Genomic DNA, 54,052 nt, shown 5'->3' with positions numbered 1-54,052 from the left:
TTGGACTATATCATACAATTTAGACCAAACACATACATACAATTATAAGCTATCATATGATTAGATCCACATAGTACAACTATTATGTTAAACTAAGATCAAATTATCTTATCTATAAAAACAAGGTCATATCAGATACTTATAACAAAGTTTTAAGTGTAGAGAGATGTTCAAAGAACAATAATGCAGATAAGGTTCGACCCAGATAATTACGAATTTACGAGTGCACCATCATTTCAGATGCTAACAAAGGCACAAATGACAGTGATATGGATAAGATTCAACTCGATCTCATATTTTGAATACCGCCCAATAACATTAACCAATTCAACCAAATTTTAATAAAGTAATTTTTTTATTTTTTTTAAAGTGTAAAAAAAAGTAAAAGTAGTGGGGTTTGGGTAATAAAAATTCGATTAGTAACACTCTGTCACGTCTTCCGATTTCAGCTGCGGAGAAAGAGGGATAAAGCTTCACAGGTACTCTCTTCTCTTCTCTCTCCTCTTCCTATTCATCCTTTTCTCCCCTCTTTCCCTCTCAATTTTTGGGATCCCAATTATCTAGGGCTCTTTTCATTTTCTGGGTATGTTCTATTTTCTTCCGATCTATTTAATCATTCTTTCATTTTCACTCTTTTTTTTTGAATTTTAACTTCTTCTGTTTGATGCTTATTTTAATTAGCTTATATTCTGTTATGATTAAACTTCTGTTAATTTATATAATAGGGGTTTAATTTATGTTTTCTTATGTTATGATTGTTTAATTTGTTCTGGGGTTTGTTTAATTTTTGGTGTGATGTTGGTATTATATGATTGTCGGTGTGTTTGAATTAGTTGGTCAATGAGTTTTTTTCTGTTTGAATTTGAACGAAATAATTTCTGGGTTCTACAGTATTGTTAATGGGTAATGCTGGGTTGGGGTATTTTGTTGAAGAGTAATTAATTTAATATACGTTCAGTATTTGTTTTGTTCGGGTTTAATTGTCACATCGCTAGTTCAAATTACACTATCCGCTCGAATTATTAATTTCGGATGGAGTAAGGGAGTATAATCAATATATAGGAGATAATATATACAAGTAGGAGATATTGTAGAAAATATTGATTGTTACAATACCTTTTTCTTTATGTATTATTGTTTGGGTTCAAATCTATAAAATAATAGCACCCATTAAAGTATGAAGTAGGTTTAGTTAAGCTTTTGTCATAGTAGATACAAAAGTTATACTGGTAGGATTTTTTTCCTGCTTATGTTACAACATTATATAGATAACAGCATTATATTGATTTTTAGTATGATCTATTAACCTAAAATCGGGTTGATTTGTATGTTCTTTCGGGTCATGAATGTTTGATTTGAAGATTGTGATAAATCAACTTTGATTTCGTCAGTCATGTATATTGACATAGAGAGCAAACATTTTAGTATAATTAGTTGAGCATTTGCTATCAGTCTTTGCAATGCTTGTTCTTTTAGTAGGTGCTCACTTGCTATTTGAACATTTGAACCACGTTCTTGGAAAAGTGTGATAACTTTCTCATCACATATATACAGCTGTATCTGTACATGAATTTCCCTTCATCAGTCTTCTCCTATATTCTTTGTTAGCTTTTAGATTCGCTGTAAGTTGTTAAGCTTTTGAGATTTAGGTTTTCCCTTTACTAGATTTCTGATTGATGGGGCATGTTTTTCACTTGATAGATCTCTTTATCACCATCTCATTCGCTGAGGAGTTCCATATCAAACAATCATAACACTAAGCTGGATAATGTGTTAACAGGATTGCAGGATGGACGGTTTGAACAGCTTTTGGCAACTAGGTGATGAGCTTCGTGGACAATCTAGAGTGTCAGAAGATCACAAATGGCTAATGGCAGCTTCAAAGTTAGCTGAGAAGACAAGATCCAAGGGGGAGCGCGTGAATAATATTGATTTTTCCAAGGGAGCGACTGATGCGAGGCCAAGGGGATTTGGGTTCCAAGAAGATAACAAATTTGAAAGCCTCAACTTTAACATGCTGAGCCTGGACTCTAAGGGGCCTGAAAATTTGAGCAAAAGCTCCTTTAGGAACAATGCTTTCAATATGAATGCTGTTTATCAGAAGAGCAACACTAACATTGTTGAAAACATGCCCATTAACAAGTCTATCATCAACAATAACAGCAACAAGGAGCCCAATAACAACAACAATAACAACAACAATGAAAGCGCAAACGATAAAAGGTTCAAGACCTTGCCTGCTGCAGAGACACTTCCTAGGAACGAGGTGCTTGGTGGATACATCTTTGTGTGTAACAATGATACCATGCAAGAGAATCTCAAGCGACAGCTATTTGGTACGATTTCTTTTTAGCTCATGCTTATGAATTTAGAATTTCAATTTAATTTTGGAATTTCAGTCAACTAGAAGTAGATATGGCTGGAAATAGTATGCTCTACCTGAGTACCTGCAGTCAAATTTCATCATGACCAGTTGATTTCAATTTACAGTGATGAATGATTGATGATTGTAGTTCCTTCATTCAGGTTTACCCCCAAGATACAGGGACTCTGTTCGCGCAATAACTCCCGGTTTACCTCTATTTCTGTACAACTATACAACTCACCAGCTTCATGGCATATTTGAGGTTTATATTAAACCTTACTCGATTTCCTTATTGTCCTAGACCTATATGAGCCACTAGATTTTGGAATTCGAGTTCTTTCCCCCTGATAACAGTTGATTAAAATTATTAACAGACTACTTTTGAGTTTGATATGGTAATTTGTGCAACAACCATAGTTCCTTAATTGTGCAATGAATTGACAGGCATCTACTTTCGGGGGCTCTAATATAGATCCTACTGCTTGGGAGGATAAGAAATGCAAAGGTGAATCAAGGTTTCCTGCACAGGTAAAATGAAGATCATAATGCTTAGATTTCTCTTTCAAATTCTTTTTAAATGCATAATGTTTCCTAACATTTGCATTATGGTTACTTGTTCCCTCCAAATTTCAGGTGAGGATTCGTATTAGAAAGCTTTGCACAGCCCTGGAGGAAGATTCCTTTAGGCCTGTCCTGCACCACTATGATGGTCCCAAATTCCGCCTCGAACTTACAGTCTCAGAGGTAACATTACTTATCTCACTGGGACATTATCCTAAAATCACTGGCTCTTAATTTCTAATCCTTTGTGTGGTTAATTATTCTTGCCATTCTGCAAGTCAAAAATAAATTTTCTTTATCACCTTTTTTCGTACAAAATCTACGGATAGGTGATAAATCTAAGTATTTTAAAGGCTTGACACCTTAGCACATCAACCTTGTCAGATAGTTCTTGTTCTCTTAATCCCCTTAAGTAAAAGGCATGTGTCAGTGTTAATTCAATAAGGTAGTTTGACAGTATCAAGTGAAATGGGTGCTGTATTGTTAAGTTGTTTTGAAGTTATGTCTGTGGCCCAGGTGGTGGTTGTCTGAACACTGAAATAAACAACAAGTACGTTTATCGTTGGTGGTTGGTTGGTTTAAAGACCCGTTATTTTAACCCTTATATCTATTTGTCATTGTTTTGCAGACCCTGGAGCTGCTCGACCTTTGTGAGCAAGCCGGAATGTAATCTGCTTTCTGCATAAACTGTTGTCTGTAGATTGTGCCAGCATATTGTAGATTTCACGTTGTATCTGTAATATGGTGAGCCAAATTTTCCGCGAAGCGCAAGCTTGGAAGATGTGTTCTGGCTTGGGTTTATTTATCAAAAAGTAGGGAAGGTGTTTGAGTAAAATAAATGTATTTTAAGAGTTCGTGATCATATATTGTATGTTATTGCAGAGGAGTGACTCTAGCTTGTATGATCTGATGGCAGAATTTCAATGAAAATGAAAAATGAGACTGAGAAAATCCATGTATCTGTATTTTGTGACTTATAAATACTTGATCTACTATTTAGTGTGTTAAATGGAATATTGTAATGGGCGACTGATGTCCTTTTCCATTTCTTCCTTCGGAACAACATATCCAATCAAATTGGGAAGTACTATGTTTGGTTGATATGAAGGTTATGTTTGTAATATCATGTTATATTCTCAATAACAAGAACAACATAAACTAGCAATTGTCTAGCTTTCACTTGCGTTAAAAAAATCTTTGTAAATCAGCAAATTTTTTTTAGTAGCTAATTAGCTAATGTCTAGTTCTCATTTAGGTAAATGTAGGATCTGTTTGTAGCAAACAAAATATAAGACTTCTAAAATTAGATCTCTCTAAAATAAGTAATTTTTTGAGATTTATTGGTTGACAAAACTTTTGGAAATTGCAATTTTTGGATTGGTAACTTTCTAATCCAATTGAAGGATCACGACATGTTTGATGATTAGGTAAATGTCATGACAAATTAGAAGTGCAGGTTCATAAGAAATGAATACATGACAAATTGTTTGGTTGACATAAAATGATTGTAATGGGGTTAAAAATGGCTCAGTTATTATACTCATGTGAGTGGTTTCTCCATAATTTCATGAAATACTTGAAACTAGATGCCAAGTGCCATCCAAATATTATCAAGCTATATCCTAGAATGTTGACAAGGAAATATCTTCCCTTGAAATGATTAATACCCATGTGAATTAGTGGTTTCTCCCTGATTTCACTTCCCAAATACTGCAACATATTGTTTGATTGAACATTAGAAATTTTGATTTTTACGGATAGTTTCCCTATATAGAGCAATTCCCATGTACTTTTATGTAACACAAGCATCAAGTATGGTTCTCAAATTTTACAGAGACAATGGAGGTCACCATTGCAGTTGGTAAGACTTACAAACGCCCTTTTTCATTACACCAAGCATGTAGATTGTCCCTTGCAAAATTTGGTAGGCAGAGAGCAAAAGGAGCGCAAATTCTTTAATTCACAAGATATAAGTTCTACAATTACAAGCATATAGATTGTCCCTTGCAAAATCTAACCCCTGATACAAATGCCGCGAGTGTACTTGGCCACATGAGGTAGGTTCAGCAGACAGGTAGCAATGCATTTACTAACCTAGGTAGGTTGAAGCATTATATCACACAGGAGTGACTCTCTCGCCAAACTCTGTAGCTTTTGCTTCACTAAGACTTGGCCCCAGCAACATATTCCGAACCGTTTCTTTTCCCTGATGGTAACAACCCCTCATATCAAAGTGAAGCTGCATTTAGAAAAGCCCAAATTCGCTGCAACAGCTCAGCTTTCACGGGATCAGGAATAGATGCTGCATGACAAGATCACATCACATTAAGTAAAAATGTTAGCAACCCTACGAGTACTGACTACAAACAAAAATGCAGGTGTTGAACTACAGCAAATAAAATCGCTACAGGTGGAGAATCCATCTGTTTTAAAATTTCCAATCACTTCTTAGATGTAAAAACACAAAACATCAGATTGTCAGAAATATTTAATCACAATGCAGCATGATTACAGGTTCTGCAACACAAAGACCAAAGAACAGTTCAAGTATTTAGGCTCTAATTGCTACTCATTCACCAATATGATGCACATGACTAATTATTCATGAATACCAAAAACAAAGTTCAGGTGGTGAACATCCTAGCATTACATAATATACACAGCTAAATATCATTTTGGCTGATTCTAGTTTAAGTTAGTGACAAAACAGAACTATTACTTAAGTTATACTTCTGTTCCATAAACTTCATAGCACATGCTCATTTTGATTTCTCCCTTTCAAAAAACATATAAATAAATCATTGTTCCCCCTGACAGCCTTGGAGTTGGAGGCACTCCTTCATTGTCTGATGACTCTGATCTTCTCCCAAATTTGTACGATAAAGATTTCTCAAGTAGCAGGGCTTACAAAAAAAGAATCACCTTGTTTTCTTATTCCTTTAATAGTTACTCTGTAGATTACTTATCAAAAACCAAATTTCCCAACAACTCTCCAACCCCCCCCCCCCCCCAACCAAACCTCTCCAAATAAAAAGAGTCGAGAGATTAGTGTGAAGATGATGCAATTCTTTAAATTGTCAAAAGCTTCTTACTTGTTCTGATTTGAAGACATCTTACTTGTAATTAGATTATGCGTCAATTGATAACAACCTCTATCTTAGCAAAGTGCTGCTGTACATATCCGTCCCTTTTCCCTCTGTCCCTCAGCTACCCCATTCGATTTGCAAGTCTCTTTGCAGGCATTGGGTGAGATAATAAGTGCAAGTAAGAACTGTTCATCTATGTAGAGAATAAGTGCAAGAAAGAACTATCGCAAAAATGCGAAAGCTAGTAATCCTCTATGGCTCTACATATAATTAGTAGCTAAAAACCCATGAACACATTAGAGCTAAAACACCACATGCCTCACAACCCACAAGACAGCCATCCTAATCATTCACCAATTCAAACCTTTCTACAACATGCTGTCAGCTAAAATTCTTCCACTCACTAGTACAGAGTTTATTTAGTAGCGTTACATAACAAGATTTAGCTTTGACATAAGAAAACACAACAAGAGAAGCAAGTAAGCAACACCTGAAACAAGATATATGAGTGAGATAATCATCAATACCTCTTCCTTTTGGAGTGATTAAATGTACTAGATCATCCACTGTTACATTATTCCTCCCTTTCTTCTTAATAAATGCCCTGAAAATGGAGCAAATCTTATAAATTCAAGCATGACAAATTGCAAGATTACAAGGCATTTGAATCAAAAGCTTCAAACTGTACTATAAAGATCAACCTTGATCAAGATAAGAATAAATTAAATTTCTATTTCTCAACTTCAATTTTGGAAATTACACATAACTTGTTACAAAAAAAACTACAATATTGACATGAAATAAAGTATTCCCTTTGTCCAAAATTTAGTTTTCATGTTGCGCGTTCAAATTACACTATCAACGTGACTATTAATCCGACAACGGGAGTAGAGGATATGAACATCTATACTATAGAGGGTTCAAACCTGCAGATCGATTTCATCTCATCCTTCCATCCACACTCAATTAACCTTTCCCTCAACAAATCCATCAATCTCTCCTTTTCTCCACTCTCAATCAACTGTAAAGTCAATTAACCAAAAACCCATTTCAATAAACAGCAAAATTAAAAAATTACAATCAACAAAATCAAAATTCAGAATTTTAGGGTGCTCAAAGTCTCAAACAATGATTGATTAAAAAACCCCACAAATTTAACGATCTGCCAACAAATAATCAGCAAAATAAGACAAATTTTTCCAGAAACAGATTAGTGGGGCTAAAGAAATAGACCTTAATATTGATTTTTTCTGAAAGGGTAAGTTCTTTTTCTTGTTCATCCCCTGCATCTGGTGTTGGTGGACGACTCACTGAATGCCTCCTAATTAATTTGAAAAAAAAAAATTAAAACCCAGAAACAATAAATAAAAAGGAATTATTACAGTGAAATACAAGGAGAAAAAGGTGAAAGATGAGAGAGAAAATTGAACAAAGATTACATTAGTTAGTTGAAGAAATGGGATTTGTTTGTTTTGTTAGCTCCAGTAAATTTTCTTGATTTTTTTTTTCAGTAAATTTGAAACTAAATTTTTTTTTTGAAAGACTTTGAAACTAAATTTGAAGATTATACATATATATAGATAGATGAAGAAGAAGACAAGGTGATGAAGGAAATTGGAATAAGTGTTTGGTATGCCGCCTTTGTTAGGGCTGATATTTCAATTTCTGAGCTTTGAATAAAAAATTGATATGAGATTTATTTTATTTTATTTTTTTAGTTTTTTTTTGAAATTATGTGTGGAATATTATGTACGGTACTTAAGACTAAAGAATCCTTTTTTCTCTTTTTTTTTTCTTTTTTTTTTTTTTTTGGTGAAAGGGAGTTAAAATTCGGATTATATGACGAGTGTGCGTGATAAACACATGTCCTATTGTATACACACATTATCTTGATTTTACCCTCATATAATTTTATTTAATGTATTTTTCGACTTGTTATATTTGGAATTATATTATTAGATCCTCAAATAATATAATCTAGATATGTGAGATATGTCATTGAATTATAATAGAATACAACGAATAATATGGAGCATATCTTGAACTCGTACCTTCTAATAATCATGCAATTTTGATCCTTTCACAACTCTAACTTCAATCAAAAAATTGGATCATAATGTAACACAATATACAAAATTCAATCAAATGAGAAAGATGGAGGGAGAGGAGTGATTCTCCTTTATAGGAGTTTGATTGAAAACAATTTTCATCCTTTAAAGGTACTTAGTCATGAATTAACACCGTTACAAACTGATAAAGGGCAATGATATAAACAAAATTTGATCCAAAAAGACACTAACTAAGCTCGTTAGCAAGACAATAGGATGGAGGAAAAGTTATCCTATAGACCTACATGTATTCTTTCTTGTTCCTCTTTTAATTGTGCTCTAGATGATCCATAATTCCATGCTCACAATTTCACAAAAGAGGAGATACTGACTACTGTCAAAAAATTATCATACCAACATATCACCATATGTTGGTATGCTATGCTATACAGATATGATCAGCCATTTTTTAACTATACAAAAACAGCAGAAAAAGGTAAACTTTCGGGACAAAAAACTGCTTAATCAACTGATTCTCCTAGTGTTAATCACCACATAGCAGCAGGAATTTCCTCAACCTTGGATTCCTTTTTCCATGAACTTGCCATTGCTATCTCCATCTCCATGTCCATTTCAAAATTTATCTTCTCCATGGAATCTTTAAGCTGTGCGAGTTTATTCTCAAGCGCCTTCATCCTCTCCCCAGCTAAAGCGCGCTTAATTATACGTTCTTTCAACATGCTTGATACATCAACTGCTTCAGATTCCACAGAATGGCCAAGAAGTTTGTTAATCGAAGCAAGCAAGAACTCAACTTTCATGCCTAGCAATTCGAACCCCCTCAATGTTTTCTCCCAACTCTGAACTGTCTGAAGATCTTCATGAGCTGTAGGAGCTTCCTCATAGGATCTGATGGCATCTGCAATGTTAACAGTCTCTGAAATAATCCCAACCACCAAATGGCAGTTCAGTCCCTTCTGAAAGTGCTCATGCAGAAAAGATCTTTGGTTGCAGCAGAGCTCATAGTACTTCTTCCGTGTACTGTCATTGAATTTGGAGTCTAATATGAGGCCATCGACAATGATGTTAAAGTTCTTGAGGTCGCTCACTCCTTCAAACTTGATGGAAGAATCTGATAAGTGGATCCCATCAAGCACTTCAGAGCCCAAATCAACGTCACTGCTGCTTAGGGACAGGTGGTCCACTGCAGTGTAGTTGTCTTCAGTTTGTACCATTTCAGTATGGTCTTCTGCATTTAAATGGTTGTGATGAATTAGTCTCTGTATATTTTATAATTTTGATACAGAAATGATCATAAGCTATTTACCTGATTTCTGCTCTCCTACCCTCGAATCCAAGGTTAGGAGCCCTAAAGCACCATCGACTTCACCAAAACTCTGTTCTCTTATTATATAAATCTGTAGAAGCATTGCAATGCATGTGATGATATGTAACGTAGCAAAATTTTGCATATGGAAATGGGAAGGAACCTGGCTTTGCAATGTATGCATAGTAGACAAGGAACATAGAAAAGGCTTAGTGATTGTTTGGTTATCATAATTTTTTTTTGGTTGGCAAAAGACACAAGGGAATGCTTACCCAGTTTCCCCGATATAAGTGTGATATTGAAATTTGCAAATTCCTAAGATGTGTAACTACTTATGTGTAACCAGAGAATTAACAGTCTGTTGGGCATAGCTAGACCAGTCAAGGGAAGGCATAAAGCCTAAAGAAAACCCAGAATCCGTACTTAGTAGTACAACAAAACTACGAAGGGCATGGACTTCAGGATTCTAATTACCATCAAACCAGTCTCTTGTTTGTGTTTAGTTCATTTTTATAGTTGCTCATGTGATTTCATGTCATAACCTTGTAAGACACAAGATAGAGTATGTTCTAGCATGAACTATAATTATCAGCGAAGACTCAGTGGATTCCCAGTTAATATCCTAGATATGCACGTCACTCTCACAAACTTTGGGATTTCTGCTGCCTTGGTGTAAATTTAGGAAATTTTGATAAAAAAAATTAGTAAGAGGCTGAGAGTGACATGCACATGTAGGAGGTAAACCTGCATTTTCTCGTCAATGCTCAAGTATTTCTGTACTATTTAGTGAGTAAAAGTGTTACAAACTTGCCTTAAATTTTGTACGTTCAATCAGATGAAAGACCAACACATCGCCCTCAAGCAATTCATGATAGATAGAAAATCCCCTCCATCCACCACTAAGACCTGCTTTCCCAGCTAGATAAACAGTGTCGAATCCCTTTCCAGCTTCATCCACCAACACTACAGTACAGTCACGAATTGGCAGATGCTCATCACAGAATTTCCTCGGCAGACCCTATCCATCAAAAAGCCAAGTAACATCAGATGCATACACATTAATACCTAACTCCAAATCATGCCACAAATCTGTGAGCTTTTAACATGTATTACAAATTTTGCTGGCTTACCAACCAAAACCCCCCAGAAACATGTGATTTCAACATTGTTTTGAGAAAGCTAGGAGATTCAGCTGACAGATTTGCTTGGACCTCTTCTGCTCGCTTCATGGAAGAGGACTTGTCATCCATTGATAGAGGAAAACTTAAGTCCATTTTTCGACTGTCCATATGCAGAATCATTAATTTGCATACATATCTAGACATTATAGGCCATACAAGGCATAACAAAGATAGATACATAAACTTACCTCTTTTTTGCTCTTGAATGGTCAATAGCCTTGACATTCTCATCGATAGATAAATCATTGCTTTTGATCCTCTTCTTCTTACTTCTTCAGTAACGCCATATTGCAGCATCATTAATATGCATATATACTTTAGCATACAAAAAAGCTAGAAAATTAGTTCATAAACTTACAATTTTGGCGTTCTTGGATTACCAATAGCCTTCACAATGCTTTTGATTCTCTTCCGCTTAGTACTTCAGTAACATCCATGTTGCCGCAAATTTATCAGGGAAAAAATATACAAATAAAATCGATGGGCTAATTGAGCATACCATCTCTACAGTCACCAAATTTTTTCAGTTCAAATTTGCCAAGTATGCATATAAAAGTTGGTTTTACATGAAGAGCTTCACCTTCCTTTCTTTTGCGGTGGAGTAGAAGTTATGAGCTCTTCATCTTCAGAGGATTCATCATCACTTACAATCCTCGCTTGCTTGTGCCTTCCGGGAAATATAAGTCAAGCAAAAGATCACACATATCAATAAACATGACCAATATCCAAACAAGCATACAATTTAATTTTGTTACACCCACTAGAAAAGTGATATAATGTAGCTATTACTAAGTAAACATCAGCTAACCTTCCAAATTTTGTTCGATTTTTCGAAGACTTCAATACTACATTGTCTTCAGAGAGTGTATCGTTGTTAATCGTCATTAACGGCATGGGGCTTCAGCAATCATTGTTGAATCCCATTGTAGCCCACTTATGAGTGTCCCACATTGGAGAAAGAGGAGAGGTGGTTCCACTTTATAAGGTAGAGGAGTACCTCCTACTATTGCCAATTGGTTTTAGTATGGAAGCTCCAAAGCCTTGTTTGTGGGCCTAACTCTCCTTCTCCTTGTTTGGGTTGCCTAGGCCCATTTCATATTGTTTCGAAATTTAACATGGTATCAGAGCCCGGGTTGCGGGTCTCTTCTAAACTGGGTATTTAATCGCTACTGGATAAGGATTTACCTCGACAGGATGTCCAGCCCCTAAGAGGATTATTGATCCGGCCTTATCCAGTTAGCTCTAAAGTTCTAAGGACACTCATAAGTGAGGGGGAGTGTTGAATCCCATTGTAGCCCACTTATGAGTGTCCCACATTGGAGAAAGAGGAGAGGTGGTTCCACTTTATAAGGTAGAGGAGTGCCTCCTACTATTGCCAATTGGTTTTAGTATGGAAGCTCCAAAGCCTTGTTTGTGGGCCTAACTCTCCTTCTCCTTGTTTGGGTTGCCTAGGCCCATTTCATATTGTTTCGAAATTTAACAATCATATATGACTTAGTTAGCATTGTAGAATTTAAACATGTCATCTAAGAATGTTAAAAAGTAATTGGCCTTAAACTTCATAAACATGAAACTTTGCAAATGCAATTAGATAACATTTTAACAAGTGCCTATAAAGCTATAAAGCATTATTTATACTTCCTCCTCTCAATTTTACTTGTAATACAAAGTGTTTCACACTTGCCAATACATTTTGATAAAAGTTATAAAAATAACTTTAACCGCACAAACTAAGACGAATCTTACAAGATTTCACATAACTATATTTTTTCATCTGTATAAATCACAATATAACATAATAAGAAAGAGTAGGAATAGTGCCAAAATCCTAATGTTGAAAGTAAAAGGAGGTCGAAAAAGTATAATAGTTATACATTATACCATCTTAAAAACTATGAAATTTAAATTCACCATTACCTATGACTCTTTATTATAGGGTTTTCAATTTAATTTGATGTTAGCCAAAAAAAAAATTCTCCCTTCACTTTCTTTTGTTTGTCTATATCCCTGATTGGGAAGTTTCAAAAAGTTCATCGAAATATTCCGATTAATAGCATATTTTGTACTCCCTCCGTCCCAAAAAGAACGACCCATTTGGATTGATTACGCGGGTATTAAGGAAGTTAAGTAAAAAGAAGTAAAAGTATATTGGAAAGATAAATTTACATGGGGTTTGTAAAAAAATAGAGAGAGAAAGTAATAAAATAACATGGAAAATCAAATTTTTATATGGGGAAGCTAATTTTGCACCAATATTGTAGCAAATTGGTGGGTGCTTTAATGCAAATGGGTCATTCTTTTTGGGACAAAGTTTTGGCCAAATGGGTCGTTCTTTTTGGCACGGAGGGAGTAAGACATAAGTTTTCTAATTTATTTTAAAATTCCACTACTTAATATAAATGCACAAATAATAATGTTTCCGCTACCCAAAGTGTTTTAAATGCAATTAAGTGAAATCATGAGAAAAAAATAAATTAATTAGGGCGTTCGCAAGCTTTTGCCTTTTATAAGGCTCTTCAAAAAAAAAAAAAAAAAAAAAAAAAAAAGCTTTTGCCTTTTATATATTACCTTTCACATGGTAGTGGATTCACTATAGATAATACCTGCAAACCGAAAAAAAATGTACAGAGTAAAATTTAATACAGTAAGAGTTAACATTTATATACATTCAAACCCCTTAATAGTTCAATCTTTGCAATTCTACAATTCTACCTAACATCTTTTTAAAAAATTAAATAATAATAATAAAAATAAAAAACATGCATTGTGTCTTATAAAAAAAAAATACATAACTTTCAAGTTGTCTCACATCATTTCCTTTTACGAGCACGTGATGTATCTTGTACATTAGCACGGTTGCATCCTAACTAGTTTAACACTATATAGTAGAACGAATTCCTATGGTTAATTTCAACATACTCCCTCCGTCCCTAAATTACATTCCTCCTTTCTATTTTTGGTATTCCAAAATTACATTCCTCCTTTCTATTTTTGGTAAGTATTTTTTAGTAAATCAACTCTCTTTTTCTGTTTTACATTTAATGCTTTCTCACTCATCCCTACCTAATCTCACTCATAATCTTTGTGCCAAATTACAATGAATATGATTGGTTAAAAATTTTCAATTAGGAGCATGTGATTGGTCCTTTTTTTTTTGCAAAGGATTGATGACATGTCATGAGTAATAACTAATCTATCTTTGTACTTCTCATTGCATTATCTAATTATTGTTATTTGTCTTATTCTTCCCTCCTTAATTCCCGTGTAAATTTCCAAACAAGAATGTAATTTAGGGACGGAGGGAGTAATAAATTAATAATAGAGGCTCCATTTTCACAATTATTATTACAACTCTTCAAATTCTCTTAGACATAAACGTGCACACCTTTCAACCAAAAAAAAAAAATCTAACATTGCTATCCCTTGATTTCTTTACTATGCATCACTTTGAATTAACAAAGTTATATAAAAAAATTATAAAAGTGAACATTGTGATCAACAACCAATTACGATTTACGAGTTTATAGTAACATTTATTAAATACTTGTATATACTCCAGTTGAACCAACAATCAATTGAGTATTATTTAAAAATTAAATTTACAGACAAAAGGCCGCGCAGCCTGTTCTATACACATGATACACATGTGTTTACAGTACACCCGGGTTTTACTCATTAAATTTTGCTCATGGTCTATATAACAAATTCTAAAGGGCCAAAGGGGTACTCACAATAACATTCTACAGTAGATTTCTAATTCATTGATTGTCATTTAAAAAAAAAAAAAAAATCTAGTTCTAAATTCTAATACAGTAGTTCTTTACTCCGATTTTAATGCGGAAATGTGGCCCACTATCCTCTACTCCCCCTCACCGCTAAGGAAGTAAGGATTAGTAGCGTAGCATAGCATTAGTGGGAAGTTGACGAGTGTATATTTTAATTTTGATTAAATTCATTCTGATAATCAAATTAGTAATTAGATACGGAGTACAAATTAATTAAAATTACGAAAAAGTTCAATTCTAGTGTAAAAATTTAAGAAAACGCTTCATCTTCAAAAAAATTATTCCTAAACATACAAATTTCATGTTCAGAATATATCTTTTCAGTCCATAAACATAAGTTTAATCGGGTAAAATTAATAATATGTGACCAACAACACTGTTTAATTGGTATAAATGATTACGGACTACGAGACTAGTAAAAAAATCAGATGAATGGAACAAACCCTCGAGTTTTTTAATACGGAGACGCATAAACTTACCGGGGGAGTAAGTTGATCATCTTCAAGCATAGCAAGTCTTTTCGCCACTAAGGCAGCCTTCAACTCCGTCTTTGCTTTTTTCTGCTAAAAAATAAAATAAAATTAAGTAAAACAGATATTGCTAGTTGAATTTATCCAAACAAATAAAGGGGAAAAAAATAATACTGTAGTTGAATAATCTTTAACCCAGAAATAGAGGAGAGAGAAAAATTTAAAAATTCATGGTGGGTAATAAATGAACTTACAGAAGAATTATCAGCACCCATTTTTTTGATCTTCGCTACTCTCTTTTTTTTTTCTTCTTTTTTTTTTTTTTTTTTTTTTTAAGTACTGAAGGTATATATAAGAACAGTGGAAATTGAAGAGAGAGAAATAGAGGGATCTATAAAAGGAGGGAAAAATTGTGAAGGGTAATAATCTCTATAAGAGGAAAATAACCGTTCATGAATTTGAATTCAAGCACTGAGTTTATGTCATTTCTGTGATGTGATTGACTCTGAATTTTTTTTTACCATTTTGGAGAAGAAGATGAAGGTTTTGTTTTGTTTTGTTTTTTTTTTTATTTTTTTTTTTATTATTATTTTTAATTTTTTTATACTGTAATTTTTTGTTTGAAATCTATATTATAATTGTAGAGTCATTTTCCCAACTTTCAACCACAACACTCCAAACTATCAATCCTCAAATTCTAGCCATCCTATTTTTTATTTTATTTTTTTTGAAAAAAAAAAACCAATAACCACCATTATTACTCATAACTACCCATATCACTCAATTAAAATCTAGCTCTCTATTAAAAAAAAAAAAATTAAAAAAAAATTAACCACCACCCTTTAATAACTATCACTTTTACTATTTTTTTTTCTCATAATATATATATATTACATATATCCCGTGCATGAGCACAGGTAATTAACCACCACCCTTTAATAACTATCACTTCTACTATTTTTTTTTTCTCATAATATATATATATATTACATATATCCCGTGCATGAGCACGGGTACACTCTAGTGTTTCTTAAATCCCTAGGCAATTTATACAGACTAGAGAGACCTATATCACATAAGATAAGAATAAAATGGGGACTTGTTTGTGGAAAAAGTCAGTGGAGCCAATAATTCATAACACCTATTTGTTTTAGAAATATATAGGATGACAAAATGTACCACCCTAATAAGTGATAGGTGGTAGGTATTTTAGGAGAAAATAATCAACGACATAAAATAACAAAAAGTACCACCACATGTATAATAGTACAGAAAAAGTACTATTAATGCAATTTATACCTTAATGGTACATTATAATACACAAAAATGTACCTCTGTAGAAAAATATCAAATGAAAAAATATAATAAAAACCCCATACTGCCCTCCTATATGCATGCTAAACATATAGGTGATATGCGCCTAGATGCACAATGATTCCAATTATTAGGGTTGGGTGCAATTAAGTGAAAAAAAGTGGGGATGCGTTTGTGAAAAAAGTTAGTAGAGGCGATAATTCCAATTATTAAAGTTGGGTTGAATTACGTTTTTATTTCCTATATTGAATTTAGTTTATGAATAAACACAATGACGTTTTTGTTTTCTATGGTCAAGTGTTATCGTTGCTGTTTTACCTGATTTATCCAATATATTACCTTTTACGAAGTTGGTATTGAATTTATCCAATACATTGCCTTTTTAACCCAATCCTCCTTCACTTAGTTTGAATGACTTGGTAATGGCAATTCCCAAAGGTATAAGGTGTCATTTGTTTGCAACTTTGCATCAAGAACCACCATATGCATGATGAATTAGGTGATTAGTCCAATCTCCAAGTGACCTTTATAACAAACAAAAAAAAAAATATTCTAGAACATATATTTAGGCATCGTATTGTTATCTTTATTTATTTCAGCTCTCATAAGTTCATCGAAATACATAGGGTATGATAAAGGTTATCAATATTCAAAATTTCAAATTACAATAAAAAAATAAGTTTTTTATACGTTGATAAAATAAAATAAGTGCAAATAAGTGAAAATCAGATGAATAAAACACACCCTCATATGTAATTGCCGGAACTTCAGTTTACAAATTATATCCATTTATATATTTAATCACACTTTAAAACCTAAAACAATATTTTCTTAGGTATGTATCCCAAAATATGTACTCCTATTGATGTTCAATAATGATCTGATTGAAAATGTATTTTAAATTATACGAGTATATATAACTAATTTCATCTATACTTATACGTCATCACAAATAATAATACTACGTAATAATAATACTACGTATGTATAAAAGCTCATTTTCAATATATTATACAGTGACCCGGGTATCACCCGAGCCAAAAACCAAATATTTACAAAACAAATACGGAGTAATTACAAAACTAATTAGCCCTCTAATAAGTCTAAACAGAAAACGAAGTGGCGGTAAACCATAACCATAAATCTGTTCAATTCTCTCACACTCATTCATGGGGGAAGAACTGAGTTAACTCGTCTACAAAACTCAGTTCTTTCAATTTCTGCAAAAAAATACTAAAAATGGCGGTTTCTTTTTCTCTCTCCTCATTATCAATCTCTTCTTACTCTTCAATCCGTCGTTTTCCCCCCAAATCAACCCCTAATTTCTCCAATTTTCGATTCCCGCCAATTATTGGAAACCCTAGGGTTCATGTTTTTGTTTCTGCATCTGCTGCTACTTCTTCTTCGAATCTTGTTTTTCGCAATCTTAATGCCGATGATTTCAGACATCCTCTTGATCAACGAGTACCTTTCTATCTCTATTTTTTAGCTTCAATTATATATATATATATATATATATATATATATATATATATATATATATATATATATATATATATATATATTGATTAAATTTTTTAATTTATTTGTTTGGTTGATTGTGAAATTAGAACACTGTGATTTTGAGAGCAATTCCTGGATTGGATGCAATTGGCAAAGCTTTATTAGGTATACTTTTTTGTACTAATTTTGGTCAATCAATTTAATTATTTTGACTACTCATTATGAAATTAGTACTGATTGTGTTTATTTGACTTGAAATTCTGGTAGAAATTTATCTTGCCATAGCATACTCATGTAATGTTTATTGTCATTTTAAACTTCATAATTCGGACTCCGTTGTTGGGATAAGGTGATGATATGTTTGTCTTTATAATGCCAGGATCAATTGCGGAGCAGGTTATGTTTCTTGAGAATATAGGTACTTCATTGCTTGTTTCCAAAAACCAGGTAATATTAATAACTTAGAGAAATTGGAGTCAAATTCTGTCCATATTCTGAATTTTATCATTGTTTGTAAGACTATATTTTACACTTGCCTGCATTCATAATACATTCTTGTTCATTTGACGCGAGTCACATGTTTAGTACCTTTGTATGTGATCATAGGATGTAAAATCTGTTTTAGTTGATATGCATTGTGAAAGTTCAGCACCAATGACAATGTTTGATTATTTCTCAAAGCTAAACAACTATGTTACGCTTAGTTGAGTGCTTGGATACGGCCATGTGTTAAGGTGTCAAGACACGGTCAAATTTTTGAAACCTGGCAAAAGCGAAGTGCTTAAACCAGATTGCCTGTGTTGCCTCTGACAATGTGGATTTAGCTTAATTTAGACTCTGACTTGCGATGCTTGCGTTTCAGCTTCCTGAACTGCACCAGTTGATGCTTGAGGCTGCTGAAGTATTGAATGTTGAGCCTCCTGATTTGTATGTTCGCCAGAGTCCTACACCGAATGCATATACCTTAGCCATCAGCGGTAAAAGGCCGTTTGTAGTTGTCCACACAAGTCTTATTGAACTTTTATCGCGAAAAGAGTTGCAGGTATTGATTTTGTCTTCTTTTTCCTTGCTTTTCCTGCATCATTTCTCTCCATATATCTGTAAATGTATTCAGTTTTTATCGATCATTGAGCCATCTTTTAGATGAATTTTGCAACTATCTTTCCTGACTTATTTTTATTTTATTGTATTTTATTTTTTTTATTGTAAATGTCAATAGGCTGTCATGGCCCATGAGTTGGGTCATCTGAAATGTGACCATGGACTGTGGCTGACATATGCAAATATCCTCTCTCTTGGAGCATACGTCATACCCGGTAAGCTTTATATACATTTCTACTAGAGTTGCTGTGGATGCATAGGTATACTAAAGATAAATTACATACTAGTTTTTTAGATAATTAAGATTGATATCATTGTAGGATGGCTTGTTTGAGACAGTCAGAATCTTACATTTACATGTACAATTTTTCATGAACTTTTTGTTCTCATGTGGTTTGGTTGTCACTATTAGTTGGGGTAGTAACATTTTCCAGTGTCTTAGAATGGTTGGACAATGGACTTGTAAGAATCCTGGCAGCCTGTAAAGGCAAATGACTTGTAAGAATCCTAGAGATAAGGTTCTCATTGTTTTGCGTGAATAATCACTTTTGATTAATTTTAGCTTGCTGCCAGGACTTTAGATTATAAAGTAAATAGCATCTGATATCTATCATTTTTGCATAGAACTGTAGTTGTTTTACTATAAAATGAACTTGGTTGCGCTACAAATGGCAAAAAAGCAGCAGTTAAGGTTAATTTCAAACTTATACCACTAGAGAAAACTTGGTTTGCAGAACTCTAGAAAATGCTAAGGTTTCAGTGTGAAACTTGCTACCATAATGCAAGAATAAACCTCTTTCCATCTGTAGGGGTTGGTGGATTTATTGCTAGTAGCATAGAGGAACAGTTGACCCGCTGGCTCCGAGCAGCAGAGCTGACCTGTGATCGTGCAGCCCTTCTTGTTGCTCAAGATCCCAAGGTATGCTGATGTGAGTTATACGAGTATTTTTTTCATCCTCCATTTCTTTATTTTCTTGGTTTCCCAATATTAGTGATTGTTATATATTACCAAGCTAATCTGCATTCTTTTCTCGCCTTCTGTTGGATCTCTTTAATATACTTGGTGGTATTACAAGAGATTGTCGTATCCGTCCTGATGAAGTTGTCTGGGGGCTGCCCTTCCTTGGTGGATCAACTAAATGTAGATGCATTTTTGGAGCAAGCTCGCTCTTATGATAAAGCTTCTTCAAGTCCAATGGGGTGGTATATAAGGTAAGGTACTGGCTTAGTATAATAAGCCGTGTACAGTCACCTACTTTTTTAGTTAGGATTCCAAAATGACTAACAATCCCTTTATGTCCTTACAGTAATGCTCAAACAAGGCAATTGTCACACCCTCTTCCAGTGCTACGTGCTCGTGAGATTGATGAGTGGTCAAGAAGTCGAGAATATAATTCTCTTATGAAACAGGCAATGCCGATGAACACCTTGCATAAGGCTTAGAGTTTTGGGCGGGACAAATGCACAAATATTCAGTAATCAGTTTCTACTAGTTTCTTTAACATGGTTAGTAACTTGGTATCCTTTGTTTTTTTTTTTTTTTAATCTTTTCGGAAAAGTAATTTTCTAAAGAGTCAAAATGACATTCACTGTCTAAGAGTTCTCAGTGAAGTAGATTGGTACATGTTAGTTGATCATGGAACCCTATTAACTTCTTATGTAAGGGAGAAAAATCGTCTGAAACAATTGGATAAGATGTAGAAAGTATACAAATCATATGCAACTTAAGTTAAATCCCCCGTAAGTGTAATCGGATTTTCTCCTTGTGAAAAAAAAAGTGAATTAGAATGGTAGATTCTGCCATGCAAAGTATTCAGACTTAGGCATATTACATGTGCACTTGTGACCATGCCCATAAAGATGTGCTAATATCATGTCTCAGCAGGTATGAACCAAAGAAATTGGTGAGTTCCCGAAGATTAAAGATTAAAGATTCATATTGCAATGCACAGCTGCTGCATGTCTCAGTCTGATACACTACACTACTACATGGTGCTATGTACATGTTATTGTTGCCACTAAAGGATTCTTATAGGTAAGCACCTTGTATGCTGTAAAGGTGGAATATTGATGTAGTCTCTTGACTCCGCCATATAGGTAAATACATGGTGCTAAGGGCACATTTGTATAATAGGTCCATATTTACTGTATATTCAGACAACACACACAGATCAGTTTTGATTATTGAATTAAAAAATCCATGTAATTATATTACTATGTAAAATAGTTGAATTACACAACCATGTCTGTATATTTTTATTGGGGTTGAATGCCTGGAAAATATGATCTCAATGCTTACTTACCGGGAAAATATATTCATGTATCTGAACTGTACTGTTTTACTGAGATAATGATAGTCTGCATTTATAAACCTGGTATTGATTAGTTTTGCCATGTGTGTTTGATCAATTTAGATTATAAGAATTGAGCAATACAAGAACTCTAGATATCCATCTTTCTCCTTTCCTTATCATAGTCTTTTGTAAGTGCTACAAGTGACATCTTTGGTAGTAATCACAACATTTTACTGTCAGTGAAGACAAGTTTCAAACGCACTGATGAATAAAACCTTATATAAAGACCTTGAATATTTAATATGACAAGCAACTTAAAAATGTACAATTCTGATTACATTAACCACCATAATCAACTGAACTCCAACCAGGTACTTTCTTCAAGTTTCCTTCCTTCATCACCTTTCTTTGACTCGATACATCTCCCCACCTACCAGCCTCTGCATACATATTCGACAAAACAACACGAACTCCATGATTATGAGGATCCAAAGCTAGAATCTCATTTACTACTCTTTCAGCAACAACAATATTCCCACATTTCTGACAAGCACTCAACAAAGCCCCCCAAATCATCACATCTGCTTTCCATTTCATACCTCGTATCAATTGCTCTGCCTCAATTAGCTTCCCTTCTCGACCAATGATATCAACCATACAGCTAAAGTGCTCTAGTTTCGGCTCAATATTGTAATCTTGTTTCATAGAACGGAAAAACTTTCGACCTTCTTCAAGGAAACCCCCATGGCAGCAAGCAGATAAAACTGCTATGAATGTAATGCCATTAGGCATGAATTCCTCGATTTCAAGCTTTCGGAAAAGCTCTAGTGCTGCTTCAGCATGCCCATGAACAGCCAGCCCATGAATCATAGCATTCCATGTTGCAACATTCTTCTCCTGCATACTGTCAAACACTTCTCTAGCCTTACCCAAAGCTCCATTCTTTGCATACATGTGAACCAATGCAGTCCCAAGAATCACCCCAAATTTAACACCTTTCTCAATCATAAACATCTCAATCTTCTCCCCTATCATCAAACACCCTTCTTGAGCACAGGCCGATAACACCGAAGCCAAAGTTGCTCCATTCGGCTCAAGCCCATGATCAACCATTTGATTAAACAGCACCAAAGCCTCATCTGAGTAATCATTCTGCGCATACCCACAAATCATACTAGTCCAAATACTCAAATTTCTGTCAGTAATTTCATCAAACACTTGGCGTGCATCGCTCAAACTCCCTGAAACACTATACCCCCTCACTAACCCATTAACAGCATGCAATTCCAAGTCCAACCCAAGTTTAATTACATGGGAATGAACCTGTTTACACCCATTAATCGATTTCATTTTCGAACACGCCTTCAAAAGAAAAGGAAATGTATGTTTTCCCGGCAAAACATTCATCCTTCTCATTTGAACATACAATAACAGAGCATTTGAGGGATTTTCAGTACTAGCTTGAGCTCTGATCATGGTATTGTACATAAAATTATTGGGTTCTTGGGTGTAATTAAATAGCTTTACCGCGTAATTGAAGTCACCGGAATTCGATACGGCGCAGAAGGAGAGCAACCGGCTGGCAGCGTAGGTGTCGTGAATGCGAGCCGAGGTGATCATTTGAGCGTGGACTTGTTTGAGTTGATGCATTGAGGTGCATCTGTCTGCTAGGAGAGAGAGAGAGATGGAAGTGAATTTTGGGAGAGAGAAGAGAAAGAAGAAGATGGGTTTGTGAGATGTTTGATTATGAAGGGTTTTGGCGGGAACATTGAATTGTGGTGGTTTTACTGGTTTAGGCATTGGGATTAGATGTCATAGAGAAGATGGAATTCATGGGATAAGAGTACATCGAGCGGAAATTTCGTAATGAATTTGATATAAATCTGTGGTTGGAAGAGACGGTATAGAAATAACTACTCCGATTACATGGAATAATAGAGGGTATTTGAGAAGTCATTTTCTTATGAAAAATGTCCATGTCATGTTACATGCGGAGTACTATATATTGTGATTGTTTGTTTTAAACTTTTCTCAAGTCGATAACTAAAATAAGTTAAGGATTGAACATTGCGCCACCTTGTTTAGTATCCTTAGTAAGTTTTGCTGCAATATTTGATTTATATCATTGTACATAGATTAACTTTGTTCTCATTGTTGTTTAATGGTATGCTTTTACAAACGTATTAGTTCAGATTTCCATTTATGTGTGAATGAGTTGTTTTTAATCTCACATCCAAAATCGTCTCAGAAAAAAATACCTCAAGTTCTTTTTTCGTGGTGGTAGACTGGTGGTGGTGGTGGGGGGGGGGGGGGGTAACTGTGAATTTAAAGACGAAATTTGAAACAAAAAACAATAAATGGATATATTTTCACACAATACATATACTTGAACCTCGACGAGTAGAAAAGCATGTAACACAAACAAAAGGCTGGTGTAGAAGAAAGAAATTACATGGGGGGGGGTGATTGGAGGAAGATACTGTGAACATGTTTTACAGTATTGCCAATCATAAATATTTTACATATGCAGTTAACATGTTCATTGTAGTAAAGTAGATATCTGAATCCAAAGATGTGATTCAAGATAAATTTTGGTAAGTAAAGGTGGCTGTTAAACACCATCTGGTGCGCTCAGTTCAGCTTCTTTGGGTACAGACTTTCCTTTTGTACTCCGCTCATTCCTACTGCTCCCTGCAAATTTCATGCTCACATTATGAAGGCCTCTCTTCTGTTCGTCTGCATCCCATTCCCTCAGGTAGTAGTCTTCTTCTGTAAAGTTTGCTTTAGGACCACAAAAAACACCTCCCCATTGTGGGAAGTATATGGAAACTATGCCGAGGGAGCATGCTATGATCATGACACCCATGTATGTTATTCCTCATTCTGTTGTGAATTGAGATCCTCTGAAGAAGATCACTTGAGTAAGGACTGCACCCACATTTCCGCCAGCACCAGTCATGCCTGAAACCACCCCCAAAGATCTGAAGAGCGATGTAGAGAAGTTAGTAACATACAATAGATTTTTATGTAAGCTGTAAGCTTGACAACCATCTGACAAGTTTATGGTTTTCTAAGATTGTATGTATTTTTACAAGGTTTATTAGCATATATAGAATTTTCAATAGTTTTTTAATCACTCATTGAATGTCTAATAGACTACAATGTTATCTTTAACTTGGTTTGTATGGCTGAATTTGGTAAATGCAATTGCAGGTTAAAGTGAGAGAAACATAACGATGTATTTACCTTCTAGAGACGAAAGGAACGACCCCAAAGGTAAGTCCTTCGGCTGCTTGAACAAATAAAGAGAAGATAATCATCACTGCAATAGATGCAGCTAAAGTGTCAATCAGTCCCAAAGCTATGCACATTACACCACTTATCGTTTGGACAATCCACCAGCTCCACAGTCTTCCCCTCATACCGTACTTTTTCGCCATGAAATCTGACAAGCCTCCACCTATAGGCCTGGAGAAAAGATTAACCATCCCAAAAGTGGCTGCAACAATTCCCGAAAGGTTAAGGTTTAGATTAAATCGGTCATAGAAGTAGTAAGCAACTATATTGTTTACAGCTAGCTCTACCCCAAAACAGAAACCATATCCTAGAGCAGTGATCCAGCTCCTGTAATTGGTGATTCCATGATATAAAACCTTTTTCGCGTTATCCTTGTGCATATTACCAGACTTCTGCAGCTGGTGAAAATTTCCATCAGGCAGGTCTTGGCCGAGAAGCATTACTGCGAATGCTGAAGACATCTGAAAGAGGGCAGGTATGAAGAATGCTATCCTCCAGGCTACAAAATTTGTGGCTCCTGTCTTAAGGATAGCGGTATAGACTAGTGGCATAACCAGCTGGGCAACCCCTCCCCCGAGGTTGCCCCATCCGGCTGACTGCCCATTGGCTAGGCCAACTACTGTTGGAGAGAACATGGAGCTCATCCAGTATTGGGTTGAGACAAAAGTGGCTAAAGCAAAGCCTGTGAAAAATCGCATAGCAAAAAAACCCGGTGCAGAGTCTGCCACAGCAGACAGGTAAACTGCTGGTGCAGTGAGGAGGGTTAGGGTTGCAGAAGCAAGCCGCGGCCCAAACAAATCACAGGCAGTACCCATAAGAACACGGGCAAATATTGCTCCTGAAACTGAACCTACTCCTGCATTACCAATGTCATTTTGTGTGAGATTGAGATTATCACGAATGATAGGAAGCAGAGGTGGGGCAGCAAAAGTTGACAGGAAGCAGGAGAAGAATTGTATCCAGCATAAATGAAATGCCCGCATATGAGGCTTTGCCACAGATACGAGTGGAAAGACAATGGCCTTATTCTCTGCATCCACTGGAAGAGCAAACTTTTTTGTTTCGATCTCATCCACACCATTCGAGGCTGGCATCAGATCACTCATTTTCTTTACTCTACTTTTATGCTACTATTGTGTTTAAAATTATATGTCACTTATTCTCTTCTATTGCACTGAAAAGATGTGTGAACTTGCAAATAAAAGGCTTCATCCTACGATACTTATATACTGAAGCATACTGTCCTAGATTGACGCAGTCAGTAAAACTAAACGATTGTGTTGCTGTACTTTTTTTTGTATCAGCTGTTTCTCAGTCTGTCTCAATCATGTAAGCTGTTTGTTAATGTACGATGTCAGCTCAATGCATATTCACTATCTCGCAAAGTCAACAGTTTAAAATTACGAAAGTACAAGGAATCAGTATACTGTTGATTTCCTGACAGTAACATATCATCTAATCCGTATCACAGAATATTCTGCAAGTATACTGTTCCTCTGTCTGAGACTTGGCGGATGGTGTATGCATGCCTTTTGCATAACTCTACGATTCTTTTCTTCTGTCTGACCGAGTACTAATTTGTTAGCAGCTTGTTTATGCAATGTAAAATGTAGTAATGGTGTTATTAGTTTTAGATGATTAGTTTTGAGCGAGAGGTAAAAGATTCAAATCTTGGCCCCTCTAATATTTTCGATCAAGATCTGCCACTGCTTATTACGTTTGTATGAAAAACGATAATTTTATATAATTCTCATTGATAATCCCAATTTTTTTTTTCAATACTAACTTGAGTCGTGAGGGTATTATAGGCTAATACGAAGTATTATAGAGGTAATACTTTGTATATTCTATGAATTTTACTACGGGCTATGTAAAATAATTAATCTTGTAAATGTCATTTTATTCTTCTAAGTTTGTTTATGCTAGTGTTGCAAGTCAAAGGTACCGTTTCATGTGAAACAAACGAAGATTGCAACTTATGATCTTTTCGTGTATAAAAAGGGTTACCCATTGGCTACTATGAAGAATTGAAGATGGTACGGAGTACTTTGGTATGTACAGATGTACTTGTTTATTGTGACATGGCTGCCTATGAATAATATGTAGGAAAATTTGATTTTAATAATCCAACTTTTGCCCGGTCCTATTCTATTAATCCAACCTTTCGATTGGGGGGTATTCTATTTTATTAGGCTAAGGTGACCTGCTACCTATTCTTCAGGTAAATTTTTTTCTAAATTTTTTTAATACATTTTTCAGTTTTTTAACTTAAAAAAAAAAAAAAAAAAAGAAAATTGAATTTAATATCCCCCATTGATTCCGGCAGCCTGAATCCCCGTCCAGCAACCCCTCCCATTTCCGGCCACTCCCTCCCCCTCCTCTGACGTCCCTTTTCCGGCCAACTAATCCCCCTTCCCCTCTCATTCCGGGTGTTGTGCCATCATTTTTCATGAGCGCACCTTATGGGTCTTCAATAGGTCGAAAATTAAAGATTCTCCTTGCCAGATTACTGCAATTAAAGGCCGAAATTGTAGCAATTGGTGGCGAATTGATGTTTGCAGGCGGTGAGTTGGAGTAATTTATAGTGTTGTTGGTAGGCGAAGCTGGCGGTGCGCTAGGAGTTGTAGTGTTAGGCTGGTGCACTAGGTGCGGCTGGGTTGTTACGGTGGTTGGTGCACTAGGTGCGGCTGGGTTGTTGCGGTGTTAGGCTGTTGTTTGGAGTTGTAGCATTGTAGCAGGGTTGTATATGGCTTTGTGATGAGTTGCGAGAGTTGTGGCTGGTGAGTGGTGATGTTGTGGGAGAAGTGATCTGATGTCGCTGGTTGTTGTTGTTGTTGCAAGCGGTTGGTGGCTGGTGGGGTGGGGTTCCTTGTTGCCGGAGGTGGGGGTGCGGTGGGCGGAGGTTTGGCTGGAAATGGGAGCATTCATGGAGGTGTGGAAATAGGAAATGGAGGACGGTGAAGACTGAAGAGGAAAACGGGGAAAAAAAGTTTTTTTTTTTATTTTTATTTTTTTTTAAAATTAAAGTTTTTTAAAAAGAAAAATCAATTTTTTTTTGGACAAATGATAATGCGACACTTGGCGGTTGACTTATTGTTTTAGGTTAAGTGACCTACTTGGCCTAATAGAATTGAATGCCCCCCAAAGCTTGGATTATTGTGGAATAATCAAAAGATTGGATTAATAAAATAGGACCGCGCAAAGGTTGGATTATTAGATTCAAAATTTCCTAATACTCTTAGAATCCTAGTACTCAAGATTTTATTTGATTTGAGAGCATATACTAAGTCTTAATGTTTTTTCGCGGACTAATGTAGTCAGATCATTATGATTTTTGGAGTTAGTGCAATAACTTAACCCGTGCTCTCTTCACCCGAAATAAGGTATTTTGGCTGATTTATGTTGTGTTTGTTTTAGGCCCTTTTTGGTTGAAAGAATTTGGATGGAAAAGATAAGAAAGGAAAGGGTTTTAATCATGGTCCTATGTTTGGTTGAATTAATAACCTGAGAAAGCAAAGGAAAGGAAGGGAATTGGGAGGAAAATTCCTTTACAAATTTTAGCTTTCCTTTCCTCCCAAAATTGGAGGAATTCGATTGGAAAGAGAAAATTATAATTCATCAACCAAATAAATTTTCTTTCATTTCCTTTCATCAACCAAATATTGGAAAATTAAATCATCTTCCCTTCCTTTCTTTTCCCTTCCCTTCCTTTACTAATATTAAATCAAACAAAGCCTTAGTCTAGCTAGTTTGAATCACTCCATGTATGGTTTGATTTATCTCTTGGTATTAATTAACTTCGAATGTAATTGTATGTTGATACATATACTTTGTATAAAAAATTATTTTTGAGGTATTGTTTGATTTGTTTTATTGTGTATTTTCTACATTTTGAATTAGAAAATGATTTCAAATAATTGACAAATATGCAACACAGATAATAAAAATTTCTAAATGTTTCTGATCCGATTTGATGAGATTTGAATTTGTTAAAAATAATTACTCATTCGTAGGTAAAATGCCTCAGCTATTTTGTAAGTTGTAACCTTATGCTACTTGTTCTAATGTGATAATACTCTGACTTATAACTAATGAAGGAATACATGTTTCATGTTTGGGCATCATTATTATAATTGGTGAACATGTAAGTAATGTAATTTATATGCACTTGACTGATTATGCTTTGTATTGGTATAATGGTATATTTTTTAAGAAAATCCACCATTTCCCTTTCTCCTATAGTTCTATTTAATCAAAATCAATTTACTTGCAAATAAGCACAAACATTGGTTCTTGAACACTTGTTGCTAGATTAGGAATGCAAGTATATTAATAAATGTGAGATAATTGCCCATGAGAAGAATTTGGACAAGTAACTATATAGAGAGGTTGTTATATACACCCGGGTCTACGGTACACCCAATTGTGTTTATTTGCTCATTTGATGATAAAATGAGCAATAACCATCGAAATGAGCAAACAATACCCTTAGGTGCACCGTACACCCGGATGTATTTAACAATTGCTATATGGCCTTGATAAGCTCTAAGGCCTAGAGAGTGCCTTGGGCTGAGGTAGGCTTAAGGATCTCAATAGTATTCATGGTTTATCATGATCTTTGATGCACATTTGTCAATTAATTATCATTATTTACACATTAGTATAAACTTTCTCCACGTAATAAATGTTTGATGTTCGTAGGAGTGATAATATTCATTACTGTAATTTTTCAAGTGCTACTTATATACAAATACTTGAATTTTGTTATTTTTTCCCAATCTATAACTTTATACTAAAGGCGAAACCAGGAATGACACATGTCATTTCCTGGTTAAAAATTTTCCCTCCAAAAGTTTTCTTTTTTTATTTTTTTTTATCTTTTTGGCCAAAGCTTCTTAGAGAAGTTTTATAATTTTGTAATGTAATTCTTAGTTATTTTTATTAGTCGTGCATATTATTTTTCTCTCTGTTTTCTTTAGTGTGATAAATTTTTATTTTTTTTTTTTTTTTTTTTTTTTTTTTTTTTTTTGTAATTATAGAACTTTCATCATATTTTGCAATTAGGTATAATTTTTTTATAATTAAATAGTAATCTTAAACTAATGATAAGTATTAAAAATTACCGTGCATGGCACGGGACTTAACCTAGTTCATAATAAAGATGTATTTACTTTCTTATTTGAATTTTTTTAGCATTTACTTTTTGGCATTGCACACAATTAGAACAACTAAAATGTGAATGTTAATATCACGAGTATAAAAAAATGCTAATAAAGTATAAGAGAGTATTAGGGAGGGGAAAAAATATTTATGTACTCGTACTATGTAGTTCTTTCTTAGTTGTAATCATGTAATGTTTTGACTTTTACATTACCCACTACATAATTTCAACACTTATCTCCAATTAGAACAAATGTTAATTTAATATTATAAAAATATAAATTAAATAAATCTATTAAGATTTTACATGACTATAATATGTCCAATATATAATTTAACAAAGGTGATTTAATAAGAAAACATGTTAAACTAAAACAAAATGGAGGAAGAAAATATAGACAAAACAATAAAGGAGGATTGAAAAAACTTTTATAGTGTGAAAATCAATAAAGAAAAAACGTTGAGAACAAACAAGACAATAATTTTTTTTGTTTTTTTGTTTGAAATACAATACTTTATTTTTAATTTACTGTTAATGAGAGCAAGACGGGTGAAGAGAATCGATCTCATAATTTCCTAAAGCAGAACGAAAGCTTTAACTAAATGATGTATCCATCACTCTCAAAGTGTATACAAGTATATATCATTGATCCTTGCCGGGGAGGATCTTTGTTTTGACGGGTAAAGACCCGACTCCCTAAGTATTTTTGAGTTGTTGATTATAAAGTTATAAATAGGATGATGTGTAATAATGCTTATTAAAAATTAATGACATAAGATTCTTCAAAAAGAAAAAAAAAACAAAAAGTTAACGATATAGGAATAGTGATTAAATATTATTTTTTTGAGCAAAAGGTTAGGATAAAATCTTCTTGACCCCAACTTTTTGGCCCAAGCAAAGTTGACAGGCTTTCAGGCAACTCAGGCCCACTAGATATTACCAAATTCCAAAAAAAAAACCAAAAAAGAATAATTTTCTCTCAATTTCATCCCAGAAACACCAGTCGAAAGAGTAATTGAGTCGCGCAAAAATGCCGGGGCTTCACGCGCCGTCCGATTACTCCAATGAACCATCTCGTCATCCTTCTCTTAAAATTAATTCCAAGGCAATTTTCTCTCTTTTATTATTCATCATGATGTTAATTTGTTAGTATTCAGCAAGTTTGATTTTAATGATTTTTTTGTTATTTTACTCTGTTGAATTCTGCTTGAGTTTGAATTAATTCATTGATATTGCATTTTATAATTTGATTTTATTTTTGTTTCAAAATTATATTGTATTATCTAAATGCACGGATGAATAAATGATTAACTGATTGAATTTTTGGAGAATTGTTTAGCTGACGAATTAGTGATAATTTTTATTTGATTAGTTGATTTTACTTTGACGCAATTTGATATATTATTAATGTTTTTTTTTTTTTTTTTTTTTTTTTTGGGTGGATTTTTAGTTGTGTGCTATTTTGGGGGATTGTTATTGGCAATGAAGCAACTAGAATTAATATGGTAATTGATTGTTAATATAAAAATATTTGTGTTATGTTAAAAACAAAATTGTGCTAGCATAAGTAAAATTGGATTAATTTTGGAAGGGAAATTCTACATGGTGGCCTCCTACTTTTAAGTTTTCCACGTGGGAGACACACTTTTTTCCAATTCTCTCAAGTGGCATCCAAGTTTTGAAAAATTACATACAGTGCCCTTTTTTAGGTTTTATGGCTAACCTTTTGATTTTTTGGTTAACCACAATTATTTTTTTTTTTAAAAAAAAAATCAAATTCTTTAAAAAAAAAAAAATAAAAGAAAGAAAATTCGCAGCCCCCATTCCCCCAACCTACGACCACCCTCCCCACCACCACCATCCCGGAAGGCGGCGACCTTCACCATTCCGACAACCCAGCCCTCCCCCACCCTTCGCCGCCACCCAGACAACCTTCACCATTCCGACAACCCAGCTCGTCCACCTACCCACTAAACCCACCACATGAAACCCCCAAATATCCGACCCAAAACCCGAATAAACCACCCCCGCCACTTTAAACCCCAAAATAAGGACCTTTCCCACCCTCAAAACCTTGGGCGTCAGAGTTTCAAGGGTGGGGGAGGGTCTAATTCGGGGTTTAAATTGGTGGGATAGGGTTTTTAAGGGGTTTCGAGTTGGGTATTTGGGGGTTTCGGGTTTGGGATATGGGGTTCAGGTGGTGTCGTGGTGGGTTCAGTGGGTAGGGGGACGGGGCCGCCGGCGCGGGCGCGGTAAAAAGGGATTCTGGGCGCCGGTGGTGTATGGGGGTTGGGGTTGTGGATGGTGGACGTGGTGGTGGGAGGGTGGACGTGGTGGTGGGAGGGTGGTCGTGGGTTTAGGATGTTTTTTTTTTAAAAAAAAATTCTTTTTTTTTTATTTTATTATTTTAAAATATAATTTAATTAATTTTTAAACCAAAAAACCTAAGGTTAACCATTTTAATTATAAAAGTTAGCCATAAACTAAAAAAAAGGACACTATACATAATTTTGCAAAACCATAGTGCCACTTGAGAGAGTTGGAAAAAAGTGTGTCTCCCATGTGGAAAACTTAAAAGTAGGAGGCCACCATGTAGAATTGTCTAAGTTAGAAATATATATTTGATGAATCAGTGATTTAACTGATCATATCATACTTATATATAAACTAAATTCAAATGTGGCCTGATGGTAGAACCATTGATAGTACTTCTGTTTTAGCAAAGAGTAAGTTGTCTAAATGGTAGATACCGCTTGATTATGCATGTTTCGGACCAAATTAGAGTCATGCGTTGTGTTAACAACTTTAGAACTGTACTAAAAGTTGAAAGTATAAAAAGAAAGAACATGATAGTAAAATTACTCAGTCTAGGAAATGTGGAAAACCCTTTCCTGGATTGAGAGTATATCGAAAATTGTTGATTAGCCAATTTCAGGTTAGATTGTTGAAGGAAAGCAGGTTCGGGAAGACTTTAAATAGTCATGTTCATATATTAATATTATCAAGGATTATGTCCTTCGGCGATGATTTTTATGTAGTAGTACTCTCTACTTTCTAGATGGTTTAAAGAAATTAGTGTATCAAAGACTTACAGAATTTTGAAAAGAATTTGGCAGTTTTGTGTGACTTGCACTATTGGAGGTAGGCAGGTAGCTTAACACGTATTCATCTTCAAGGAATTGAGGTTCTTTGTTTTTGCTTTTAGAGATGGCCTAAAATAAAGTCAATTGGGAGAGGATTAACATTCAATTTATTCCAGTGTGAAGGCTTTTTGCATGCTGCCATTAGCTCAAGAACCAGGCAATTTATTTTGGCTGTGGATGTAGTTATGTAGTATCACATAACTAGCCTTGTTTTTATTGGCTAGTAAAATTGTAGTCAACATCTTTATTACTGTGCAGGAGCCTTTTAATGCTGAACCGCATCGATCAGGCCTCATATCCTCCTATGTGACTCCAGTGGATTTGTTCTACAAAAGAAATCATGGACCTATACCTATTATTGATGACATCGAAAGGTTATCCTTACTGCTATAATCTTTGCAATACTTGGTGGTATTTCTATACTGATGCAGTTGTATACTGTCTTGTAGGTATCGACTTTCTGTTACGGGCTTGATCAGCGTCCAAAGGGAGCTCTCCATGAGAGATATCCGGTAGGCAGGGGTTTGCAATATTTTGACTGCATTACTTTGTAGAGAATATGTCATACACATTATACCTTCAATTTTCTTGACTGGTTGCAAATTAGAAATATTATCTTGCTCACATTGTTTCTTCTGTTTTAGGGACCTGCCCAAGTATACCGTAACAGCAACATTACAGGTTGGTTTTAAAATTTCAGTAATGAGAAATTAAGTGGGCTATTGTGTTTGCTTTTGTGACGTGCCTTATTCTCCCAGAATAACTGTAACGTTCTTTTGTTCAACAATTAAAGCTGATGAGTATATTGATCTTTCAATGCTACAGTGTGCAGGAAACCGCAGAACAGCTATGAGCAAAACGAAAAAAGTGAGAGGAGTTGGATGGGGCATTGCTGCCTTAGGAAATGGTTTGTGCTTTTCACATTGAATCAAATGAAGTATTATTAATTTCAGTAATATTGGGGCAATTTCTGTTCCTTCATGATATGCTGTAAACTATCCATGCTTTGCTGTAGGACTTCATTAATTTGTAAAATTAGAGAAAGAAGCAAACACGAGTTTGGCTATATTGGATAAGAAGGCTTTTTATAATGCTTATTTTTATGGAGTATAGTTTGCTGAATATAGTCTGCAGACTACTATCTTTTTTATGCCTGTTGAAGAACTTGGTGTATACTTGTTAGATAATTGCTTGCATAAACTGATGCTTAGAGAGTTTTGCTCAGTCCACCTTCCTAACCTTTTATTATCTTTTAAATTTAATTCAGCTGTATGGGGTGGAGCTAAACTAGCAGATGTGCTTGAACTTCTTGGTGTTCCTAAGCTAGCGAGTTCCACAGCAAGTGGGGGAAAACATGTTGAATTTGTCAGTGTTGACAGGTGCAAGGTAATGCTTCTTTCATTCTCTGTTTCGACTTTTGAGTATACATTTTTTTCATCATTCTTCAATAATTGGTGGGCTTTTTATTTATTTATTCTAATTTAAAAATCTCTTGATGGAGAGTTTCACCAGATCTATTTGTTATTGAGTAGGAAGAGAATGGCGGTCCTTATAAGGCATCAATTCCGTTGAGCCAGGCAACTAACCCTGTGGCCGATGTATTACTTGCCTATGAAATGAATGGAGAGGTAATTTTTCATCTAAGTTTTTACTGCCTCTTTTCTTCTTCAAAACCTGAATCTCTACCAAACTTGCATCTAACGCAGGATTTTTCTAACACTCGTGATAGAATACCAGCTTAATGACTTACTCATCAAAGAGAGTTTGTTGATTTGTTCATTGTATTATTTGTAGACTTTGATTAAATTAGAACACAGAGTTAATGTATGTTATAATTTGCTACATATCTACTACGTATAAAGTAAACTGTCCCTGCTAGTTAATCTGCAGCTAATGGAGTCACTCTATGTTGTGCCTTCTAAGGCCCTGTTCTATCTGATCTATTTTTGGCTCAAATAAGTTCACATAAATCTGGATAGTTCAGATCAGTTGAAACAAAAAAAATTGCCCCCCCCCAACGCAAAAAAAAAATTTAGATAAAATAAGTCAACAAAGTTCAAATAAGATACGTTTAGGCAAGATGATTTGAATAGAATAAAGCTTAAATGTAGAGATGTGGGCATGTTTTGACAGAGGATGTTGATCAGGCCTCATTTTATTTTTGCTTTCCCCACTCCCTAGTTCCTGTGTTAAACCAGAGAAGAAAAAGGCTGATCAACTGCAGTTGAAACCTCATCGGTATTGTGTTTGTAAAACTGATTTGAGCCTGATTTTCTTACTGTCTTCTCTTCTGTATAGAGACATCAGGCATTGATAATTTGACTGCCTAGGATTTCCATCATCTCGAGAAAAAAGATAGTGAAAAGATGAGAAAAATGGTTGTGCTATTGATTTTCCAATCAAGCTTCATTCATGATCACAACTGATCTCATGACCAGCATTAAGTGTCTTTGTGTCCAGTATCAATCTAACTTAATTTTATCTGTTTTTGATATGAACTTAGCCTCTTAATAGGGATCACGGTTATCCATTACGTGTAATTGTCCCGGGTGTTATTGGTGCTCGTTCAGTTAAATGGCTGGATTCAGTCAATGTGATTGCTGAAGAATCTCAGGTTGGCTAATATAGAGTACTTGGTTTTGATAAGCTGTTACATATTTTCTCTTTAGGGGACTTAGTGGCCTATTTCATGCTGCTATCAACAGGGTTTCTTTACGCAAAAGGATTACAAAATGTTCCCTCCTACAGTTGATTGGGATAATATAAATTGGTCAACGAGGAGGCCTCAAATGGATTTTCCAGTTCAGGTATATGTATTCCTGAAAGCTGATGTCCACCTTACTCTGACATAACTTGTTCAGACTTCAGAAATACATTTGGGCAGAATGTGATTAGATTTCTGAACTTGAATTTGTGGGATTGAGAATTAACTGTTGCTTCTTTTTTTGCAGTCCGCCATCTGTTCCTTAGAAGACTCTAATGTTCTGAAGGATGGCAAGGTAATTTTGCTACATTTGTTCCTTCTCACTCAATAATACTTCGTATTTGAAGAATGGGCAAACTATAATTAAATATTCGCTTTGTTCAAACTACAATATCAACAATATAGCACTTAACATTCTGGAGAGTGGAGACCCCATCCAATGGCAAAATATCTCGGAATGTTTGCACTCTTAAGATATAATTATAAATCAAATGCACAATTATAGAAAGGATTTTATGTTCTTATAAAATATCTCCTGAAATCCTCTTTGCTGAATTCTGGCTTTCTTGGAATATCTCAACAATAGCAGTATCTGGTAATGGTATCTAAAACTTCTGATTATCTGGGTTTAGGTAACAGTCAAAGGATATGCACTATCTGGTGGAGGTCGTGGGATTGAAAGAGTAGATATATCCATAGATGGAGGTAAAACATGGGTGGAAGCCTCCAGATACCAGAAACCAGGCGTGCCGTATGTTGCAGATAGTTTCTACTGTGACAAGTGGGCGTGGGTATTCTTTGAGGCCGAAGTTGAGGTACAGCATAGAGCTGAGATTAGTGAGATAGTTGCAAAAGCGGTAAGGATGTGTTCTACTACGTCATTAAATTCCTTGGTCTCTTCTTTTGCAGATACTTTGGTCTTCTACTTTTTTTATTATTTATTTACTTATTTATTTTTAATTTATAAATTTTTATACAAACTGGCTTGCTGTATTATGGTCACTGAAATTTTTTTAATGGAAAAACTTTACATGGCCGTCTCATGTGTAACTTTAAGTTTCTGTTTTCTGTCTATGTAGAACACTAGAACAGCAGCTTAACTGCTACTGTATTACTTTTGTAATATAAAATCTTTTGATTAAACTCATTTCATGTTCAATTATTGTTGTGAGTTTTCTAATGGCGCTGTTTGTGCTTGATGTTTTCTTTGATTTGTGGCAGGTGGATATTGCTGCAAACGTGCAGCCCGAAAGTGTAGATTGTATCTGGAATCTGAGAGGAATTTTGAACACATCATGGCATAGGGTTGATGTTAGAATTGGTCACTCAAGTATGTGATATCTCAAAGTCTACCTTATTGTATTTGGGTTGACAAAATTTTAACCATAAGTGGCAAGACTTGCAATTCTATTTCTGGACTTGGTGAATAACCTATAAGCTACTATGTTTGGTTATTGTATGTACTGTATCACAGCTAGATTTTATGTTTTATGTGTGTAATGTTACTCATTAACTGCACAAGGCTAGTCTCTAGTGAGGCTCTTTTTTCGTGGTTTGAAGCTCTTTTAAACAATCGTTTGATTCGTTTCTGTTCCTTGTCTTGAACCTGTCACATACGGAGTAACATATAAATGCTTCGTACTTAATTGATTAAAAAGACCAATTAAAGAAATAAAAATTTTGGGACTTTTAAATGGCTTTTTTTGAATATTTAAATGGCTTTTTTTGGTAATGTTTATACACTAGCATCGCGCCACATCACCATTTAACAATTTTTAATTCATGTCATCATCAACTAAAAATGCATTCATACTTCATAGAGCTTTGAAACTTTGAACACCAAATCACATTGAATGATATCCTAACTTAGAAATTATGATCATCTTAGCTAGAAGAAAATCATGCTCTATCAATCCACACAAATATATAAATACAAATTGAAGTGTAGAATAAAAGAAAAAAAAATATCTTAAAAAATTTATTATCGTCATTATATTATAAATTTATAATTACTAACAATAAACATAAAAAATCAACAAATCAAAATTTGAAAATTGTTCCTGAAGCAAAACTTGAGACACACACTATTTATTTTATTAATTGATGCCCAACTAATCTATATCTATACTTAGTATTTAAAAAAGCAAACCAAAAAAAACATGTGTCATCATTTTATTACACTTCCCTATCTTCTTCTTCAACTCAACGTGCCACATGTCATTTTATATTTTTTATTTTTGATTATACTATTTTTCTTAACTCTTTCATTAAACACTTCATCTTCATCTCCCCTTTTTAATTCAACCTTTTTAATTACTCTCTTTGATTTTAGTCTCTCCATCTTTCTATTAAGTCTCATTTTAAATTAAAGTCCCAAAATTTTTATTTCTTTAATTATGTTTTTATTTACATATTACACTCATAATTATTTATTGGTATTTTCTCACTCATCTCTCAATTCACTCATTAAAAAGAAGAATATATGTTGTAAAGAATAAACTCTTCTATTTTCTCTTTTCTTCATACTTTTTGTCCATAGTAAAACAAGAATTTTACAAAAATAAAAAAAAAAATATGGGAACAAAATGGCTTCGCCCAGGTCGAACTGGGGATCTTCAGTGTGTTAGACTGACGTGATAACCAACTACACCACGAAACTTCTTCTGGACAAAGAGCTTCAAATACGCAGTATATTAATTATTCTTAAAATGATCAGTAACACACTAACACCTAAAATAGAAATTAAGCGGGAAATGTGAAAATAAAATAATACAAGTACTGTACTAATAAAAATTAAAAACCCTCTAAAATCAGGAAAACCTTCACAAAATCCTTCTCTCTCTCTTTCTTTCTCTCTCCTGAAAGTTACAGTAAGAAAGGAGCTTGAAAGAGGTGCAACAATGGCGAAACAAGAGGAGAGAGAAGAAAACCAGCAAAATTGGAGGAAAGAAGTCGATAGCAACATCAACCGTCTTCAATCTCTACTCTTCGGCGCCGATTTTGCTTTAGAGAATCGCGATTATTCTTCCGCACAACTTCTCAGTCTTCGTCTCCTCGGTTTTCTCGATTCTCGCTCTCAAAACGACGTCGATTCCTCGTTTATTCATCCTATTCGCCGCGATGCTTTGTCTAAGCTCGACGCTTCTCGCCGTCAACTTTCTCCCGTTTACGACCGGTAACTCTCTCTCTCATGTTCTTCGGACTTATTTACAATTTCTAGTTTTCCAGGTTTTTTTGTTGTTGTTGTTATTGTTGTTGTTGATTTTGGTGAATTTTTTGTTTGATGATGAATTTTTGATTCGAGTTGATGCTGAATTGCTGAATGATTTCGTTATTCGAAAATTTGGTGAAAAAATTGTATACATGTGCTTAATTTTGTTCGAATTTTCTGTTCACGAAATCGATTGCTGTATTTTGATATTGAATGGAGCTGGAATTTGAGCTAATTTGATTTTTAGCCATTTTTCAAAATTATTGTTTTGTTTTTGGATGAGAGGAACTCTTTTGGTGTTAGGTTTTGTTTTAGAAGTTGAATCTCTATATTTTGATGATTGCGAACATCGTTTCATTAATTATAAGAGATGAAGCTCAAGTGAATTTCTATATTTAGGCTTTTGGAAGCAGAATTAAGACACATGTGAATTGCAATTTTGTTGATTGTATAAATTAATGGTGTTTATTTGAAAATTACATATTTTAAATTCTGTAACTAAACCAGAAGAACTTTGCGTCATTGATTGGAGGAACTCTTTGTTGTTCGGGTTTTGTAAGGAAAACTAAGACGTACTTTGTATGTTGTAATGCAAATTGTTGATTGGAGGAGTTTGTTGGCCAACACATTTGATACATATCAAAATGATTTTGCTCTTAAATTGATTGCTAAGGTTATCTTACTTTTACAACCTCAAAAGATTTAGATTATGATATGTCTAGGCAATAGATGCTCCAAGAACAATAAAGGAAAATAAAGCTTACGTCTGCCTTAAATCTTTCAACATATCCCTATTCCCTATAGAGATGGAAACTAGTGACGTGACATGCCTTGTGCTATTCTTGTACTGCATATATAAGTGAAAAATACCTAGAAGGGAGAATGGATATGGAGAGTGTAATCATATCCATGAAAATGCTCTCAGTATGTGGTCGTAAAAGGGAAAGGATTGCATATAAGGTCATAAAATGTTGTATTCTCGTTTTGCTGCTACAAGAGTAGCTATTAGTGAGATTTATTAGTGGCCTTTCTGAATGACCTAGTCAGAGATCATGTAGGTCGGTTTTCAAACCAAAAAAAAAAAAAAAAAAAAAAAAAAAAAATGGTGATGCAGGTCGCCGGAGCTCCGATTTGGTCACTTGAGCAAGTCTCCGAAAGGATGGAGGAATCAACGAAGAGGATTGTTGATAACCTTCAAAGAAATCTGGAGAAAATCTTTGATGATGTATTTTCTCCAATTTTCTCTTCCATGAAATTGGAGTTGAAGGAAATGGAAGAAGAGCTTGAGGATGAAGAGAACCAAGCAGATTTAATGGAGGAGGAGGAAGTTCCAGAGACCATCTTCACCGGTGAGGAGTTGCAGTCAGCCACCATTTCCCTAGGTGAGGAAATTTCCAGATGTGAGCAAAACTTTTGTTCCATCATTAGCAGCTTCTCTGGTGGCGTGATGGTGGAGAAATTGGGTGGAAGATGTCGTGGAGGTGATGGTGGAAGCCGTGGTGAGTTTGCAGGTGGATTTACTGGTGGTGGTGTGCCTTTTGCGAGTGGTGTTAGCAGTGATTTTGAGAGCAGTGGGTTGAGAAATAAGGCAGGTGGTTTTGTTGGTGGTTTGTATGGTGGAATATGTGAGAGAGGTGGCGCCGGATGTTGTGGATCTGGTGGTGGCCCGGGTTTGTGCACTGGTGGTGCGGATTTTTTGGGTGACCCTGGAAATTTTGTCGGTGCGATTGGTTGCGAATTTGAGGGTTTGGTTAGGAAGCTCAAGTATGGGGGAAGGCTTGGCGATTCTGCAGGTGGATTTACAGGTGGAGGTCAAGGTGAACTGGGCGGCAATCGGGCTGGTGGATATTATGGCCTTGCTGGTGATGTTCACAGCGGTTTTGAGGAAGTTTTCGCTGGAAAGGTTGAGCAGGGAGGTATGTCCACCGCTGGTGGTGGCCTAAACAGGGATGGTGATTTTTCGAGTGGTTTTACAGGTGGTGGGAAAATGGTCAGAGGGGGACTGGGATTTTTAACCGGCGGTGAAACTGATGGAGGGAAGAGTCAATGGAGGTGGTTTCACGGTGGTTTCCAGAAGTACCTAGAAAGAGAAGTAAATTGGAGATGCCTTGATGATTCTTGTGTTAGCTGGGAGAGGAAGATAGTAGAAGGTGCTAGTAAGGGTATTATAGTAATAATACACCTTCAAGAAATTGCAAGTGATTTCAGCAAGAGCTCACGTGCTTCAAACAACACAGACTGCTATAGTAGATACCTGAGACTTAATGGGCTTTCTCATTTTCAGCCCAACCTATCATATTTTGTGGTGACTTGCGTATTAAACTCTTCAGGTTTTGGGCTTGTTAGTTTTAGGCCCATCTATCTAACATCAGTTTTAAAATCCAAAGTCATCACTCAGATTGTTCATTGCAATTTCCCCTACCCACAACCAACTCATCCCAAGTCAACGAAGACCAACTCTACCCAAAATTCAATGATCTCTCATACCATGCTGGCGCATTATTCAGATTTTTCTACCACTAGTGACCATTGTTGCCAAGGCCGGGAATCCAGTTCCGATTATAAACCACCTTGAGGACAAGGTGAATGTTTGGGCGGCGGGTATTGCAAGGAATCAGTATTTGAGGGAGGGGCACATTAGTCATAGCCTATTAGTAGTGTCTTGAGGAATAAGTTAGAGTTAGTTATGAGACTTTTTCTATAAATAGACCTCATTAGGATTAGTAATAATCATCCAGAAAATTATTGTTAAGCTTGGCTTAGTTTTGGGAGAGCTACTCTTCCTCTCGAATGAAGAGTAATTGTATTGTTAGATTACATCGATCTTCAATACAAATATCCGTTACTTAGCTTAAATTCTGCTTAATCATCTCCTTAAACTCTCCCTAATCTTTCTGACCTGAGCTAATTCCTAGCACACTGGTTCCTGCAGAAGCCATTGTGTCCCAACCTATCAAGATGGTGGGGAACATATCTGCATTTCCTCTTTCTTACTCATTTTCTGATGCTCTAACTGTTGACAACAGCAACAAGCTAGATGTCAATTATTCTAATGTCCATAATGCAGGCTCTACTCTTTTAACATATGATCCAATAAAGTGTTACGGAGATATTTCCCTTATCCTTGACAATAGTTGTGATTGATATGTAGGTTTAATGCTTTCTTTTCTTGGCAGAATCAAATTATTTGTAATTTTCTCTGTGCAGCAGTTATCTGTTATCCTGTGGAAGTTTGTGTTTCATCTCTATGTTTCAATTTTTTATTTTATTTTATTTTATTTTTAAGTACTATGTGCCATTTATGTAACAGCCAAGCATTTGAAGCAGCAGGCATACCTCCTGGAAAAGTTTTCTCCATGAATGCAGATGTTGATGTCAAGATCAAGCAATCAAAATATTTTCGTGCCCTTATTCAGCAGTCTTCCAAAGTAAATACGAGTGGATTGGTATGTTTGATCTACGGCCTTGAAAATTTCATCTTCTAGTGACTCTCATGTTTACATTACTGGTTCATTTCAATTTTCAGATCCTCACATCTTCCGATTATTCATATGAATGTCTACAGTACTAATTATACCTTACGTTATCTTCATTTTGGGGAGGAGGGAAATTAATGTAGTATAAGCACCTTGATAGATCTTTAGAGTCACAACTGATTGAATTTGACTAGTGCTGTGATGTGTTTTCTAATTGTTCAACTTTCCAAGGTTCCTAGTTAGTTTTGTTCATTGTGTGGCTTCCTAGCCAGTAGGGAGCAGTACTTTTGATATAAGTGCTCATTGCTATCTACACTTTGTGCAGGGAGGCCAAGGAGACCAATTTGAGAGACTGACTAGGAAGACCTCCAAAACCACTCTTGAGGCTAACTTGTCATCTTGGCATGGGAACAACATGATGGGTAGAAGTAATGTTGGTGTAAAAGGTCCTGTTGCATCCAAAAATAATGGATCTGATGACTGCATTATTTTGAGCAAGGCATGTGCATCAAATAATCAAGTCAGAGGGCATTCTTCATTTGCACACGCTGAAGAAGAAGAAAGAATGCTTGGAAACAATTTGGGAGTAAAGCGTCCTCACATGGAATCAAGGAATCCTAGAAATGACATCGGATCAGCTTTGAGCAACAACGAAACTAACAGAGAAGTATCTGGAAATGCGTTTGTGACTGCTAGAACCAAATTGGTATTTTCAATTACGTCTACATCTTGAAATTAGACTACAGCCTTCTTAATATATCGGAACCCTGGGACTTGTTCCAGTTTCCAAATTATCTTATTGAAATTTATATCTTGTTTTCCTATAACAGGAAATGGAAGTAAAGCAAAAGAAAGGATTGGGTGTTTCACCAAGCTGTTCTGTCTCTCCCATTAGTGATTACAATTCCAACAGTCGGTGTTATAGTGGAAAATCATATGGAGTATCACGCCGTGGGGTCCGTGGTAATTTTATTCCCCCAATCAGATCCAATGGCAACAATACCGGGAATATGACTGCACGAATTGGTGGCAAATGTGATGATGCCGCAGAGGATTCAACCAGAAAATGGTATTTCCTATTAGCTCACAAGTGTTTTATTAAACTTGGGTTGATACCAGCTTTTCACAGTTTTTTGCTTTCTTTTATTTTTTATTTTTGTTTTTGTGTTGTTTTTTGTGTTGTGTTGTGTTGTATTTTTCCCTGTCATGCTTCGTTATAAGATTATACTAAAGTGGTAGCTCTTTTGACATTGGATTACACAGAAAGTTGTACTTTTGTAGTTGAAATTTGAGGATTTTTTTGGCTGACAAAAAACATAGGAATTGTTCCTGGAAAGTTCTGTGCACAAAATGAAGAAAATTAAATAACTTAATCCTCCCCAGTTTAGTCTATTCCTCAAGGTCCACAAAATAGTTTTTTACATGTCCTGGCATCCAGCCAAATGTCCACCAAGTAGAGCTTCCAACACTACACTTTCTGTGGTCAACTGGTGGAAGGTAGATATTCATATTTTCTAACAGCTCATTTGTTTTGTGCTAGTTTGGAAATGTTATGTGGTCCTGATGGGGAGCTGCCGGAGAAGCTGAGAAATTTGGAGCCTCGTCTAATTGAACATGTTAGCAATGAGATTATGGACCGAGATCCCAATGTGCGCTGGGATGACATTGGTAATTTGCATTTGTTATATGCAATGCTCCTTTTTATAAATAAATCTAGCATTCATTGTCTTCTTGTTACAGCTGGTTTAGAGCATGCCAAGAAATGTGTGACAGAGATGGTGGTTTGGCCTCTATTGCGCCCAGACATTTTCAAAGGATGCCGTGCTCCAGGAAGAGGTCTTCTGCTCTTTGGTCCACCTGTAAGTACTGCAGCTCTTTACTTTTGAAGTGCAAGTGGCCTAAAAGGTACTGTTTCATGAATATTGTCTCATAAATTTATTTCAGGGAACTGGTAAAACAATGATTGGGAAGGCTATAGCTGGAGAGGCTAAAGCAACATTTTTTTACATATCTGCCAGTTCACTGACTAGTAAGTGGGTAAGTTTAAAACCTTGGGTCCAAAGATTTTTGCATTGTTCACTCTGTTTTGTGTTTTCTGCTTGCTTGTAATTCCAAGTCACGTTCTCATAAAAATAGGGGAGTTTTTCAGTTCAATTTGCTGCAGACTACATTTCTCTTGCCTCAGAATTTTGTTGCCTTTTTCCTAGGTATTCCTTATCTACTCTCCTTATATATAAAACTTTATTCTCTGATGAATTTAAATTCATTTCATCTGATATGTAGAAGTGTAGAACTTAGTTTGTTCAAGGTTCAAGTGTGGCTTGTTAATCTGTGAGTGTTTTGAGATACCTGCTTGCTAATTGTGCATTCAATGACATATGAATCTCATGAAACATGGAAGGCATGTCCACTAATTTCTTGTTTTTCCAGACTCCCTTCATTGGCACTTGACATTGTGAAGAAATGACCTTTGCATTAAGCTGTTAATTGACAGTATATTACTAATATCACTTTTGGGGGGGGGGGGGGTGCTTGGATTGGGAGTGAAGAATTAAGGGTGTTTAATAAGAGATAATAAAGAAAAGGAAGACAGGTGTAGTTTGCAGTTGTGGTTGAGAGAGGAGGATGGAGGTGGGCCGTGGGGGAATCATTACCTCTTATATATTACCGTCTAGTTTAAGCATCCCCTCCCCCCTCTCCCCGGGAAGGTTTAAACCGTCAAAATGAAGATTATAATCGCTTCATCCCTCCTTTAACCATCACCACCTGTCTCCCCCTACCAATCTTCCTTGGCTTGATTTTCTCGCATTACCCCCACTTTAATTCGTTAATTCCTGATTCAAGCTTGCCTTAATGATTCAGATAGAGACAATCTGCTATTATCTTCTGAATTTTATGTTCAAGAAGTGCAAACTGGCGTGTGATGCATTTTTATGTTAGAGCTAAGATCTTGATGTGTTGATAAAATGCAGATCGGGGAGGGTGAAAAGCTAGTGAGGGCTCTTTTTGGAGTTGCCAGTTGCCGTCAACCAGCAGTTATATTTGTTGATGAAATTGATTCCCTTCTGTCGCAGGTAATGCTGGTCTCTGGCTTTAGCTTTGGAGGAAGAGGGATTTTATTGTTTTAATTGCTTCTATATGGACTTGACTGCAGAAGCAAATATTTGCCTCAGTGTATGACATTCTTAGGGTTTCAAATTAATAAAAAGGACGCTTGAACAGAAAAGTGTGACCACATATTTTTTTTATATTTTTGAAGATTAATTAATTCAGTTCCTGCATGAATCATAACTTTCTCTATTGCTGAGAAGTTTTATAAAAGTTTTTTTTTTTTTTTTATGATAGCGCAAATCAGAAGGTGAGCATGAAGCAAGCAGGAGACTCAAGACTCAGTTTCTTATCGAGATGGAAGGCTTTGACAGTATAAGTGAACAGATTCTGCTTATAGGTGATTGTTCATATTTTTATGGCATATTATCAAACTTGACTAGAATTGCTCTTTTATCGTACAACCTGCCACATTAGGTGGAGTAATCATTAGATAAACTGCTAAAGATTGCTATTATTTTAAAATTTACAGTAAATGTATAGAGAGCTTTAACTTCAAGCAAAGATGTTTAATTTTATGATTATCATGTAAAAGTTGGGCTTCCCTAACCTCTTATTTTATTCTTGTGAAGTCTTTGCTGATGCCAATTTGTTTTCACATGGATGCCAAGGTCTAGGCTGTTGCATCAGTATTTTCATGGGCTTGGGATAGTGGACTCTTTATGCTTAGGCATTGCACCCAATGGTCTTGTTCATGTTTTGGTATGGGTATCAATTAACATGTAAATTATGTGTACTATGCAGGAGCTACAAATAGGCCCCAAGAGCTTGATGAAGCAGCAAGGAGGCGGCTTACGAAACGACTGTACATACCACTCCCTTCTGCAGGTCTGTGTCTCTGCCCGTTGCTTGTTTTTCCAGCAGATATCACTGATAGGTTAATAAAAATATTTTGAATGCACAGAAGCAAGAGCCTGGATAGTACGCAATCTCCTGGAAAAAGATGGGCTGTTTAGACTCTCAAAAGAGGATATGGACATAATCTGCAAATTGACTGAAGGTTTTTGACTTATCCACTATTTACCAACCTGATCACACACTTGTGGGCTTCATCTATTTTTTTACCAAATGTATCTCACCCCATCCCAGGTTACTCTGGATCGGATATGAAAAATCTTGTGAAGGATGCTTCCATGGGTCCACTTAGAGATGCTTTGAGGCAGGGCATTGAAATTACAAAGCTGGACAAAGAGGATATGAGGCCAGTAACTCTGCAGGTAAGCACGTCTTGCTTGAAATAGCTTATTCAATACTCATGTTACAGTTGGTAAGTTTTCTTTAGCTAACTATTTTGTAGGATTTTAAAGATGCTTTGCAGGAGGTGAGGCCGTCGGTTTCACCTAATGAACTTGGTATATATGAAAACTGGAACAAACAGTTCGGAAGCTTGGCAGTCTAGCACTAATCAAGATTCAAGGTTAAATGACTAGGTTAATGAGCATCGTTACAACATCTGACTTTTGGTGCAATTAGAGCTTTAGCTTTTCAGTTTGATTCCGAGTATTTTCCCGCTTTCATTCAAAAATTATATGGAGAGAAGAGTATAGGTTTGAAAAGACAGTGAGTTGGCATATTAGTACACATATCTGTCTTGCAGTGCAGATTGGAGAATGGCTGCAGCACTTTTCCTCGCATGGCCTGCATTATGAAGCATGTTCAATCTATCTTTCTACGTATTTCATAAGTAAGTAGCTCGGAGTCTAGCTAAGTGATTAGAGTTGCAGATATAATTGAAGTTATGATTTGGTAGAGTACGTACGTGTAATGTACTAAACGATAAAGTTGTAACACTGCAAGCTGTTGTAGATGTAGTGTCAATTGTTGTGTCCTGTATTTAGTAGATGTGATGTGAAACGGTAGAATTTCTGGTTATATAGTTGACATATCAAAGTTAACAAGTAATTTAGCTTGGCTTAATTATATATTTCAGCATTCAATTTTTGTATGAGTTAATTGTGTTTAAAGGTAACTATTAATGGCAGTTAACATATTTGCTTGTTTCGGCTCAAAAGTTCTCTACAAAATTTAAGACATGTATATAAATTATACGGTCAATGAGTTTATACTATTTGTTTCTTTCCTTGAAATGTACTTAAAAACCTGAGCTTCCAACATTGAAGTTTCTTGATTGGCTTGCAAGAAGTTTCTGCTGCTTCTCTATCGAAAGTCCAGCCTATCAGCAATATCATCAGTTTTCCCCTGAAGTCAATGCCACTCCAAGATTAGTAACCTCCTATTCAACTTGAGATGCAATGTCCTGTCTAAGATGGTTCTTCAACTCTTGCAATACTTTCTACCATTTGCTCCTTCATTAGCCCTTGTCCTTCTAGTAACTGTACTTGAGACAAGGCATTACACGAAGGAAAAGGATCCCTCCTGGAATCCCTTCGGAAACAAGAGCACGAAAACAAACAAGGATCATCCAAAGAAAACTCAACAACCATAACGTACATACCATTTAAATTTGTGTTATTTAAACCCTGCACAAGTACAACAACGATTCCCCATCTCCGACTTAATGGATCAAGGTCACTAACAGCAATCCTTATGAAGAAAACAAATAATCCTGCATTTATGTTTTATAACAAGGTAAATAATGCTATTAAAGATATACATATCATTTTGCGTCATATGAAAAAAGAGGTACTTATTTTGCATTTATGAAAAAAAGAGGTACTTATTTTGTATACATGAAAAAAGAGGTACTTATTACTAATATCGTGAAAAAAAATAAAAAAAATCTGATTAAATGAAATGTGGTCGAGTAATATCAGCATCTTTGATTCTTTCGACAATCCAATGAACGGCTTTGATGAAGTTTTCAGAGTCTCTCGGAATCCCCCAGCTTTGATCAGCGATAATTACAGCATTCTTGAAAGACTCAACATCCTCAAAATACATAGGACGACGAAATGATATCGATTCCCGGATGAACCTAACCGGGATCCCATAATCATCTCGCAACAGATTTACATTGGGCATGAAAACTTTACAAACCAGTCGAAGATTAAGATCGTAAACGAGCAAACTATGTACAAATTCAATCATATCATCGGTATTACCCATCCACTCTTTCAAGAACTGGAGTGATGGAACGATGAATGAATTCAACCCTAGATATAATATGAACGAGTCAAAATAACAGATATCATTAAGTGTGAAACCATAATTCAGTAATACCTGCACCTTTGGTTTAAGAGTCGTGTTTACTTTGAACGATAAGATTTTAGGCGAACAATGTACCAATGTTCGAATATGAGACTCCCTGAATCCAACGTCGTGTTCAAGGTAGGAAACAACAGATTCGGCATTTGCGAGGAAATTAAAGTCAGCGACTGTTTTCGCACCTCGATTTCTCCAGACTTGTAATTCGGCTGCTTCAATAATGGGTTTGTTACTCCTTCTTTTGTTACTCCAACACTCATCAAGTTTTGTCGTCGAAACTAGATTATTGGCTTCTTCCCTGGAAAGCCCTAGACTAATTAAATAATTAACCAAGAACGGCCTCGTGATCGTGCTCGTGCTCGTGCTCGTGCTCGCCCTCGCCCTCAAGGTTGAAGTCGAATAGGGTGGAATATGGCGGATTTGGATTTGGAGGAGACTTTTGATGCAATTGCTTATGTTGTTGCCTATTTTCAGCATCTTCTCTTTTCTTTTAATTAAGAGAATTCAAGATGGAATATGAATATGGCTATCAAAATTATATTTAGGAGGAGTCTAATACTCTAATGTATTATTCATGATCAGAATATATATATATATATATATATATATATATATATAGGAAATAGGGTTACATGATAATTCTAGAAGATTTTACTTTTTTTTAAAAAAGAAATAATATATTGAAGAAGTTATACGACATTTGCAGAGTGATTTAGATTTGACAAATACATCACAATTGAATTAAACTAGGTTAGGTCCCGTGCCATGCACGGTAATTTTAATTATTTTTTTAAATTAACAATGAATTTTTTCTAAAGTGTTATACGGTGTAATGAATTTGTTATAAAAGAGCCTATTAGCACGGTATTTATTTTTAAATTTGACAATATGTATATTATATTTCATAAAAAAATTGGTACAATTTTCTTGTCGTTAACCAAATGGGTTTCTTAAAAGTTGCATATTACACTTCTATAGTCACTATTAGGGATGTCAATGGGGCGGGGCGTATTTTGGCTTTTCAATCCTATCCCTGCCTAATATTCTCATCCCCATCCCCGCCCCGCCAAGTCTAATGCTAAAACCATCCCCACCCCGCCAAGTCTAATATAGTGCTAAAACCATGCATCCCCACCCCACCCCACTCCCCAGGCCACTTGGATATTCACCCCCACCTATCCCCACCTCCCAAATACAACAACACTAAATAATTTAAATTACAACAAAAAAAATTCATTGTTTTATATTACACTTTTTAATTTTTTTTTTATAAATATATATTATAATGTATTACATTTATTACTTTATTTTACATTATTATTTATTATTTATATGAAATAGCATAAAAGTATATAATTATCTTTTAAAAAATATATCAATAGGTATGTGGTGGGGATGGGGCGGGTACAACCTAAAATCCACCCTTGCCCCATCACCCATGGCAGGTATGGTTTTTATCCATATCCCTGCCCCGCCACCCGCCAAACCGGTACCCATCCCTAGTCACTATGTATATCACAAATTATGTTATGTTAAGAACCTGATTTTTTTCTCTTTCATTGATTTTTAGTTGTTAATATTTATTTGTAGAAGGATACATCAAAATTTTAATTTAATGTATTTTTTAATATTTGAAATTCAAAAAACTTTCTTGGATTTTTTTAACACATAATTATATATAAATTAATAAAATTATTGTTGCAATAATTAGTACATAATATTATGGAACAATTATATTAAAAATCTGATTTAGGGCATGTTCACATTTACTTAATTTCAGTTCGGTTCAGTTCAGCTCCAATCAGTTCAGTTCCAATCAGTTCAGTTCCAATCAGTTCAGTTCAGTTCAGCTCTTAATTTCCCTATCACATAAAAAATTCATTTCAGCTCAATTTAGTTCACTTCAGTTCAGTTCAGCTCCAATCAGTTCAGTTTAGCTCCAATCACTTCAGTTCAGTTCAGTTCAGCTCCAATCAGTTTAGTTCAATTCAGTTCAGCTCCAATCACTTCAGTTCAGTTCAGTTCAGTTCAGCTCAGTTTAGTAAATATGAATAGACCCTTACTATATTTTTTTGTACTTTAGTTTTTAATTTTGCCAATTTACTCCGTCTATGTTATGGAAAGACATATCAAATCTCTTATGTATGTACTTCCTTCGTTTTCTTTTACTTGTGGCACGTGTTTTGAGGTCGAGTTTATGTAATGTAAACGGATAAATTTTTCATTATAATTTTTACAAGTGATACTTAACCCTATTCTAATTTTCGTGTAAAAATTATATTGATAAAGTCGCTCGTTTACCCTCACTAATCATCTCCTAAAATTGCGTGCTTAAAAGGTGTGTTGCAAGTAAAAGAAAACGGAGGAAGTAAGTATTATTTTGCTATCTTTTTATTTATGTATAAGATTTGTCAAATCTTTTATTTGTGTATTATTTTGCTATTTTATTTATGTATAAGATTTGTTTGCTAAAGATTTATTTTATTTTTTTTTTTAAAACAAAAAACTAAAGGACACACCAGAAAATGACACGTGTCATTGCTGGTGTGTCTTTTAGTATATAGTTATTGATAAATACATGTATAATCGTTGTTGCATATGGTACATTCTTTATACCTTCTTTTATGTGGTTAATTAACTCTATACTTATATAAAAGATTACCCGAAAATTATCAAAAAGTACTCAAAGTGTTACAAAGGATATTAATATTTCTTAATCGTATACAAAAGTCAAGTGAGAATCTTGAAATAATCGAATTGTAAAGTGTGAATGGTTATGTATTATTTGTTGATATTTACGAGTGTTTTTTAATGTCTTCCTTAATTTCAAATGAAACCAAACTAAAGGATTGGACGAAGTAATAACCAGTTATAGAAAACAAAGCGCAAAAAAAATATAATATAGAATATGAATATGACTTATCTATCTATCACGGCAAAACACAAGCTAAGTCAATGAGGTTCATAATTTGGAAAATCATGACTTATGTCAGCAAATTTAATTGATATTTGAATGCGGTAGCCTTGTCCATGAATTTCTTTATGGACAAAGCAAGACGTGTTCTTATTATCAGCTTCAAACTCTACGGTCCCACAAACAGCAACATCTTCTTGATATGGATTTGCTACCCACAAATTTGCTTCTACTATTAGGGAGTCGTCTATAGGCATCGATAAAGCTGATTTTGACAAAGGAATTCGGAATTTAGATGACTTTGTGGTTAGCTCGATTGGCTGAGCTTGTGGTTTGTCAAAGAGTCTGGTTTGATAATATTTCTTGTCATAGACACTCGAATAATCGTGGCTGCCATACCGAGCAAAAACACACCCATATACATTGGCAGATGACTGAATTGATGGATCATCAATGAAGATGGTCATGTCTATGAATGCCGCACATCCATTGTCAAAGATAATGCAGTGCACCGCTGCATATCCATGCGCACCTTCAATCACTGAGCATATGCGCTTGCCATACCACTCAAACGAGGGACACAAAGCCATCTTCCCGTTGCTGATTTCAAGATCCTTAACTGGATCCTTAAGATATAATCTAATGCTAGAATACATTTCAAAATAGAGAGTCCGCCCACCTCTTAAAGATAGCATGCGCTTACCAGGTGAACAAAATTCGGGATCACTTATGTCTCGGTCAAATACACAAAGTTCTAGATATTGGTTGATTGCAACCAAGCCACAAACGGAAGGACTTGCATTAGCTTTGCTATCGATAAATACTGACAGCACCTCAACCATTCCGTATCCAGAAACTGAATGTGTGCTCCTAAAGTCCAACAAAAAAAGAAGTCATATATATAGTACATGCATGCACTCCAAGAAGCAAAAAGACATAAACCAATGTACCTCAAGGCTTTTTTGGATAATGGAAGTAGTTGATCAGAAAGCACCTGAAAATGAAAGAGATGCCAATTAATTAAAAAAACTGAATTCACATCTAATTAAAAAGTTGGGAGCTTCAGAGTAGACATAGAGATATAAGACAATCAACTAGCCCAAATTATGAGTCTTTTACGTACTAAATTATCTAAGCTAAGCCAACATTTGCAAATAATAATGATTATTATCAAATTTTTTTGTATACAATAGCCTAGGATAGGAAAGTATAATGTAGAAAACTAAAGTTTCCTGAACTAAATATAAAATAACATCAAAGATTAAACGGAAACTTAGAAATTTAGGCCAAAAAAAAAAAAATCCTTTACGTTGTTTCTTACTTCCTCCGTTATCTTTTAGATGCAACACATCCTTTAGCGCGGTAATTAAAAAAGGTGGGGTTTATATAATATAATAAACTTTAAAATAGGATGAGTGGTTGTTAGGAGTGTAATTTAGTGGGCAATGTGCTTTAATAAGGGACATAGTGTAGTTTTTTTTTTTTTTTTTTTTTTTTTTTTTTTTTTTTAGAAATAACTAGTTTACTAGATCCACTTACCAGGGAGTTTTTCTGTGCATTATCTCTATCCTTGGTCTCATGATCAATCTCCTCATCCGCGTAGTCGGTTAGATCTTTGGCATCATAAACACGCTTAAAAGCATTGTCCCATGTGACGGCCACAACAACAGAACCACCTTCTCCAAAAATCAACTTGTTAGAGGCACTGAAAGGAGCTGCTAAAAATTCTACAAAACCGCTAGCAAACGGACCATCTTGCAAATGCAAATCCCGCAAGTGTGCTTGAATTTTAAGAGAGGAATGCACCGGCACTGCCACCACACATCTCGAGAGGCTAAGTGGTGTAGAAATAGGGGTTCGCACAAATTCATCAGCTGACTTATTAAACAGTGTACTCTCCATATTATCATCTTCGCAATTGTTGTAGCTTTTGCTGTTGGCATAACCAGCAACAATCTTTCCATAAACGTCACAAAACGGCCGACTCTCATCATACTTGGCAAAGATTGCAACCTCCACAAAAGCCAAAGCTGCAAACCGAAATGTAGCATAGTAAATGGAAGCAAACCCATGTTGACCTCGGACTACAGCTTTTTCAAGTTTATCGTATGCCTCTTCAGTGTTAGTGTTAGAATCCAATTTAAGCTGTGCTTTGATGAATTCAATGTTTCGAGTTTTATCCTTTAGATACAGATCCAATTTTGTGCTAGGGGTGCCTAGTGAGCATGGGAAATCATTGTTGCATTGTGGTCCAATTAGGGACAAGTAGCCATGTTTCAAGATTGTTTCCGGGTTGTCATGGTCTCGGTCATAGAGACTAAAGCTGGCACCACCTTCTCCTTCAGTGGCTCGAATCGAACCATAGAGTTTACATGGTCTCTCATCATCAAAATTTGTGTCGATGGAGACAGAAAAAACTTGAACTAGGGGTGATGCATAAATATGATCATACTTTCTTCTATAGGCATCCTGCATCTCCCTATAGTCGTCTATGTCATATGACTTCGGTTTGGGCTCATCGGCCTGCAATAGACATCGAACCAAAGGTTAATGCCTAAATGGTTTCTAGTACATGTTAAAGTTTTATATACTTGTATACATTATTACCTAATTTATAAACTTCAAGTTGAAACAATAATAAAGGTGTTGATCCACATAACACTAATCCTTTATGTTACCCTTGGAATAGCAACATATAATGAGAAAATAATACGGCCTGGTTATATGTAGTACACCACGCTTGAATATTAGCAAGAAATATCGACAGAAAAGGGGACTTAATCGAAGCATTCAAGATCCGCATCCTTTACAGTTTCCAACCATCCATTGTGTAGGTAT

At 35.2% G+C, this 54,052-nt stretch overlaps 6 protein-coding genes and 2 pseudogenes across 10 annotated transcripts; 4 read left to right on the top strand and 4 right to left on the bottom strand.

Annotated features, from left to right (window-relative positions):
* Positions 1-330: 330 nt before the first annotated feature.
* LOC145601874 (B2 protein-like) lies at positions 331-3,975 on the top strand. 2 transcript variants are annotated; one of them, XM_081657959.1, is made up of 6 exons: positions 331-479; positions 1,781-2,336; positions 2,527-2,627; positions 2,810-2,893; positions 2,999-3,109; positions 3,555-3,975. In XM_081657959.1, exons 2-6 carry the CDS (start codon positions 1,790-1,792, stop codon positions 3,594-3,596), a joined length of 885 nt encoding a protein of 294 aa, XP_081514085.1. In that variant the 5' UTR covers positions 331-479; positions 1,781-1,789; the 3' UTR covers positions 3,597-3,975. The 2 variants fall into 2 exon arrangements, with proteins under 2 accessions (XP_081514085.1, XP_081514084.1); XM_081657958.1 differs by having other exon boundaries at positions 432-583.
* An 819-nt stretch (positions 3,976-4,794) lies between these two features.
* Positions 4,795-7,687, bottom strand: LOC145602219 (transcription and mRNA export factor ENY2-like). The gene is made up of 5 exons (XM_081658390.1): positions 7,452-7,687; positions 7,246-7,333; positions 6,939-7,033; positions 6,540-6,616; positions 4,795-5,228 (listed from the first exon to the last, which is right to left on the bottom strand). Coding segments are annotated over exons 1-5 (336 nt in total). The 5' UTR covers positions 7,454-7,687; the 3' UTR covers positions 4,795-5,154.
* A 562-nt stretch (positions 7,688-8,249) lies between these two features.
* Positions 8,250-15,392, bottom strand: LOC145600202 (B3 domain-containing protein Os01g0234100-like). 2 transcript variants are annotated; one of them, XM_081656103.1, is made up of 10 exons: positions 15,078-15,392; positions 14,833-14,913; positions 13,137-13,171; positions 11,149-11,235; positions 10,927-10,989; positions 10,757-10,840; positions 10,518-10,668; positions 10,199-10,405; positions 9,388-9,478; positions 8,250-9,309 (listed from the first exon to the last, which is right to left on the bottom strand). In XM_081656103.1, the coding sequence occupies exons 1-10, from the start codon at positions 15,096-15,098 to the stop codon at positions 8,609-8,611; spliced, it is 1,521 nt and encodes a 506-aa protein (XP_081512229.1). In that variant the 5' UTR covers positions 15,099-15,392; the 3' UTR covers positions 8,250-8,608. The 2 variants fall into 2 exon arrangements, with proteins under 2 accessions (XP_081512229.1, XP_081512230.1); XM_081656104.1 differs by lacking the exons at positions 13,137-13,171; positions 14,833-14,913; positions 15,078-15,392 and adding an exon at positions 11,377-12,509.
* Positions 15,393-17,232: 1,840 nt separating this feature from the next.
* LOC145600203 (plastoglobule-localized metallopeptidase 48, chloroplastic-like) lies at positions 17,233-21,054 on the top strand. Of its 2 annotated transcripts, none has more exons than XM_081656105.1 (9): positions 17,233-17,601; positions 17,748-17,805; positions 18,020-18,087; positions 18,503-18,682; positions 18,860-18,956; positions 19,551-19,660; positions 19,820-19,953; positions 20,049-20,247; positions 20,627-21,054. In XM_081656105.1, exons 1-8 carry the CDS (start codon positions 17,377-17,379, stop codon positions 20,182-20,184), a joined length of 1,008 nt encoding a protein of 335 aa, XP_081512231.1. In that variant the 5' UTR covers positions 17,233-17,376; the 3' UTR covers positions 20,185-20,247; positions 20,627-21,054. The 2 variants fall into 2 exon arrangements, with proteins under 2 accessions (XP_081512231.1, XP_081512232.1); XM_081656106.1 differs by having other exon boundaries at positions 20,624-21,054.
* Positions 21,055-21,374: 320 nt separating this feature from the next.
* On the bottom strand, positions 21,375-22,941 carry LOC145602902 (pentatricopeptide repeat-containing protein At5g66520 pseudogene; annotated as a pseudogene).
* Positions 22,942-23,646: 705 nt separating this feature from the next.
* LOC145602761 (high affinity nitrate transporter 2.5 pseudogene) lies at positions 23,647-25,426 on the bottom strand (annotated as a pseudogene).
* Positions 25,427-30,442: 5,016 nt separating this feature from the next.
* On the top strand, positions 30,443-36,929 carry LOC145600925 (sulfite oxidase-like). The gene is made up of 12 exons (XM_081656795.1): positions 30,443-30,598; positions 32,895-33,010; positions 33,086-33,148; positions 33,281-33,317; positions 33,462-33,543; positions 33,904-34,022; positions 34,169-34,264; positions 35,140-35,250; positions 35,342-35,443; positions 35,588-35,635; positions 35,973-36,197; positions 36,562-36,929. The coding sequence occupies exons 1-12, from the start codon at positions 30,524-30,526 to the stop codon at positions 36,676-36,678; spliced, it is 1,191 nt and encodes a 396-aa protein (XP_081512921.1). The 5' UTR covers positions 30,443-30,523; the 3' UTR covers positions 36,679-36,929.
* Positions 36,930-38,160: 1,231 nt separating this feature from the next.
* LOC145601064 (ATPase family AAA domain-containing protein FIGL1-like) lies at positions 38,161-46,994 on the top strand. 2 transcript variants are annotated; one of them, XM_081656985.1, is made up of 13 exons: positions 38,161-38,515; positions 41,862-41,997; positions 42,353-42,733; positions 42,858-43,096; positions 43,568-43,695; positions 43,768-43,886; positions 43,972-44,064; positions 45,000-45,101; positions 45,373-45,475; positions 45,880-45,963; positions 46,040-46,135; positions 46,225-46,352; positions 46,443-46,994. In XM_081656985.1, the coding sequence occupies exons 1-13, from the start codon at positions 38,241-38,243 to the stop codon at positions 46,458-46,460; spliced, it is 1,902 nt and encodes a 633-aa protein (XP_081513111.1). In that variant the 5' UTR covers positions 38,161-38,240; the 3' UTR covers positions 46,461-46,994. The 2 variants fall into 2 exon arrangements, with proteins under 2 accessions (XP_081513111.1, XP_081513110.1); XM_081656984.1 differs by having other exon boundaries at positions 46,433-46,994.
* The last annotated feature ends 7,058 nt before the right edge of the window (positions 46,995-54,052 follow it).

This window comes from Chenopodium album, chromosome 21 (genome assembly GCF_948465745.1).
Source record: "Chenopodium album chromosome 21, dcCheAlbu1.1, whole genome shotgun sequence".
Lineage (NCBI taxonomy): Eukaryota > Viridiplantae > Streptophyta > Magnoliopsida > Caryophyllales > Amaranthaceae > Chenopodium > Chenopodium album.
This window is presented reverse-complemented; position numbering and strand designations above follow the sequence as displayed.

What these genes read in the sequence shown, in the direction of transcription:
- LOC145600925 (XM_081656795.1), top strand. Translation starts at nt 30,524, where the DNA reads ATGCCGGGGCTTCACGCGCCGTCCGATTACTCCAATGAACCATCTCGT. An exon ending in CATTGCTGCCTTAGGAAATG is followed by an intron (nt 33,544 to 33,903) that starts GTTTGTGCTTTT and finishes AATTTAATTCAG; the next exon opens with CTGTATGGGGTGGAGCTAAA. An exon ending in TCAGTGTTGACAGGTGCAAG is followed by an intron (nt 34,023 to 34,168) that starts GTAATGCTTCTT and finishes GTTATTGAGTAG; the next exon opens with GAAGAGAATGGCGGTCCTTA.
- LOC145602219 (XM_081658390.1), bottom strand. An exon ending in CAGAAAAAATCAATATTAAG is followed by an intron (nt 7,034 to 7,245) that starts GTCTATTTCTTT and finishes TTGACTTTACAG; the next exon opens with TTGATTGAGAGTGGAGAAAA. An exon ending in AATCACTCCAAAAGGAAGAG is followed by an intron (nt 5,229 to 6,539) that starts GTATTGATGATT and finishes CTTGTCATGCAG; the next exon opens with CATCTATTCCTGATCCCGTG.
- LOC145601874 (XM_081657959.1), top strand. Translation starts at nt 1,790, where the DNA reads ATGGACGGTTTGAACAGCTTTTGGCAACTAGGTGATGAGCTTCGTGGA. An exon ending in AGCTTCATGGCATATTTGAG is followed by an intron (nt 2,628 to 2,809) that starts GTTTATATTAAA and finishes ATGAATTGACAG; the next exon opens with GCATCTACTTTCGGGGGCTC. An exon ending in AATCAAGGTTTCCTGCACAG is followed by an intron (nt 2,894 to 2,998) that starts GTAAAATGAAGA and finishes TCCAAATTTCAG; the next exon opens with GTGAGGATTCGTATTAGAAA.
- LOC145600202 (XM_081656103.1), bottom strand. Translation starts at nt 15,098, where the DNA reads ATGGGTGCTGATAATTCTTCT. An exon ending in ATGATCAACTTACTCCCCCG is followed by an intron (nt 13,172 to 14,832) that starts GTAAGTTTATGC and finishes TTCGGTTTGCAG; the next exon opens with GTATTATCTATAGTGAATCC. An exon ending in AATCCAAGAACGCCAAAATT is followed by an intron (nt 10,841 to 10,926) that starts GTAAGTTTATGA and finishes GCGTTACTGAAG; the next exon opens with AAGTAAGAAGAAGAGGATCA.
- LOC145601064 (XM_081656984.1), top strand. Translation starts at nt 38,241, where the DNA reads ATGGCGAAACAAGAGGAGAGAGAAGAAAACCAGCAAAATTGGAGGAAA. An exon ending in TGTGCGCTGGGATGACATTG is followed by an intron (nt 43,696 to 43,767) that starts GTAATTTGCATT and finishes TTCTTGTTACAG; the next exon opens with CTGGTTTAGAGCATGCCAAG. An exon ending in TTGATTCCCTTCTGTCGCAG is followed by an intron (nt 45,102 to 45,372) that starts GTAATGCTGGTC and finishes TTTTTATGATAG; the next exon opens with CGCAAATCAGAAGGTGAGCA.
- LOC145600203 (XM_081656105.1), top strand. Translation starts at nt 17,377, where the DNA reads ATGGCGGTTTCTTTTTCTCTCTCCTCATTATCAATCTCTTCTTACTCT. An exon ending in AATTGGCAAAGCTTTATTAG is followed by an intron (nt 17,806 to 18,019) that starts GTATACTTTTTT and finishes TTATAATGCCAG; the next exon opens with GATCAATTGCGGAGCAGGTT. An exon ending in CCAATGGGGTGGTATATAAG is followed by an intron (nt 19,954 to 20,048) that starts GTAAGGTACTGG and finishes ATGTCCTTACAG; the next exon opens with TAATGCTCAAACAAGGCAAT.